Source organism: Lactuca saligna, chromosome 6 (genome assembly GCF_052625555.1).
Source record: "Lactuca saligna cultivar CGN05327 chromosome 6, ASM5262555v1, whole genome shotgun sequence".
In the NCBI taxonomy this organism is placed as follows: domain Eukaryota; kingdom Viridiplantae; phylum Streptophyta; class Magnoliopsida; order Asterales; family Asteraceae; genus Lactuca; species Lactuca saligna.
Window position 1 is genome coordinate 7060435 of NC_136422.1, and position 71069 is coordinate 7131503.

At 38.0% G+C, this 71069-nt stretch overlaps 7 protein-coding genes across 9 annotated transcripts; 5 read left to right on the forward strand and 2 right to left on the reverse strand.

Moving 5' to 3' along the window:
- The first annotated feature begins 7141 nt into the window (after window positions 1–7141).
- On the forward strand, window positions 7142–8660 carry LOC145002156 (glutathione S-transferase T1-like). Of its 2 annotated transcripts, none has more exons than XM_078961452.1 (6): window positions 7142–7267; window positions 7552–7625; window positions 7730–7790; window positions 7879–7932; window positions 8008–8287; window positions 8384–8660. In XM_078961452.1, exons 1-6 carry the CDS (start codon window positions 7203–7205, stop codon window positions 8573–8575), a joined length of 726 nt encoding a protein of 241 aa, XP_078817578.1. In that variant the 5' UTR covers window positions 7142–7202; the 3' UTR covers window positions 8576–8660. The 2 variants fall into 2 exon arrangements, with proteins under 2 accessions (XP_078817578.1, XP_078817579.1); XM_078961453.1 differs by having other exon boundaries at window positions 8008–8292; window positions 8384–8524.
- Window positions 8661–23895: 15235 nt separating this feature from the next.
- Window positions 23896–24357, forward strand: LOC145002274 (uncharacterized). Its single transcript, XM_078961573.1, has one exon. It carries the CDS (start codon window positions 23896–23898, stop codon window positions 24355–24357), a length of 462 nt encoding a protein of 153 aa, XP_078817699.1.
- Window positions 24358–27826: 3469 nt separating this feature from the next.
- On the forward strand, window positions 27827–29566 carry LOC145002021 (glutathione S-transferase T1-like). Its single transcript, XM_078961333.1, has 7 exons — window positions 27827–28001; window positions 28394–28467; window positions 28543–28603; window positions 28685–28738; window positions 28800–28879; window positions 28989–29191; window positions 29264–29566. Exons 1-7 carry the CDS (start codon window positions 27937–27939, stop codon window positions 29453–29455), a joined length of 729 nt encoding a protein of 242 aa, XP_078817459.1. The 5' UTR covers window positions 27827–27936; the 3' UTR covers window positions 29456–29566.
- A 586-nt stretch (window positions 29567–30152) lies between these two features.
- Window positions 30153–32049, forward strand: LOC145001471 (glutathione S-transferase T1-like). Of its 2 annotated transcripts, none has more exons than XM_078960842.1 (7): window positions 30153–30203; window positions 30666–30739; window positions 30835–30895; window positions 30997–31050; window positions 31124–31203; window positions 31282–31484; window positions 31572–32049. In XM_078960842.1, exons 2-7 carry the CDS (start codon window positions 30673–30675, stop codon window positions 31761–31763), a joined length of 657 nt encoding a protein of 218 aa, XP_078816968.1. In that variant the 5' UTR covers window positions 30153–30203; window positions 30666–30672; the 3' UTR covers window positions 31764–32049. The 2 variants fall into 2 exon arrangements, with proteins under 2 accessions (XP_078816968.1, XP_078816967.1); XM_078960841.1 differs by having other exon boundaries at window positions 30155–30281.
- A 6505-nt stretch (window positions 32050–38554) lies between these two features.
- On the forward strand, window positions 38555–41051 carry LOC145000605 (glutathione S-transferase T1-like). Its single transcript, XM_078959863.1, has 7 exons — window positions 38555–39396; window positions 39661–39734; window positions 39862–39925; window positions 40021–40074; window positions 40233–40312; window positions 40393–40595; window positions 40672–41051. Exons 1-7 carry the CDS (start codon window positions 39332–39334, stop codon window positions 40861–40863), a joined length of 732 nt encoding a protein of 243 aa, XP_078815989.1. The 5' UTR covers window positions 38555–39331; the 3' UTR covers window positions 40864–41051.
- A 119-nt stretch (window positions 41052–41170) lies between these two features.
- Window positions 41171–42948, reverse strand: LOC145000604 (two-pore potassium channel 1-like). Its single transcript, XM_078959862.1, has 3 exons — window positions 42747–42948; window positions 41611–42516; window positions 41171–41537 (listed from the first exon to the last, which is right to left on the reverse strand). The coding sequence occupies exons 2-3, from the start codon at window positions 42507–42509 to the stop codon at window positions 41390–41392; spliced, it is 1047 nt and encodes a 348-aa protein (XP_078815988.1). The 5' UTR covers window positions 42510–42516; window positions 42747–42948; the 3' UTR covers window positions 41171–41389.
- Window positions 42949–43553: 605 nt separating this feature from the next.
- Window positions 43554–47141, reverse strand: HMA5 (heavy metal atpase 5). Its single transcript, XM_078959860.1, has 4 exons — window positions 46739–47141; window positions 44846–46489; window positions 44641–44763; window positions 43554–44563 (listed from the first exon to the last, which is right to left on the reverse strand). The coding sequence occupies exons 1-4, from the start codon at window positions 47033–47035 to the stop codon at window positions 43667–43669; spliced, it is 2961 nt and encodes a 986-aa protein (XP_078815986.1). The 5' UTR covers window positions 47036–47141; the 3' UTR covers window positions 43554–43666.
- Window positions 47142–71069: the final 23928 nt, after the last annotated feature.

Here is a 71069-nt window from a genome sequence, read left to right on the forward strand (position 1 = left end):
TTCTGATTGAAATTTGATGCCATTGCTACGGTCTTTTAAAAAGGGATCTTGTTGAAATTTATGAATAAAAGCTTAACGTTGATATGCGTTTTTGTATATTGAAAAACTCAAGGTTCTAAATAACGTAAGGTGTGACTTGGCGGCAATGTCAAGCCTCAAGCTTTTCCGAGCCTTGACGAGTCATGACGTTTGTAAGGCGTGACTTAAGGCGGACATTTTCTATATAATTAATATTTTTATATGTATTTTCAACTATTATTATTTTTATACACATATATGACTTAAGGCGACATTTTGGCAAAGCTTGGCGGCAGGTGCAAGCCTTGGAGTCGTTGCGCGCCATGGCGGAGCTTTTTAGAACCTTGGAAAAACTACTCATTAAAATTTGATACTCTGTAAATGGATTTGTATCTTTGTTCATCAATTACATATGTTTTTGTTTTGTGAATAGATTGCATCTAGAATTTTGTGAATAGATTTATGTTTTGTGGCAACATAGAGGCGATCTTGTCGGGGAAGATGAAAAGGAGGTGGTCGTGGTTTAATTTTTTAATTTTATCTTGTTCCAATTTTCTTTTACCATTTTTCGGTTTGATTTCCTTCAAATTTATTTCAGATACGGTAGTGATTTGCTTCGCATATGGTTTCTAATACGATTTTCCTATGATTTAGTTTTGATTTGCTTCATATGAAAGGTGTGGTGGTTTGTCGACGGTCTTGCCGGAGAAGACGAACCGGGTGACTCTTCACTCAAAGTTAAGTACTGGAAGAAGAGGTTGAGGATAAGGGGGTTTGGTGGGGAGGTGGCCACATATACATTATTACTATTTTTTCTATTATTAAAAGTTAAGAACATAAAATGGAAATGATTAAAAGATAAAAAAAAACACCAAGGGTAAAATAGTCTTTTTAGATCGGGTAGGGAACAAACACGGAACAAAGTTACATTTAAGGACAGTCCGAGTTAAAAAAAAGTTGGGACCAAGTGCTCAAATTATCCCAAACCATAAGTGTGACATCCCCATTTTCACGGTCAGAAAAGACCGATTATTATTTATGCTTTATAAAAAAATCAGAGCATCTCTTTTAATAAAAATGTTGTGGAATTTGTTCCCAACAAAACATGATAAATACGTTATCAAAGCATTTCCGAAGAAAAATATTTTTATTCATTTTAAAACATTGAGATGTCATTGTCAATACAGAAACATAAGCATAAATGAAACTTACGTTTATTTACACTAGTGATCTACATCTCTTTAATCTCTCAGTGTAATGTGACTTCATATCAACACCTGTGATATAAATAAACTGAGTGGGTTAGGTTGGGAAACCTGATGAGTACATAGGGTTTTCAACCCACAATAATATAATTATTATGTTTAAATAATCAAACAATCAACCCAATTACCCATCCCCATTATCTTCTTTACTCTTACGAATCTATCCTAAGAGTCATGTATTCGTTTATTCCGAAGTCCCTTGATTCCAGGGTTATAGGACTGGCACTAAATCCATAGCTGCCAATACTCGTTCGTAAAGCACTAATTCCATAGTTGCTATAGTTTATTCATCGGGTACTAAATCCATAGCTACCAGTGTTTATCTAATACGTATTAAGTCCATAGCTACCAATTCCTATCAGGTACTAAGTCCATAGCTACTAATGTTTATTAGGCATTAAGTCTATAGCTGCCAATGTTTACTCACATCATCTTTTATCTCTCATCATTCATCTACCCATGTCATACCCAACATATTCTATATATAAATACGTATACAATTTAAATCATTTAAAACATGTATAAAAATCTTTCACCAGCATAGACATGAAGTATTCAGACAATATATACATATAACACGTAATTTATATTAAAATACTTCATATATATATATATATATATATATATATATATATATATATATATATATATATATGTGTGTGTGTGTGTGTGTGTGTGTGTAAGATAAAACTAACTATGCACTCACCTGATAATGTGATGACTCGGTACTCGGACAACACTTCGTTACTGTTAAAACAATTTCCCTTGGACAAAACCTAGTATGATTACCACTAGAGTTTAGTCTAACGTTAACCGCGAATAATTAATAGTCTAGATATTATTAATATTATATAAGCATTAAAAAACACTCTAATATAACTCATAATAATATCCCAAATACTCATTATAATTTCCTAATAACGTTATTATATTAAAACATAAGCTATACAAAAGATAGGGTAGGCATAGCTCACTTACAGCGGGTTTTTCGCAAAATCGGACTTCGCTGGAGCAGAGTTCCCGAGCCAAAAGGCTCTTTTCTCGGGACTCCGGGAGCCTCAGGGCTTCCTTCGGGTGCTAGGGCTTTACCTAGGCTTTTAGGGGGGTTTGGGGCTTTAGAGAGAGAAAGAAGGGTTTGAAGGTGTGAGGAAGTGAGGGAACCCGACACCTTTATTTATAGGGGTGCTGACTGATGGAATCGCCGAGTAGGAGGACCTACTCCCCGAGTTGGGTCATGTGACAGCCTTCTGGTGGTGCCACGTCACTCCTTTCGCGTATCAGCCTTCAAACTTAGAAAAATCATAACTCTCACATACGAGATCCGTTTTTGACGTTCTTTAGACTGCTAATTCTCGACCGATCTCAAATTTAACAATAGGAGGAGTTTAGACTGCTAAATGACCGCGAATAATTCGTAACTCTTTCATACGGAATCCATTTTCATCTATCTTTTTACCTTTGAGTTACTATTAATGAGATTTTTGACTCTCATTTAGGTCGCGTAAGCCAAAAACCGCTCGAACTAAAAATCGAGTTTCGGGTCGTGCACTGCTAAGCCAAATCTTAGAAAATTCATAACTTCCTCATACGAAGTTAGATTTGGGCGTTCTTTTTATGGACACTATCAGTTTAACGTATTCTACGACTTTCATTTAGATCGCTAAAGCTAAATCTCGCTCTATCGTAAATTCACTATTTACGCTTCCCGGTATCGTGCTGGTTCTGTCGCGAAACTTCGACGGGTCATAACTTCTTCGTTATAACTCGGATTTCGACGCTCTTTATATGTATGGAAACCTTGTGACATATTCTACGACTTGGTTAATATTATTTATTCTAAATAATCTTTTGTCGAAAGTCATTTTCGACCCCTATCATCTCTAAATTGACTAGCTCGGATCTACAGGCGTTGCAATAAGGGCCATTCGCATAATTTACTATAATTTCTTTTAATTTTACTTGTGTATCTGTAAATGAATATGTATGACTATGTTTGTAAGATTCAAAAAACAACGATAAATTTTTTCATTTTTAACTTAAAAGAAACCATTGTTTTCAACCAAAACCATATCAAATCAAGTATCAAATACAAATATTTCCAAAATCAATGTATCATAAAATCTCCCAAAACATATCATCAAAGGATGTGTACGATCACACGCTTATCTTGCCCAGGTGTCTTATTTTATGCTTTAATATTGAGTTTTTGGAGAGAGACTCGGCGAGTAGGCGCTCAGACTCACCGAGTAGGAGCGTGGATGGTCAAACTGATTTAATGGGGGACTCGGCGAGTCATTCGTGGACTTGGCGAGTCCATGCTGTTTAATGAAACCCTAATCCCCAGGGTTTGAGACCTATTTAAAGGGGATTATAGCCATCATTTACGGCTACCAGACCCTTGAGAGAAACCCTTATTGTGCTTGAACGTTTGTGAGAGAGAAGAAGCCATTATTGGACCTTTATGGGTTTGTTTTGCAAGAAGAAGTTTATTCCAGCTTGGAGGAGGCCAAGGAGGTTACATATTGATGGATTTCAAGCAGAGGACATCATCTTTGAGGTAGCACATCGACCCTCTTTCTGTTTTGTTAAAGCATCCATGGATCTAGGGTTTCCTATGCCCTTTATTGGATTGATTTGTTGAGAATAAGGTCCCTTATCATGTTTAACTTAAGATCTGGACCCATAGTGGTCCAGAGAAGGTTACCCATCTTGCTGTATGTTGGGTTATGGAAGAAATGAACTTAGAGTGTTGTATTTGGGTCTAAATCATCAAGTAGTGTCATTTGGACGTTGCATGTGTATCAAGTTCGAACCTTTACATGTTTATTGAGCTTGGGGAGGTTAGATCTATAGATTAGAGGAGCAGATCTGACCTCAGAAGGTCATTTGAGTTTGAGCATGGCTTGAACTCGCCGAGTCCAAGAACAAACTCGGCGAGTAGGATGGGTTTTCCCCTATAAATCACACAGATGGTAACTCACTGAGTTGGGGAAGTAACTTAGTGAGTCATTTGGGATTTTGAGGACGGGAGTTCATGACTGAACTCGCTGAGTCACAATAGTGCACTATGCGAGTCTGGTCAAGGGGTTGACCGATGACTTTTGGTTGACTTTTAGGGTTTGGTCCACTTTAGAGTATTTGAGCCTTAAGAGGGGTAAAATGGTCTTTTACCCTCTTGAGGGTGCTAAGAGAGGGAATGGTCTAGCCTTGGGAAATGTGTTGATGCCGAGTGTTTATTTTCGTATGATTAGGCGGAGGCTAAATCCTATTTCACGGAGTCCGAGATTTCCGAGTTACCGAGTTACACGAGGTGAGTCTTCTCACTATACATTACCTAGAGTGGTATTATGAGTTGACCGGATGGTCTTATGTGCTATGTATGAGATTGTGTGCCATGTATGAGATTATGTGCTATGTGATGTATGTATGATATATAATTGTATAGACCGGATCGGAGGGTCCAACGAGACAGACCGGGCCGGAGGGCCCAACGAGCTATGACCGGACCAGAGGGTCCAACGAGCTACAGGACCGGAGGGTCCCACTGAGACACATTGACCAGAGGGTCGTATAGTAGCCTCGAGTGGCGTATGTGTTGTATGTGATATTTTGGGGGACTCACTAAGCATTTATGCTTACAGTTGTTGTGTATGTGTTTCAGGTACTAGCGAGGACCGTGGAAAGGCATTGACGTGACCCGTACACACAGAGAAGGGATTTGATTTTGTGATCTTGGGATATGTTACAATTTGATAACTATTGTTGAATACTTTTGAGAATATTTTATATAAATTTGGTTGTTGAAAAATGAAAATTTTGTTTTGAAAATCTCGTCGTTACACCACAACATGAGTCTGGCTTGACTTCAGGCCCATAACTCATGTTTGGCTTAGTCCCAAGCCCATAACATAAGTATGGCTTGCTCCCAGGTTTGTTGGCTTCCGCACGAAGTAGTAACGCCTCAACCCAACCATACTATACCGACATATATATATATATATATATATATATATATATATATATATATATATATATATAAGTGTAACATATAATATTATCATATAATCATATACCCACTCAACAGACTAACAGGTAGATCTACAGATCAATACCGTATAACAACATACTATATACCAGACTCAGTGTAACAGATGAATACATCATAGCAACATCCTCTAAACTAGGATACATAATCCAGTGGACTGACATTGGTGCATTCGACCTTTAAGTAAAATGAAGAAAACTCACCTCTCGGTCTGAAAAGACTATTGAATAGGACACAACTTCGAATATCAGCTCTACCGGTCACCTATTCATTGGAACATGACTAACTTAACTTATAATCAAAATACCCAAAATACCCTATGTCAAACTTGATAAAAAACAAGTCAAAGTCAAAAAGTTCACCGAGTCAACTCAGTTGAGTACGCCCAGTGTACTCAGCTGGTACGCATGACATACTAATATATTGACCAGAAAAGCGGGTTGTTGACCTGGTACATCCAGCATATGCACTTGTCAGCTTTTCTTTTATTAAAAGCTTAATCCTCAAGCTTCGTCTTCGCCATTTCTTATTTGAACGGTGGTCGCCACGACACCACCTCTTCTCCGGTCTTCAACCGATGCAAGAAAATCCTTGGGTTACCTTCGTCTTCGCTATTGTCGGCATAAGGATCATCAACGGCTGGAGGGGGAGCAGGTGGTATAAGGGTGACGGCTGGAGATGGTTTTCGTTAGGGTTACAGTTTGGACCGGGGGTGACGGGTTTATATACCCCGATCGCCATAACTTGTTTCCATAATAACCAAAATGGTCCCTCCTTCCCCCATGTCTTTCAAATTTAATCCAATATTTACCATTTAAACCTTGCCTCCTGAAATCCTTTACGAATTAAGTCCGGTCTTTACCAAGCAGCCCCTGCCTCTATAAATCCTTTTCAATTTAGGTCCATAATTGATTTTTTAGCCTCTGCTTCCATAAATCCTTTCATATTAGGTCCAAATGATACCAAACACCCCTAGTCTTCTAAAATCTTTACAAAATAAATCCCGAAACTTACACTTTTAACCCAACTTCTAAAACTATGACAACTAGCTCTTCGAGACTAACACTTTGCTATGTAATTATTGATTTTAGGGCTACTATTTATTTATTTATTTATTTAATAAACGGGTTGTTACAGTTCTCTTTAAATCCCAAAAAGATGATAGAGGAGCGGATGACATCGGAATCTATGAAGGTTGAATTGAAGTCCAAGTTGTAATATCAAGATCATTTAATCTTTTCTATTTTAAAGAATAATTTCGTTTGATTTGTGTATAATATAGCCTGTAATGTTGCTATATGATATGTCTTAACTTGCAATAAACGTTATAAGATAATGCAATATCATCGTTGCATTTTAGTACAAATGGAGTTCTTTAGTTATGCCTCTTGAATTCAAAACATAGATAACAATAAACATTGTTGTCAATGTTTTTTTTTTCAGAAAAAAACATGAGACAACAATTTTTTTAAACAAACATTATTTTATATAAAATATGTTTTGGAGTTGTGCATAACGGATCACGGTTATTAACAAAACAAAATACATTATATTACATTCTAAAATGAGATGAGTTCTTTCACATTTTGATACGAAATGTCGTTATGGAAGACTTTAGTTGTCAAAATAATCAATGCATGTTCGAATAAACTTCGGGAATAGTGCAATTGTTGGGTTGCTTAGTGGTTTTATTATTAAATAACTAGTTTATTTTTATTGATTAATGTCTATCTTTTTATAAACACCACGTTTTAGATTTAAAAAAAAAAAAAAACATTTTGAGTAGCAAAAGAGTCGAAATATATGTACTTAAAAGTCAAAGGCTTTAATTTACTAGATCCAAATCAAAGCTTGATCTAGACACAGAGAAAAACATGGTGCTGAAAGTATATGCCGATCGACTCTCCCAACCATCTCGTTCTGTTCTCCTCTTCTGCAAGTAAATTACATTTTTCATTTGATTTTCAATCGCGTTTTCTTTCATCATCTGATTATAGTTTTCGGACTGGATTAGTAATACTAAATATTTTGTTCTTCGTCTTCGATCGAGGAGTCCAGTACACCTATTGAAGCTATTAGTTAATTGCTCAACTTAATTTATTGTTTATATTCGGTGTTTCCTTTCTTTAGTTCCGGTTAGGTTTTCTTTATCACTGCGCAAGTGATATTCCAACTGATGCTTGTCAAAAATCGTGGCTTGTTTTGTTTGGATGTTATTTGAAGGATAATTGGGATCGACTTTGAGGAAATCCAAGTAGAGGTCTTGAAAAATCAGCGATTCTCCCCTGAATATAAGGGTTTGTTTGCTACCATCTGCATTGATTTGTGCTAATAAGTTCATATGAAAACTACAAAACATTCATACAAACTTTACATAGGTCATGTTTTATGTTTTATGCAGCAATAAATCCCATGTCTCAAGTTCCAGCCATAGTTGATGGACACTTGAAGCTGTTTGAGAGGTTCTTCATTTCCGCTTCTTAAGTTTATGTTATACTTATACATAATAAACTCTCGGTTTTCATAACGTGAATTTGTTGTGGTGTATAGTCACGCCATTCTAATCTACTTATCATGTTCATTTCCCGGTGTTGCTAATAATTGGTAAGTCTGGGTTTCTTCTCCTTCAATTCCTCTGCATACAAATCCCTAACTTGAATAAACTCCATTGATGTATAGGTATCCTAGTGATGTATCCAAAAGAGCTAAGATCCACTCTGTTTTAGATTGGCATCATTCCAATTTACATCGTGGTTCAGTTGGACTTATTTTGAACACTATCATGGCACCCAAAGGGTTCCCTTCAAGCCCTCAAGCAGCTAAAGAAGCTGAGAAGATACTCATGAAATCTTTGAATAAATTAGAAACATTTTGGTTAAAAGATGGAAGCTTTTTGGTTGGAAGCTCCAAACCATCGATTGCAGATATCAGTTTAGTATGTGATATCATGCAACTTCAGGTAAGGTGATCATATAAAATCAATCGATCAATCGTATTCATGTTATGTGCTTTTTTGGGTAAATCTTGATCAAAATTAAAAAATTTTGATTTTCAGCTTTTGAGTGATAAGGATTTTGATCGGATATTAAGCCCTTACAAGAAAGTTCTTCAGTGGATCCAAGATACAATATCTGCAACTGCACCTCATTTTCATGAAGTTCATGGGCTTCTCTTTAAAGCCCAGAAAAGAATTCGAGGGCAGATGCTAACACAATCCGAGATTTTTTGTGCATTTAGTAAAATTTGACACATTTGCTGCTAAGTGCTAACACTACTCTACTCGTAAAGCGAGACTTGAAATCTAACCCTATGGCTGGAGGGCACATTTTCCACGTTTAAGAATTCAGATCTCAAAGGAAGAAAAATTGTTAACTTATCTGACAAAAAAAAAAAAAAATGCTCCGCATAAACTCTTATGAAAAATGTTATTACGAATGAATCACATCCCTGTAGAGAAATTTTGTCTGGCTTTTTAGATATAAGAAAACCAAATCGGACACAAAACAATCACTTTTTTTAAACCATAAAAACTTGTTCAAAACAGTTTGGTTTTGTGGTTTATTGTATTATTTGTTGATATGGTTGAGGAAAGAAATTGTAGGAACTATAAAGTTAATTTTACAAAATTAAAGAAGTTTCACAAACACCCCTTGTACAACATACATCACCATTTTATGGTACTTTCCATAAAATAACCTTTCATAATACATTTACATTTATATTAAAGTAATTACACGAATAATCCCATGGTTTAGGATAATTTGTACGTTTGGTCCGTAACTTATTATTATTATTATTATTTTTTTGTAATTCGGAAGATCCCTAAAAAGACTATTCTACCATTGATTTTTTGATTTATTTAAATAAGATAGGGTAGGTAAGATAAGGTAAGGTGAGATGGAAGTGGGGTTGGAGTTGTGTTTATTTAAATAAATTAAAAAATCAAGGATAAAATAGTCTTTTAGGTAAAACAGGGACCAAGCGCAACAAAAACAAACAGTAAAGACATTTCGAGTTAAAAAAATAAGTTAGGGACCAAAAATAGAAATTACCCCAACCATAGGGACCATTCATGTAATTTACTATTTATATTATTTTGAAAACTCCTTTCCAATAATAAATTATAATAAAACAATATTAAAATTGACACTTTAATTTTGAAAAAGGAAATTTATAAACCTAACCAAAAATGCTAATTATTTTGTAAAAAATAGCCAAATATTAGTGTTGAGCTTTATAGATTGCGTCTTTTGAGCTCGTCTAATTATGCTGTTTTGTATTCCGGTTTGGGCCTGTCCAACCGTGAGTCTTTTATGCTTTGTATATAAGCTAATGCTTGCATGCATATTAGGTTAAGGTTTTAGAGATCTGTGTATAACGATTTTTCCAGACGACAAAAGGTTTCTTTGATCGTTTTTGTAACCTTCCAATCCTCTACAGTTGATGTTCTTAATCGAGCTCTTTTGAGGATTTTGTTTCAATCATTCGACACGTTTGATTCAATCTTGTTCTGTTCTTTTATTGTGTTCATATCGTCATTATTTACATACTTGTTCAAGATCTAATCGATCTTCATAGATTAAAAGAAAGTTTAATCTCATCAATTGGTATCAGAGCAGGAGGCTGTGTAATTGATACACATCTTTTCTGTGAAAAAGATTTCCATTAGGGTTTTTCCGCAATCATTAATATTTATTGAGCCGTCATCTCTTTATTGACGTATCTCGATATTTATTACTTTGCCCTAATCTGCTTTATTACAAGTCTGATCTTTGAACAGGTTTTTTCGATCATAATGGACGCGACACAATCAAACGTTATTAATATTTCCAACAGCATTGGTTCGACGACAAAGATTCCGATCTTATATACCCACGATTATGAAGTATGGGCACATCATTTCGAAGACTATGTTATTGGATCGGAGGAAAATGGGTATTTGATTTGGGAAGCCATCACCAACGGACCGTTTTCTCATTCTGCAACGTCCAGAATCATCAAGACTCAAAAAGAGTACAACGATCTGCTCAAGGACGTGAAAGATATTGCACAAGATGAAAAGGATAAGTTCCAATGCAATATCAAGGCATTAAGATTAATCCGGTTCGCCCTTCAGTCCGATACATTCAGATTGGTTAGTTCATGCACAACGGCAAAGGATGTTTGGGATAGACTTCGCGAACTGTATTCTACAGACGAAGATCTTGAACATTCTATTCAAACTCTACTTCTATCTGAGTTTGGAGAATTCAGACAAGGGGCTAAAGAATCTGTGACCCAGACGTTCGATCGCTTCAATCATCTTCTCAGCAAGATGATCAAACACGATATTGAAAGGAAGCTCATCGAACAGAAGGTTACATTCCTGAATGGTCTGAGGTCTGAATGGAGAGCAGTTGTTTCCACGGTTAAAGCCCATGAGCAATTTAAATCATACTCTCTGGCGAAACTGGTGGGAACTCTCAAGTCTCAAGAGAAAATCGTGGTGCAAGAAAAGAACGTCGTTTCCGGTCTTGGTTCGTTGGCCCTCTTATCAAAAAGTAAAGTTGTTATGGAGGATGAAGACCTCAGCCTGGAAGAATATGATCTCACATCAGAAGATTATGCCTTGATGGTGTCCAATCCCAAAAAGTTCATAAAGAAGAGATTCCCCAGCAACAAAAACCGAAACTGGCAGGGGAGTTACAGCTCTGAAAAGGTGGTTAATGAACCGAGAGCTGAGGAGCACAAGAAGGAACCGAAGGTTGACGGCGACTCTGGAGTGAGCTGTTTCTACTGTGGTGGGAAAAATCATTATGCTAAGGACTGTGTTCTTAAGAAAATGGCTGAAAAGGATGATGGGAATGATGAGGAAGCCGTGTTGCAGAAAAGATTGGATGAGTTGAGAAAGAAGAAGTCTGCTGCTAACCCGCCTATTAATGCTCTTATTGTGCAGGGTTCTGTTCTAGGTGATGAGTTCGGTAGCACGGAAGTTTGGTCTACCGACTCAGAAGACGAGGAAGTGAGGCAGCCTACTCATGGAAAGGCCTACTTGTCTAAGGAAGAAAGCAGTGGTGGAAAATGCCTCATGGTTTCTGACGTATCTCAAATGAGGGGATACAACACCGATGGAGGCATTGATGGACAGAAAGCAAAGGAGGACATGTGCTTTACAGCCAAACTGCTCAGCCAGCAGTTCAATGAGCTCGATGAACTGATAAAGAAGGTACAATCTGTTTTTATTTCATGCAAAGTACCATCATCTTCTTATGAGAAAGAACTAAAAACCGTCAATACAAGAATATCTCATCTAGATAGTAGCTTAACTCAAACTCGGGTCACAAATTCTAACCTAACTGATCAATTGAGCAGGGCGACGTCGAAGAGTGAGGAGCGGAGAATGTGGATAGAGTTAAAGGAGTCAGAATTAGTCAAAGTTAAAGATGAAAACATTTATTTGCAAAGAGACAATTTGAAATTGTTAAAACAACGAAATGTTTTTTGTTTAATTGCTAAACGTTTGTACTCTAATATTACTCAGCTTCACTTGGATTGTGAAATAGGCCAAAGGATTCACCGCATGATTTTGCCCTTCCTAGAGTTTAAGGAAGATGAAATCGATGCTGAAGCTTATAATTGTGAAAGTGTGATATCGTCTGATGATATGAATCCTACCTACATGTATGGACTGAACAAAATTGAGTCCTTCATTAAATCCAAAGACCACAAGCTCATGCTTAAAAATCTTTTGGATGAAAATGACAGACTTAAACTGAGAACCGAAACCATGCAAAAATTTGACTCTTTAAACGTCAACGTAAGCTCAGAAAACAAAATTGACGTTGAAAATGCATCTGAGCTTAACGAGGACGATATCGTGAGTGAAATTTCTGTAGAGGACATGGTTGACTGTTCAGAATTTATTAAAACCGAGCCAGAAAATCACAAGAATCTAATTTCTGAAAATTCAGTGCAGTTCGCTCGGTTGTCCCATCAAAAGTCCCCAAAATTAGTTGAGAAAGCAGTTGTGTATCAAAAGGTAAGGACCACTCCAAATCAAGTTTACAAGGTGACAGGAGTAACCGAACATCAAACAGCTGAACTTGTAGCCATTGTAAACGAAGACAATGCTGATGGCTGTGATGAGTACTTCTGGGAAGCTCCAATTGATAATGCAGACGAAACCATTGGTTTATCTGAAAGAACTTCCTGGAAGAGCAAAGGAAGATACATACCTGAGCCCTTGAATAAACCGAACAACTTCGATGAGCCGAGCACCAGTGGTACAAAAAATATTCCTCAGAAGAATGATCACTCGGCAAAAGCAGACATTCTCTCGGCTCCTTCGGCTCAAAGTAAAACTCCAGCAGTTCAAAAGGAACCGGCCAAGGAGTCACCAAAAACGAAAGCGAATGTTCATCATCAACCTTTTCAGATGAGGAATAGGAAGATAGAAAGGAACAATAGATACAGGAAGAACCTTTCTGAAAGGAAACAATTCTGGCGTTCCCAGAATGCATATTTCTCTCATCAAGACAAAAATCTAAAGTATGAAAACATTCCTGTAGAAAAGCTTGAAAGTCACAAAAACCGAAAGCCAAGGTTCGGTTCACAAGAAGATATCAACCGAAGGTAGAAGTTCGGTTCTGAAAAGGACTTCAACCGAAACCAAAGGTTCGGTTCCAAAGACAATTCCAACCGAAAGCAAAGGTTCGGTTCTGAAGTCAAAAGAGAACAAAACGCTAAGGTCATTCCCTCCAATAATCAAAAGCAAAAGGGTCACTTAGAGCCTCAAGCCCGGAACTTCTCTCAATCCAAACCCTCATGTTCAAATTCTTCTCGTTCTTCTAATTCCTTTTCTTGGTCACATAATTCTTCTACTCCCACCGATTCGTCTCCATCTTTCCCTAAAGCTGATTTCTCTTGTTCTCGAAAATCTCATTCATCAGTTGAGCAAAAATGGAAGCAGAAGGTCAATAAATCCACACCAGAGTCCAAATCTAATTCGCCTAATCTTAATAAAATAAAGGTTTACACCATTAAAAGGAAAGATAAAACAACTCTTGTAAAAAGAATTTATCTTGTTGATGTCTCTCTTATTGTTCCCGTTCCCATGCAAAGCTCACGTGGACCCAAGAAATTTTGGGTTCCTAAATCTGTCTAATTTTTGCAGGTTATAAGTGACGAGCAGTTCGACGAAGAATGGTACATCGATAGTGGCTGCTCACGTCACATGACAGGGAGGAAAGAGGAGCTTAGGGAATACAGATCTCTTGCAAATGGTGGCAACGCCAAGTTTGGAAACAATTCATTCGGCACCATAAAGGGATACGGGATGATAACCAATGGGGACTTCTCTATAAGGAAGGTGGCTTATGTGGAAGGACTCCAACACAACCTCATTAGTGTATCTCAGCTTGTGGAAGGTACAGGTCTCAAAGTCTCATTCGATGATGAAGGTTCTGAAATCATAGAGAAAAAGCCAAATAAAGTAATTCTCAAGTCAGAGCGAAAGGGTGAAATGTTTCCCTTAAACATCAAACCCATCAAGGGAAATCCAGCTATATGCTTGTTGTCAAAAGCTCAATCCGACGAAAGCTGGTTGTGGCACCGAAGATTATCTCATCTTAATTTTAAAGATATCAACCGTCTAGTTACTGGAGGTCATGTAAGGGGTCTTCCATTGCTCAAGTTCGACAGGGATCATCTATGTGCTGCATGCGAAATGGGAAAGCAAAGTCGTCAAAGTCATCCATCGATAATCAACACAAAAATTGTTGAACCACTCGAATTAATTCACATTGATTTGTGTGGTCCTTCATCTATCGAAAGCATCGGTGGTAGCAAGTATATTCTTGTTATCGTTGATGACTTTTCACGATTTACATGGGTGTTCTTTCTAAAGCTCAAATCTGAAGCGACTCAAAAGCTGAAAATGTTTATCAAGCAAATTGAAGTACAGCTCAAGAAGGTTGTTCGCAACATCAGAAGCGACAATGGTCTCGAATTCAAGAACAGGGAGTTTGAAGAGTTTCTTGCAGAAAAGGGAATCAATCATAATTTCTCAGCTCCCTACACACCACAACAGAACGGAATAGTCGAAAGACGAAACCGATCCTTGTGTGAAGCTGCCCGAACAATGCTAAGTTTCGCTTCTTTACCTCTTTATTTTTGGGGTGACGCTATTTCTGCTGCTTGTTTTACACAGAACAGGTCATATCTCAACAAAAGGTTCGCACTCACTCCATATGAGATACTGAACAACAGGAAGCCAAATGTGAAATTTTTTCATGTTCGGTTCAAGGTGTTTCATCTTCAACTCTAAAGAACACCGCAACAAGTTTGATGTCAAAGCCGACGAGGGAATATTTCTGGGTTACTCGCTCACATCCAAGGCATACAGGGTCCTGAACAAGCGTTCGAGAAAGATTGAAGAGACGTATTATGTGACCTTTGACGACAACTATGTCAAGAAGCTACAGGCTAAAGAAAATATCACTGGGGAAATCTTTCCTCTAAATGGCAAGGTTACAGTCTCGGTCGCTAATTTATTCGAGACATTTTTGGAGCTCTTTGACGAACCAGAGAATGCTTCACTTTCTGAAGTAGGTGCAGCCGACAACAAGGTTGATCACATGAAGCAGATTGTCGAAGAGGCTGCAAGAAGGATGCATGAAGATACATCAACCTCTAATGACTCTCCTTTTCCAAATGCCCAAGTCGAGGGGGAGCCAAATGCTCAAGTCGAAGGGGAGCCAAGTGCTCAAGCTGAGGGGGAGCCAAACGCTCAAGTCCAGGGGGAGCAAAATCCCACAACTTCAACCGAAGAGGTCTCAACACCAGGAAGCTCAGGACCACTAGAATCACATGAACCTCAGGTCTTTCAAAGTGCATCAATTGAGGTGGAACATAATGATGTGACACTTGGTTATGACAGCCAATCTGAGCTAGACGAAATAATCAATGCTGAACTAGATCCAACCTTTGATCCAAATTACCCTCCTCTTGTTAAATGGACCAGAGATCATCCCGTCTCACAAGTAGTTGGGGATGTATCTGAAAAGGTTTTGACCAGATCACAACTGAGGGCAAAACAGACTTCCTTATTTTCAAAGGTTGAGTTTTGCATGTTCAATTCATTCGTATCAAAAGTTGAACCAAAGACAGTCAACACTGCTCTCGATCACTCTGATTGGGTTCCAGCAATGCAAGACGAGCTGAATGAATTTGAAAGGAACAAAGTCTGGCGCCTAATTCCAACTCCTCCAGATGCTTCGGTTGTTGGTCTCAAATGGGTATTTAGGAACAAAATGGACAAGGAAGGTAATGTTATACGGAACAAGGGTCGTCTGGTGGTAAAGGGCTATTGTCAGGAGGAAGGGATAGACTATGAAGAGACTTTCGCTCCAGTAGCTCGGCTAGAATCTGTTAGAATATTTCTGGCTTATGCTGCCCACAAGAACTTTAAGGTTTTCCAAATGGACGTCAAATGTGCATTTCTCAATGGAGAACTTGAAGAAACGGTGTACGTGGAGCAACCCCCTGGGTTCGTGAACGAAAAGCATTCAAATCATTGCTATATTCTGGATAAAGCTGTGTACGGCCTTAAACAAGCTCCGAGAGCCTGGTATGAAACGCTTACAAAATTTTTAAAGATGTCTAAATTCAAACAAGGTTCGGTTGACCCAACCTTCTTTCGCAAAAAGGAAGGTAACCACCTTATGATAGTTCAAATTTACGTCGATGACATCATCTTTGGCTCCACGAATCCCAGCTTAACAGCTGAATTCAGAAAGCTGATGGAGACTAAGTTTGAAATGAGCTCAATGGGTCCAATTAACTTTTTCCTTGGTTTAAACATAAGACAGGGACCCGAAGGCATCTTTATTAATCAGGAAGCTTACATGAAGACTCTCCTAGCAAAGTTTGGAATGAAGGGAGACTCAAAAGTTAAAGTCCCAATGGCATTCGGCACCAAGCTTACACCATCCCTAGACAAACCGGCTGTTGATATCACGCTCTATCGCCAAATGATTGGCTCTTTAATGTATCTAACCGCCAGCAGACCTGATATCATGTTTTCTGTTTGTTACTGTGCTCGATTTCAGGCAAACCCACGCGAACCTCACATGGTTGCAGTGAAGAACATCCTACGCTACCTCAAACGAACCACCTCCTTAGGTCTATGGTATCCTTCCAACTCAGGCTTCTTTGTTCAAGCCTATTCTGATGCTGACCTTGGAGGATGTGGACTCGACCGAAAAAGCACAACTGGTGGCTGTCAATTTCTTGATGGGAAGTTAGTTAGCTGGCAATCCAAGAAACAAACGTGCGTGTCGCTATCCACTGCCGAAGCGGAATACATTGCAGCTGCATCATGCACGTCACAAGTGATTTGGATCCAAAGTCAACTTCGAGACTATGGACTCAATATGAAGAAGATCCCACTATATTGTGACTCTGAAAGTGCAATTAGGATCTGTCATAACCCAGTGCAACACTCCAAAACCAAACACATAGCACTAAGGTATCACTTCATCAAAGATCACGTGGAAGATGGAAACGTCGAAGTTCATTTCGTAAGAACCACTGATCAACTGGCTGACGCCTTTACAAAAGCTCTTCCTGAAGCATCATTCAATAAAATATTGCAACGACTTGGTATGATGGAATCAGAATCAGTACCTCACGCTACCTCTCAAACTCAAACATAACAACCGAACGTTCGGGTTCGTTTCAACTATCTAACCCACTCATTTCTTCAAGGATAGTTTCTCAATGTTGTGTATTGCTTGTACAATTCTGTTTTTCCTCGTTTGATAAAAAAAAAAACATTTTAAAAACCGCAACCAACCAAAGGTTCAGGTTCGGTTTTTCAAAATGTTCTAGAACCGAAACCAACCGAAGGTTCGGGTTCGGTTTTTCAAAATTTTCTAGAACCGAAACCAACCGAAGGTTCGGGTTCGGTTTTTCAAAATTTTCTAGAACCGAAACCAACCGAAGTTCAAATCTTTTATCAACCGAAACCAACCGAAGGTTCGGGTTCGGTTTATCTCAAAAATTCCAAATTTTTTTTTGTGTTAGTTTATAAGGATACATTTGTTGAAACTCCTAAATGTCCCTAGAAGCATGCTGCTGTATGTGTCTCAAGCCTCATAAGATTTTGAATAAAGGCCTTCATGACCTGGTATACACAAACCTTGTCTTCCCAATAAGGCCAATTCATTTATTCTAATCGTGAGCTACCTCACTCTTTTCTCACATGAGTTAAGAATTTCCTGCTTGGTCCTTCTTTTTGCAGTAGAGGTACTTTGTTCTCTTACACCATCTCTATATCTCTTCTCCACTACACTCATTCCATCATGGTAACCCTTGAGACTCTCAGCACTTACCACTGAGGTTTATGGTTGCGCAACATCTGCGTTTATGATCTTAGTATTGTGTCACCACGAACTAAGTGAAACCCAAAATTCAACACCTAACGAATTGACGGTGAACAATTAAATTGCTCAAGTTTTCACTAAAGAATTGATGAAAGTACCCTATTAAAATCTCCAATTTTATGCGATTCCTATGAAATTGTTACACACCCATAACATTTCTTCCCTTGGGATCTTGTTCTTATTTTTCTTTCTGAGATTTTATTTTAAAGCCAGTCGTTTTTAGCCTAATTAAAAGAAGCCTTTCAACATTTCTCTATAAATGGTTGATCGTAATTTTAACGGACATTCTTTTAAATCCTAAGTTTTTTTTTTTTTTTTTGTCCTGTGGCATTCAATGCGCGTGGTTAAACAGTAACGGCTTGTCCCTATGAAACGGCGCTTATTGGGCGGCGTGGTCCTAGGAATCTGACACTCTCTCTCTCCTACGTGATCATCGCCCGTCCCAACTGTCATCCATACGAGATTTGAAACGATCTTTCTCTCTCTTCTCACCAACTATAAATAGCCCATTCCCCCTCCTTTTACCTCTTTACCACTCTCAAAATTTCCAAAAACTCAAACACTCCCATACAGTTTCCTGTTCATCATCTTCTTCACACCTGCATCAATGGCTGATTCCTCTTCAGTTCATGCTACCTCCCAGATTCTTCCCATTCGCCCACAGCAATGCTTGGTCATTGATCTTAACCCAAAGGCCTACGACCCTTATATGTCGCCGGTCATAGAGTGCTTAAAGTATTCACAACTCGTATCAGCACTTTCCAGGATCGAATCGGTGCCAATGGAGGCCCTATCGCAGGTCTACGCGACTGCATATTATGACAGGGCTGTCGACCGGGTCTTTTTCGAGATTGGAGACCACAAAACCTCCGTCTCCCGCCCACGTTTCTGCTCGTTGCTCGGATTTGCTTCTGACCCATCCCGAGTTCATCCGGAGTCGATACAGATTGGTCATCTGTATAGCATGTTTTACAACATGGGATACACAGAGGTTCTTACATCAGTTGCAAGATTCAAAAAATCATGCTTGCCGCCTCAATGGAACGATTTATTTACAGTCCTTTTCAAGGGACTGTCGGAGAGAAGTTCAGGTTCAGACGGTGCAAGTCGTCTGTTCCTCACCATCCTGTACGGAGTTTATAATGGGATCAACCTGGATTACGGGTTTGTTCTATGGCAACAGCTTATTCAAAGCCTCTCCTCTTCATCCAGACACTCTGAAGTTTCGTTGGTTCGATTCTGGATCCTGATAACTAAATGGGCCATGGACAGATTCGACGTTCCCACTGCTGACGGTGCATATATGTCTTCTGTAGGTACTTTCCATACCAAGAAGATCATCATCTCAGATGCATCAAAATTCACCTTTATTGGTTCAATTCCGGAGTCCATGTATGGTGCCGTCCCTTCGGATAGCAGGTTGATTCGGAAGCTCAAGGAGCTAACACTGTCTGGTCCAAGGGATCTGACCCCGGATATGCTCAGGTCTATTCATGACGCAGATAAACCGGTGAGCAAAGGTAAAAAGGCGGACAAAGGAAAACAAGCCTCCAAAGCTTCAAAGGGGCCTTCTCCTAAAAAGAGGAAACAGCCAAAAGCTGCTCCTTCCCCCCCCCCCCCCCCCCCCCCACCGAAGCAGAGGAAGACCCAACCGAAGCGAAAGCTTGTTATACCCTCCTCTTCAAGTGACTCTGAGGGTGAGAGTTCGGGTTCTGACGACTCTCAAGGGGATGCATCTCCTCAACGAGGCAATACACCACCTCGATCCCCTACCCCAGAGATTGAACTACCCAATTCCCCAATTCCTTCCCCTCCACAAATCTTTACCACTACCACTGAATCACCACATTTAACCGAACCTCCTCAACCCAAAACCCACCCAACCGAAACTACCCATACTCAACCACCAACCGAAACTACCCACACTCAACCACCAACCGAAACTACCCATACTCAACCACCAACCGAAACTCTACCTTCACCAACTCAACCTTCTCCCACTAAACCCTCAACACCCCCAACCTCTCCACCCTCTTCATCTCATGACAATGCATCTGAGGGTGAAAACCCTTATCTCGGGGGAGACAACATGATCTTTGATTCGGTCTACTATAGTCCGTTTCAAGTTCAAAGTGACGAGGAGGATGATGCCCCGGTAACTAAGAAACATCTCAAACAGCTCAACGAGAAGATTGATCTACTTCTCGCCTCCTCGTCTAACCAACAATCAACCCTGTCTGAAGCTGCACTTCAGAAGATTGTTGATGCCTTCTCCAGGGCTCAACATGATTCAGCAGCCTCAGCATCTGCAGCAATTCAGGCATCCACCCGGGCATGTGAGGCCGCGACCGAAAAAGTCGATAAACTATTTTCTGATGCCTCTGTCCTACTGCAGTCCATGCAAGAAAGTGCAAATGCCACAAAGGCATCGTTGGAACCAATTGTCCAACAATTGGTTACGTTTGTCTCATCGGAGTTGCCTTCGTTCGCCAATCTACGTCAAAACATAAGCGACGACAACTCGGCCTTTACGGCCTCCATTGAAGCTCGCCTCGTCAAGCTACAAGAAAATATGACAACCGAGCGTTCTTTAATGGATGATCTGGCTTCAAAAACAACTGCACTTGAGGTCAAGACCACTCAACTCTCTCAATCCCAACAAGAACTGGAAGATCTTCGCTCTGAACGGGAGGTGGTGAAGACGTGTGTTTCGGATGTCCACGCTGTTATCTCAAACATTCTGGAAGCACACGATCCAATTTTAAACTTTTCGGTGAGGCGATCCCTTGCTGAAAAGCTCTCTCCAGCCATCGATCTTCTCAACAAAGTCGAAGGCCTCCCAAGTTTTGTGTCCATTCCGAAACAAGGGGGAGATGAGAAGACAAGTTCAAAACCACCTCCTTCCTCCAAAGCTACTCACACTACTGAACCATCTTCAACTCATCAATCTTTAGGTTCGGGTGTGAAGAACAAAGGCAAAATTATAGCTGAGGACGAAGATGAAGAATGCGACAAGGAGACTATTGCCGACATTTTAAAACGAAAGAACAGTCGCAATGTTGGTGATGATGCCAGTCGTGTGGCGCGTGAGGCTGCCGAAGCCGAACGCAAGCAAAAAGAAGCCCACGATCTCCTTGAGAGCCGAAAGACTCTCTTCCCTGCCCGGACCAGGGAACGCTTGATCAAAGAGGCCATTGAAACTCCCAGCATATTATGGCTCGAGCCGGTTATATCGTTCGACTGCAGCAACACTGTCGATTCGCAGTTCGATATGCCGTGACTCGAAAGGCGTTCATCTTCCACGTCTTCTCTAATATTTTTGAAGTCCCTCACCCGAACGCTGAGCTTGACAGGGAGCTCATTGACTTCTATCTGAAGGCTGCTCGTCCACAATTCCTTACATGGAGCGCCCAGAAGATTGTAAACGTTCGGGTGCTAAAACCATATACTGAAGGACATTTTATAAACGTTCGGTTCAAACTGATTCGGGGATCTGCAAAATCTGCTCATCCTATCTCTCTGGCAGATCTACCGAATCTAAATCCTCATGATTGGATCGTCCTGTATAACATCCTTTTGACCAATGAAGCTGAATATGGTCCCATTCTAGACCATGTCAAAAGGATGTTAATCTGCTACATCATGGAGGTTGCCCTTATGGATCAGGAGGTCGCCACAGTCTTCAAGAAGAAACCCAAAATTGCTCCTGTGGGATCGGCCAGTGATCTCAATCAAATGCTGCTGGGCAAGATTGACCCAAGACGTAACACCGTCATGTTCACTCGAGCGGAAGGACAGAAATGTCTCTTCGCTTTAGCTGACAAGCATCTTTACACCACAACCTGTTTGGAGCATGTGATGTTCATTGTCAAACGGTGTAAAGAGAACTCGGCCGATGATGTCAAGTATTTTAAAGATATGATTAACTGGTACATCCGGTTTAGACAGACCATTCTTTCCATCACCAAGTGTCTGTTTAGTACCGTGAAGAAGGTACCGGTTTCGGCTGCTGGCCCAAGAAATTAGTAAATGTCTCACTCCAAATTGACGCAAAGGGGGAGATTGTTGGGCTTTATAGATTGCGTCTTTTGGGCTCGTCTAATTATGTTGTTTTGTATTCTGGTTTGGGCCTGTCCAACCGTGAGTCTTTTATGCTTTGTATATAAGCTAATGCTTGCATGCATATTAGGTTAAGGTTTTAGAGATCTGTGTATAACGATTTTTCCAGACGACAAAAGGTTTCTTTGATCGTTTTTGTAACCTTCCAATCCTCTACAGTTGATGTTCTTAATCGAGCTCTTCTGAGGATTTTGTTTCAATCATTCGACACGTTTGATTCAATCTTGTTATGTTCTTTTATTGTGTTCATATCGTCATTATTTACATACTTGTTCAAGATCTAATCGATCTTCATAGATTAAAAGAAAGTTTAATCTCATCAATTAGTAAATTACACAAAATAATCATCAAAATCACAAATAATTAGCACAATCTACGATTTTGTTAGTCTATCCATGAATGTAGAACACATTAATGCGTGTTTTGTGCATCTAAGACTTTTACATTCACATATAAAAGTTCATCTATGATTGTGTCCTATCCCATTTGTGATTTGCACTAATGAAGAATACCCTTTTTTTTGAACCCTCATTTTTCTTGTTACAAAATTGCGAAAACTCTCTTATATTCTCAACGATCAACTATGGACGAAGCTATGAATAGACTATATTTGGCATTTGCATAACAACATACATTGAGTAAATTTCACTAGATAGTTTATACTGTTTTAACGATTTAATTTGGTAAAAGCATTATATATTGTTTATGTATAAAGTTACCAATTGTTGAGTAAAAGGTTTGGGAATATGACTTATCAAGGTAATTAACTTTTCGGTATGTTCACATCTGGGTAACTATCTTTTTTTTGTACATATGTAGGTAACAAACTTTTGGAAGTGTTCACATATGACCATTATGACCTGCTATAGCAGGTTAAATCCTAGATGTGAACTCTTTCAACAAGTTTGTTACCTAGATGTGTACAAAAAAAAAATAGTTACCCAAATATGAACAAAATGAAAATTAAAAATTAAATTACATGAATGGTCGAGTTGTTCATACAACTCGGCGAGTCGGATGCAGATAGCCTGAGTTCTAGAATCGAAAGCGAACTCGTCGAGTTGATGCCATACTCGACGAGTAGCAGCGAACAGGGTTGAGAAGTGAGAGTAGGGACTCGGCGAGTTGGCGGCCCAACTCGACGAGTCAGGTTAACTGTAAGTTGACTTTGACCGGGAGAGTTGACTTTAGCCAGGGGTAAAAGAGTCATTTTACCCCAATGCAGTTATTAGTATTTGATTGAGTGTGTTTGTGGAATTGTAGCCGGGGAGATACCTGAGCAGCAGCAGATAGCTTCCAGAGCCATACACACAACAGCCAGTTCTGGACTTCGGTCCGATGCAGTTAGTTCCGGACTTCGGTCCGATGCAGTTAGTTCTGGATTTCCGTCCGATGCAGGAGGCAAGGCCTCAGTAGTTTCGGACTTCGGTCCGATGCAGAGGGCAAGGCCCTCGTTAGTTCCGGACTTCGGTCCGATGTAGTTTCCGGACTTCGGTCCGATGCAGAGGGCAAGGCCCTGGTTAGTTCCAGACTTTGGTTCAATGCAGTTTCCGGACTTCGGTCTGATGTAGTGGGAAAGGCCAGTAGTTGTTTTATATTTGTATGGTATGTGGTAATTTGGGGGAGCTCACTAAGCTTCGTGCTTACAGTTTCAGTTTTGGTTTCAGGTACTTCCACAAGTAAAGGGAAGAGCTCGGGATAATGGCATCGCACACACCACAACTTCAGTTTTTGTCCTGGGAGATTGTTTTGATACTTAGTTTGATTTGATACAGTTGTATCACGACATTTTATTATGGTTTGAGATATTTGACGTATGGATTTATTATATGACGTTCAACATATGATTTTATTATATATATAAAAAAAAAATTGAGTTGTATTTTGGGATGTTACACCACTCACTCAAACAACATCAAAGTTACTTGAGAGAAATAGGGAAGCTTCAGTCCAATATAGAGCTAAATGGAATGGGACTGCAAAGTATGAAGTTTATGGTCCTTGGCATGACTAGTATGTGGTTAACATGACAAATATGCCATGTACATGTAGAAGGTGGGAATTGAATGGGATTCCATGCAGACATGCCATAACTACAATACATGAAATGGTTGATAGTGGAGACAAAGTTGGGGAGCTTTACACTTATTTCAACAAAGTGTATTGGCTTCGAACATGGAATGAAGCTTACTTTTACATTGTGGACCCTGTAAAGGGCAGAGCCATGTGGCCAAAAAGTACATATCCATTTCAATTAACACCACCACCACATCACAATCAACCTGGGAGACCTAAGACCAAGAGAAAGAGAATTGCAGATGAAAAATATGATAAACAGATGCAAAATCATGGTACATGTGAACCTGAAAAACTTACCAGAAAGTTTGTTAGTGTCAGGTGTGGGAAATGCAACAATAGGGGTCATAACTCAAGGACATGTAAGGGTCAAGGTGGGAATGCAGGAAGCAATGAAGGAGGGAATGCATGATGCAGTCAAGAAGGAAATGGAAGTAGCAATCAATGCAGGAATTAGTGTATTTTGTTTAAAAACTTATCTTTTGGTTTAGCACAACTTTTGTACATTTAGATGTAATGGTTTAAAACTAGTTTGTTGTAATGGTTTTATTTTGGTCTTTTAGCCCTTTTGGTCATGAAACTAATGTCAACCTTTTGTAATTGTTGAAGAATGATGTTTATGGTTTATACCAACTTTGTTGTCATGTTTATGGAACACATTTATGGTTATAACAACTTTTTTCTGAAACAACAAATAAACATTAATATTAGGTGATAAGTGCAATACATTTTCATTACATCCTTGAAAAGGGTATAAATTTCTGAAGTTGTCCAAAATAATGCTAAACTAATGTTACATTATCAAATACCAAAAACTACCACATTCCCTTGTTACAATTTCATAACACAAAAAACACCCAAAATTACATGCAACTACAAGGGTCCCTAATTCCTTATTACTAAATGAAAAGCACCCAAACCACCACAAATAGTAACCAACTCGCAAACAAACACATCTTCAATCTTGCCACTTGATAGTTTGCATTATTGATATTCCTCAATAATTCGGGTATTATCAGCATAGATCTTGCACACATTGGAGGATCAATCCATCTTTAGAATCTGCATCGGGAACCCTTCACGTAAAAAAATAAACCCTAAACATGAGGATGATTTTCCAAAATGAGGGTAAAATAGCAAAATCGAACACTTACCTTTTGAGGGCAGGAAAGAAACCTCCGACTAGGGTTTGCTGATGTCCAGGAGGTGCGAACCACCACGTCCCTACCACAGAAACACATCACCATTTTAATTTTTGATCTCTAAGAAATTGTGAACCTAGAGTAGGAAGAGTATGAAGCTCGTGAAGTTGAAGATGGAAGAGTGATGTAGCTCTGCTTTTATTTTGAAAATGGTTGCAAAAAAGGTCCCTGTAAGTGGAAAGACGAAAATACCCCCATCTTTATTGCAGGTAACGGAGCATATGGATGGAAGTTAGTGGGAGGGGCCAAAAACAATGGAAAATCCAACTTTGGACCAGTGGTGCATCAAAGTATCGTTTTGGACCAAAGTTGCATAATTTTGCCAAACACAGAGACCATTTTTGCAATTTTGTCAACCATATTTAAGTAAGTTTGAATATTTTGAAATAAGCAAATGTTACGAATTCATAGTTAATTTTAACAAATTTGTAGTTAACTCTAAGTATTTAAAAAAAGTTACACCGATAAATCGCAGATGGGATGTGAAGCATATAGAGAACATCCATCTGCGATTTGATGAAATTTTCAAAAAAAAAAGAAAGAAAAAAAACCTTTTTTATAGCATGGAGCTGGAGCAAATAACATAGAGGAGGGACTCACCAAATCGTAGATAGACACCCCCAAATTAAGCCTGAAAATTGGGTTGGGTTCGGGTTGGCTGGTCAGAATATATTGATTCAACACAAACCATATAATTTATTAGGGGTGAGCAAACCCAAACCAAGAAACTGAGAAACCGACTAAAACCAACGAAACCGAAACCGAAGCAAAACCAATGGTTCGGGTTTGAATTTTTTAAAAACCGAAAAGTCAGGTTCGGTTTCGGTTTTTACTTAGAAATCGACCCATTCAACCCGAGAAACCGACCCATACTTAAAACCGACAAACCGAACCAAGAAACCGACCCATCCAACCCAAGAAACCGACCCATACTTGATTGTTTTTTGGTTGTAATAGATTATTTCGGGCTTTGGTTGTAACTTGTAATAGACTATTTGTTGTAAGACTCATGTTTTTTGAAGTATTTAACTTAAATTTGGTGTTTTTTGAAATATTTAACTTGTTGCTTCATTAATGGAAAATGAGGTAAAACCCAAAACCCGTGAAGGTATGGGTTGAACCCAAGAAACCGAAAAACCGCCCAAACCGACCTTGGAACCCGAGAAACCGAATCGACCAGAAACCGATCCTATTGAGTTCTGAAACCAGAAACCGACCACTTATGGGTTGGGTTGGGTTTGGGTCCAAAACCAACCCAAACCGACCCATGCACAACCCTATAATTTATTGGTTGGCGAATAGGCGTGTCACAGGTTGGCGGGTTGCAAACATCAACCCAACCCAACCCATATAACTCGTATAAGTATATGGGTTCGTGGGTTTATGGGTCGGTGGGTCGAACCCAACCCATATAACCCATTTAATAAACAATACATTTTAAAATAAAATTTAAAAATAAAAATAAAATGAAGTCATAAAGTCTTAAATATTCAACATAAAGTCATAAATAAGAGAGACAACGACGAGTGGTGTGCGATAGCTGGAGGACGAGAAGACGAATGGTGTACACTGCGACAGTCGATGACTCGATGTCTTAATCGATGGTGATGGGAGACACGGAGTTGCGATTTGGAGACTGAAGATTGAATTTCTTTTTGATTAGGGGCTTCTTAGGGGTTAGCCACGCTAAGTCGACTCAAAAAAAGTTTTGCATTTTTGAAATCGGAAAACGAGTAAACGATAATCAACTATTCAAAACTAATAAATAATTAAAGATTTGTACAAAATGTTTTGTAATTTTCACGTGAAATAAACGGGTTGGCGGGTCAAAAATCTTAACCCAAACCCGTTTATTTTTGTGTTGGGTCGGTATCGGGTTACGGGTTGTATCGAAGGTTGCCACCCCTACCACAAATTGGAGATGGCTAAACAAAATCATAGATACACCGTCTACGATTTTGGTGGTTATTTTGTGTAATTTTCTTTTTTATTTGCTATTTTTTACAAAATTATTAACGTTTTTACTAAATTAGCAGATTTCTCTTTTTAAAAAATAGGAGAATTTCATATATGCCCTTCTTAAACATCAAAATATCATATTTACCCAACTTAATTTCTAAATATCATATTTACCCTTCATAAAATTTCTAAATATCATATTTACCATTCATAAAATTTCAAAATATCATATATGTCCTTTTTAAACATCATAATATCATATATATATGCCCTTTTTAAATATCAAAATATTGTATATGCACTTTTTAAACATCAAAATATCAATGATAATATCTAAAATATCCTTCATCTACAACATAATCAACACAAAAAACTAAACAATCAAAATATACATTCCATAAAGAGGGTTGAAGATAAATATTTTTGTTTGTCAAGAGGGGGACATTCCAATAATTTAGAAGTTCACATTCCATTATCATAGAACTAAGGATAATATCATTAAATTTTTTAATTATTATAGTAGTTTTAAGTTATAAAAAATGATTATAAAATATTAAAAACATTATAAAAACGGATTTGAGCAAATATAATATTTTGAAGGTTTATGAAGGGTAAATATGATATTAAAAAATTAAGCCGGACAAATATGATATTTTGAGGTTTAAGACGTATGTATATATATATATATAAGAAACTCTCCTACTTACCTAAAAACATCAAAAGCATACTCTCAGAAAATAGTCAAAGATATTTGTCTTATAATCACAGAAAAGTAGTTTTCCTTAATACTCCGAAGATCTGACACGAGCTTCGTTTCCTGATAGATAAACATGGCGCTGAAAGTATATGGTAATCGAATGTCCGAACCAACTCGTGCAGTTCTCATCTTCTGCAAGTAACTTCTTTTCTTTCCCCTTTTCGCTGATTTAGTAAATTAACTTGTATTTACAAATGCCCTTTCTTTCGTCTTCCATCTATAATTTTCGGATCCAATAGTTAAATACGCACCATTTTGTTCTTGCTCTGTGAGTGAGTACACGTATTGAAGCAATTAGGTTATTGTGGTAACCCTTTTGTATCAATTTGTGCAAATTGAATTAGGTTTTGTCAATGAATGGTTGTAAATACTATGTTCTATGCCTTTGCTTCGTTAGTTTCAGTAATTTGACTATTTTATTTTATTTTATTTTTTAATTGACTTGTTTATTGTTATATTGATTCTTTACCCAATTAAATCTCTCTCTCTCTCTCTCTCTCTCTCATGCCCTTTTTGGATGTTATTTGAAGAATAAACGGGATAGATTTTGAGGAAATACAGGTAGATGTCTTGAAAGGCCACCAATTCTCCCCTGAATATAAAGGTTTGTTTGATGATACCTTCTGCATTCATTAACTGAAGCAAAGGGTTTCACCTCACGACTCTTGTGTTTATGCAGCAATAAATCCCATGCGCCAAATTCCTGCAATAGTTGATGGAAAATTGAAGCTGTTTGAAAGGTTCTTTTTGCATCTTTTACGTGATATTCAATTCCTCAGTATCTGCTCATCGATTCGTTTGTTTTATGCTGTGATTTGTAGTCATGCGATTCTTATCTACTTAGCTTGTGCGTTTCCAGGAGTAGCTAGTCACTGGTGAGTCGTTTGTTTATTTTAATTTTAATTGCATGAATTTATTAGTTCGTTACATGCACAGGTATCCTGGTGATCCAGCCGAAAGAGCTAAGGTCCACTCCGTTTTAGATTGGCATCATTCATATCTTCGACGTGGTGCAGGTGATGAGTAATTAAATTAATTAGTAGTTGTTTTTAAAATTATATTTCAGTTATCGCGAATGCTCTTTTTTTTTTTTTTTTTTTTTTAAATATATATATATACTTTCAGCTGGACTTGTATTCAACAGTATCCTGGCACCACTAAATGGCATGCGTTCATACCCTCAGATAATCACTCAAGCTGAGGAGATTCTGTTGAGATCTTTGTCTAAATTAGAAAATTTTTGGTTAAAAGATGGAAGCTTTTTGGGTGGAAGCACTCAACCTTCGATCGCAGATCTCAGTTTAGCATGTGAAGTCATGCAACTTGAGGTAATCTAATCATACAAAAGCTTCAGTTATGGTCTGTTAATTGTAACTAATTCTATTTTTGTTTGTGCTTAGCTTTTGAGTGAGGAGGATTACCATCGGATATTAAGCCCTTACAAGAAAGTGAAAAAGTGGATTGAAGACACAAGGAGTGCAACTGCACCTTATTTTGATGAAGTTCATGAGCATCTCTTTGAATCCCAAAAAGGATTTCGGGAGAAAATGGTGACACATTCTGGAAAAAACAATGCAAGGTCAAAGATGTGAGATGACACATAATAAGGGTTTTTCAGATAACTTGATTTGTCTATCTGAATGAATTTTCAAATATGGGTTCGGATATCAAAATTCCCATCAATGTAATTTTATAAACATCAAGTATGAATAAGTTATAAAACCAATAAATGATTTACGTATAATAAAAAATTAAAAACCCATGACACCATATTAAAAAGAAATAACAAACAATAACTAAGTTAGGGATGTCAAAAAGTTCCGTGGGACCCTGAACCACTATGGGGTCCCGTCCCGTATGGGGGCATTCGTTGATAAAAACTTATACGTATTAATGAATTAACAGCAACCATGTTCCTTGGTTTTAGTTAATTGCTATCCACAACAGTATAGCACCAAAATTGCAAGTTTCACTTTTCATTCCTAATTGTCGACTCAAATATTAAATCACAAACTGAGGGAAATCTTAGTAATGATAACATTTTTCCTTAATAAGTAATAAGAATATCAGTATCGACGTATCCATCTCTTGAAGAATGAATCCCAAGTTCCAATGCATATATTATACTGCCACTACACTCTTGTGAGAACATGGACTCATGGGTGTCGTGTCTCTAACACATAAGATATCAAAGATCTTGTCCAAGTTGAAAATTTTAATTAACTACTAGATGCATATTCATTATTTAATCAGCTTCCTCAACTTCAATACTTCAAACTCCAAAGATATGATCTGTGCATGCGCCATTAATTGAATATTCCTGAGAAAGAGAGAAACTAGGTAGGTAATTAACATGGTGCTGAAAGTATCTGGTCATAGAATTTCTGAACCATCTCGTGCAGTTCTCATCTTCTGCAAGTAATCAGTCTATCTTCTTTCCTCATCTTTTCTGCTAATTTCTGTTTGTAAATGCTCTTTCTATCATCTTCAATTCCTCGATAGTTTAGTAAATACCAGCCATTTCGTTCTTGAATTGTGATTGACCACAAGTATTGAAGTGACTAAAAACCCTTTTTTTGGTATTTATTTGCGCAAATTGAATTAGTTTTTTTTTTCTTGAACTTCTGTTTGAAAGCTATACGCTCTATAATACTTTTGATTTGCATCGTTAGTTAATTTCGGTAATTTGTTTTATGTTTACTTGTGTATCTGTAAATGAATATATGTTGGTTTATTAATTGTAGAATAGATTCTTTATCCAATAATCTTCTTGTTGACCTTTTTGATGTTAATTATTTGAAGGATAAACATGATAGATTTTGAGGAAATTCACGTGGAGGTCTTGAAAGGCCAGCAATTCTCCCAAGAATATGGAGGTTTGTTTGACAACTTTTGCATTCATTAACATAAGTAGTTTGTATCAAGATAAGTGATTTAAGAACCTCTGACAAATCGATCTTGTTTTATGTAGCAATAACTCCCATGCGCCAAATTCAAGCAATAGTTGATGGACATTTGAAGTTGATTGAAAGGTTCTTTTTGCATCTCATGATATTCAACTCCTCAATATCTATCTATCTATCTATCTATCTATCTATCTATGGATTCGATTGTTTTATGTTGTGATTTGTAGTCATGCGATACTTATCTACTTAAGTTGTTCATTTCCTGGAGTGGCTAGCCACTGGTGAGTATGTTTTCTTCTTAAACTTCACTTAGCTCCATGAATAAATATATAAGCTTAATTATTTCATGAACAGGTATCCTGGTGATCCACAAAAAAGAGCTAAGATCCATTCCATTTTAGATTGGCATCATTCTCATTTACGTCGTGGTGCAGGTGATACATAGTCTTTTTATAATATTTTTGCAAATTGTTGGCAAAAGATAAGATTTTAAATCATAATTTGGTTTTCAGCTGGACTTGTATACACCACTATCTTGGCACCACTATATGGCCTTCGTTCATTCCTTCAGATAGTCATTCAAGCTGAAGAGATACTCCTGAAATCTTTGTCCCAATTAGAAAATGTTTGGTTAAAAGATGGAACGTTTTTGGGTGGAATCTCCCAACCATCAATTGCAGATCTCAGTTTAGCGTGTGAAGTCATGCAACTTGAGGTAATATTATAAATTAAACTCTACAACATGTTACAAAAAGCTTCAGTTATGTTATGTTAATTGTAACTAAATAGTTTTTGTGCATAGCTTTTGAATGAGGAGGATTACTATCAGATATTAAGCCCTTACAAGAAAGTAAAAAAGTGGATTAAAGACGTAAGAAGTGCGACTGCACCTTATTTTGATGAAATTCATGAGTATCTTTTTGAATCCCAAAAAGGAATTCGTGATCAAATGGCAACACAATCAGGGAAAAAGAAAGTGAGGGCGAAAATGTGACACCACTTAACCTTGTTCATTTAATGAAATTTCTCAAAATTATGTAACCATCATTAGATGTTAATTAGCTAGGTTATACACAAACACACACAAATGCTTTAGCTACATGGTAGAGTTGTGTTTTACATCGAGTATACTCACTTTTTTTTTCCCACACATAATTCGGGTAGATCGTTCTTTATCAAATAGATTGATGTAACAATTGGTAACAGGTCAAAGTCCGTCGGTCAAACCATCGTAAACACCTCTGTAAAATGGACCTATTGTGTAGTATTCCTTATTTTTTTAGTGCAATTGAAGTCATTATACTTAAAATTGCATAACGAATACCTTGAAATTTCTTAAATTTCCCGGTCATTAACTATTGGAAAACAATTCGCAAAATGAGTATTAATGAATGCCCTAAATACAAAACTTTTGTATTAATTATATTTGAGAGCTATTGATAAGTTATTTGAATGGCTTATGCTCACCTGATTCTGTGAATATAAAAAACATCCAAAAGTGAGATCGTACGAAGAAATTATACATCTTTCAAATTATAAAATCAGTATTTATCTGATTTTTCTTAAACGAACTTTGCATTGCTTTGTTTGAAATAGCTACGAACATTCTAAATTGTTTTTGAGCAGGTTTTTAAACGCATATTGTGGTCTATTATTTGATTTCATTTTTATGGCATTTTTAATCTCGAGAAATATTGAATTCGTAGAATCTATCGAATCGGAATCAAAAATTGCGAAACTTTAAATGCTATTTCCCAAAGTTTCGTATATCGGAATTGAATTCCGTCTACATTTTTTGAACCAACACAACCAGGAAAATAAGCAGAAACTTTTAGAAAAAAAAAAGTTGCATGTCGAAATTTATTAACACGAGAATCAAAAAATGGATAACAAAGCAAAAGTACATTGCACATGTTTATAACCCAAAATATCTAACCAAAAAGTCAATGATGACTTTTCAGCCGTACTTCATTGAGAAGGAGATGTGCACTCCATCTCCCTCTCTCCAATTTTCTTTCTCTCTAATCTCTAACCTCTCTTTCTCTCTCTCTCTCCCTCTCTCTCTCTCTCTCTCTCTCTCTCTCTCCTTTTTTCTAAATATCGACAAGACACCTCGTGCCAGAGGTGATGTTTCCAATCACAATGAAGACAACAATCCTCGTCCTCTTCCCCTTTCTACTATTGATCACCAGACCAAAACACCCCCCCAATTATTGATGTGCTATCTTCGATACGACCCCTCCCTTCGAGGTTCATTGTCGATAGAAGAGGAGCAACAGAGAGTTGCCAGAGCAACCCTTGCTGCCATGGTAGTCGATTACAACCCTGGTGTCACCTTCGTTTCCTTCCTCCTTCGAACATCTAAAAGCACCAGTGGTATTTTCCTGGTTCACCCACTACCCAACAACCTCCTTATTGTTTTCCCATCCCCTCGATTTGTGGCAACCAGCGACGAAGCAAGAAAAACCAAGGAGGGCTCACCAAAGATCGGTTTCCTCTCCCTTCCTCACGATCTCTTAACTACCATCGATCCACCCCATTGTTGTTTCATGTTTGTTCTTTTTCATAATTGGTCAAAGACCGGAGATCCTCCCCCCCCCCCCCCCCCCCTCGCGGCTTGTAGTAATTTGACCAAAACAACCCCTCATTTGTAGTTGTTGACCAAAACAATCCTTTCATTTATATAGTATAATTTGTTACAACAAAAGATTAAATTATTACCAAACAGTCCTCTATATTTTAATTTGTTATAAAACAGTCCCAAAGTTGTTTCAAAATTCAAGAGTTGTAGTTTTGTGGTTTCTTACAATAAGCTTCACAAAAAGGAACCTGTATCGAGATCACGCAACTAGGGTGAGTTTCTACGGTCCCTCTTTTGTGGTTTTCATATTTGAGGTAGAATACATGTGTGTTTATTGATGTTTTGATGATTTTCAAGTTTTCATATGTTAAAATGCCTCATAAAATTTTAATCTTTGTTGTATACATGCACGAATATGTTAAGAAAATGTGAAAAGACATTATACTTATAACCAAAGTTGTCGTTCAACATAATTATGTACAAAAATAAAATACATTTCCTAAATTGATTGAAAAACAAAGTTTGAACACTTACATGATAATTAGTTGTAAAATACCAAAAATCAACTATTAATTATTAGGTGAGAAATTAAATATTCTCCTACATTTTATTCCTACTTATCTTCCTATCAAATCAAATGTTGACATGCACATTTAATGATACATTTAATGAAATTGATAATATTTTAGTCCACTTGTCATCATTTAATATCGTAAGAGTATAGTAGGAATAAAATATAAGAGGATATTTAATTTCTCATAATTATGAGGTTATGTAAAAATGAGTTTAAAATAAAAGAGACTCAGTCAACAACAATCGACGCCAACAAAAATTTAGTCAATAACCCATTTGAAAACAACAAAAATCAAACCAAACCCATAAAAATCTTCAAAGAAATCAAAAACCCATCATAAAAATTTGATCATGAAGGTATTGCGTTAGCACTAATCAAAAACCCATTCAGATTTGTATTTACAAGTGAAACTCGAATCCATAGACTATCGGAGTAGAGGTTACTAGAGAGTAGATTCAGATCGGAGAAGAATTGAAGCAGATTCAAATCGAACCAAGATCGAAAACTTAAACCCAGATCGAACTATCATCCTCTGCAATTGGAATTGATTTGGACTCTCCTCTTCTCCTTCTCCGGCAGTGTCTCCATCGACGATTTGGATTCAAAGAACGGAGAAGAAACAAATTCAACGTTTCCAGCTGTTAGAAAAAGATAATTCTAAAAAGGGTGAAAACAGAGAGGAAAGCTTTATTCTTTTTATTTCATGAAAGGATGATCACACCAAACTGAACAGGAATAATATTTATAATCGATGTGAAGTATTTCAGAGGTCTCTTACAACCTAACATCTTCTTAACTGCCACAAAGCTTTAAATGAAAGAGGTAAAACAGGTGAAGAACTAAATGTGGGGAAACAAAAGATCTCATGCGTCAACACTCCTCCTTAAGACTTTTGCTGTAACACCAAGTTTGGATCGAAGGAACTTAAACTTCCCTTTTGGCAAGGCTTTGATTAGAATATCCGCAAGTTGAAAGTCTGAGGGGCAATGGACAAGCTTCACAAGTTTTTCCTGTTGATCATCTCGAAGTGCATAGAACTTGACCTTCATGTGTTTTGTTTTGCTGAAACAAACTGGATTTTTTGAAATGGAAATGGCTGATTTATTGTCAACAAACACATCAGTAGCATAATTTTGCTTGAATCCCATAACAAAGATCTTCTTCAACCATACAGCTTGATTAGCAGTAGCTGAAGCTGCAATATACTCAGCCTCTGCAGTGGACTGAGCTACAACTTCTTGTTTCTTGGAAATCCACGAAAATACTCCAGAGCCAAATGAGAAGGCATAACCTGAGGTGTTTTTCATGTCATCTTGGGAACCACCCCAGTCACTATCAGAATAAGCAATTAACTTCGGATCAGAACATGGTTGATAAAGAATTCCATGATCAGTAGTACCCCACAAATATCTTAGAGTCCTTTTTGCAACACCCATATGAATTTTACTTGGCTCATTCATAAACCTTGACAACATGCTTGCAGAAAACATTAAATCTAGTCGTTTTGCTGTCAAGTATAACAAGCTTCCAAGTAAGCTCCTGTACTGTCTAGGATCAATCTTTTTGCTTCCATCATTTCTAGAATACTTTTCATTTAACACAAAGGATGTTGCTACTGCTTTGGAACACTGCATTTTGAACTTCTTGAGGATATCTTCTGCATACTTGGTTTGGGAAATAAAAATCCCATCTTCTGATTGTTGAACCTCCATGCCAAGGAAGTAATTCATTAAACCCAAGTTAGTCATCTCGAACTTCTTCTTCATCTCCTCCTTGAATGTAAGGATCATCTTCGAATTATTTCCTGTAACAAGAAGATCATCGACATAGAGGGATATAATAAGCAAATCATTTTTTCCTTGCTTCTTTATGTACAAAGTGTGCTAGTTTTTGCTTCTCTCAAAGCCTTGCTCAATGAGATAAGAGTCTATTTTACTGTACCAAGCGTGCGGGGCCTGTTTTAGGCCACAGAGAGCCTTTTTCAGTTTGCACACCTTCTCTTCTTTCCCTTCAACAGTGAATCCATATGGTTGTTCGACGTAAATATCTTCCTCAAGTTCGCCGTTTAGAAATGCATATTTAACATCAAGTTGAAATATTTTCCACCTTTCTTGAGCTGCTAATGTGATTAGTGTCCTTATGGTGTCATGTCTGGCCACAGGAGCAAAAGTGTCTCCATAGTCTATACCCGCTTGTTGTGAGTATCCTTTAACGACCAATCTAGCCTTGTGTTTACTGATAGTTCCATCAGGGTTTAATTTAGTTTTGTAGACCCATTTCACGCCAATCACCTTTGGATCTCTTGGCCTATCAACCAACTCCCATGTTTCATTTTTCTTTATCATTTTCATTTCGTTTTCCATAGCATCTTGCCATTCTTTGTGTTTTGAGTCTTCATAATAATCGTGTGGCACATCAGTATCAAAGAAACACCTCTCACATTGTTCAACATCTAAGTGAATAATTGGACAGTCTTCATATACATCAGAAAGTGATCTTTTACCTCTAGGACCTGTGGCATTTTTTGAGTTTGAACCCGATGTTGGTGAGTCTGCATGTGTAGGAGATGACGGAGGCGTATGAGAATCAGAATGCACATCATTGTTGTTAGCCTCATATGATTCTTGAGGTTTTTGTTCATGAGGAGGATCATAGATTACATTCATTTTTTTCAAGCTTTCCCTCTTCCCAATTCCATATTGCATCTTCATCCACTTACACGTGTCTACTCACGATGACCTTCTCAGTGTTTAGGTTATAAATCATGTAACCTTTTGACTTTGAGTCATAAACAATAAAGATCACCTTTTCTGACTTTTCATCAAGCTTGCTTCTTTTCTGGGACGGAATGTGAACATAGCAAACTGAACCAAATACTTTTAAATGTTTTGTTGTTGGCCTTTTCCCATTCCATGCTTCAATTGGAGTTTTTCACATGAACTGCCTTAGTAGGTAGTCTGTTTACAGATATACGGCTGTATAAATAGCATCCGCCCAAAATTTCTTTGGCATTTTCTTTTCTGCGAGTATGCATCTAGCCATTTCCATGACGGTTATGTTCTCTCTTTTCGGAAACTCCATTTTGTTGAGGTGTGTACGTTGCCGGTCGACGCCTTCATCTTCACAAAATTTATCAAATTCCACCGCAGTATACTCCTTTCCTCGATCAGATCTCAACATTTTCAACTTGCAACCACTTTGAGTTTCAGCAAGAACTCTAAACTTCTTGAAAATGCTAAAAACTTCTGATTTTTCCTTCATGAAGTACACCCAAGTCATCCGACTGAAATCATAAATGAATAAGATGAAATATTTGTTCCCATTAATAGATGTTGTTCTTTGGGGACCACATACATCTGTATGCACGAGGTCTAACTTTCCCTTTGCTCTCCAAGCTTGTCCTTTCTGAAACGGTAGTTTATGTTGCTTCCCAAGTTGGCAAGGCTCACAAACATCTTTTGAAACATGGATCGAGAAAGTCCCTAACCATACCCTTCTTATGTAGGTAATTTAATGCACGTACATTGAAGTGCCCGTATCTTCTGTGCCACAACCAGGTACTTTCCATATTAGCTCTGTTTAATTTCTCTGAAGGATATTCCATATCAAGGGAAAGCTTTTATTCTCCACCACAACTTCAACAATCTTTTTCTCTGCAGGATCTTTTATAGTTCAACGGTCATCCTTAAAAGAGAACCGAGTATCCGTTCTTAATCATTTGAGCCATGCTAAGAAAATTCTCAACAAGATCCGGAACAAGAAGAACATCATTGATATATTTCGTACCTTCATTTGTTTCCACAACAATAGTACCCTTGCTTAAGGAATAAGGACTTAGAAACAACTCCGTTCCCCATACGCACCGGCACTTTGACAGAGTAATCCAACATGCAAAAGATGCTTGAATTATTAGTCATATGAGATAAACCAAATTTCTTTGTTGCTCGAGGCTGATGCTTGGCACACACAAAACAAATAATCTTCATCCATGTTGGTACTTGAGAATTGCGCCTCTGCCTTGGACTCCTTTTGCTTTTGTCTACAATCTTTTTCGACATGACCATATTTCATGCAATGTCGACATTGAGGTTTCCCTTTGAAATAATAATCTTTTTCTGCATGATTTGTCTTCTTACAAGTTCCACAAGGAGGAAATTTTCCTTTTGATTGTACATGGAGCTTGTTTTTTATGATTTTCCCTGGAATCTCCATAACTTTTCTTCTTCCATAAATTCTTCAATTATAGTGGGGATTGTATTGTACCTGTTGGTCAATGTTGCAAGAATTTTTTGCACAATTCTTGCATCAGAGATGTCTTCTCCGTAAGCTTTCTTTTGGCTTACAACTTCAAGTAATCTACAAGTGTAAACCTTTGTATCTTCATTCTCCTTCATTTTCATACTTTCAAAATCTTTTCTTAGATAGCTTAGGCGAGCGGTTCTTACTCTCTCATCCCCTTGAAACTCCTCCTCAAGGGATTGCCATGCTGATTTTGCAGATAATGCTCACATAATTCTAGGAAATATGGTGTGTGTGACAGCGTTAGGTATATAGTGTCTTTAAGCTCATCTTCCTTCAACTTCTGTAATTGAACTTCATTATACTGGACTGCTTCATCTTTTTGTTAAAAGCCAGTTTCCAGTATCTCCCACAGTGCGTTCGCTTTTAAGAAGAGCTTCATTTTAATGCACCAGTATTCATAAATTTCTCCATCAAAGACACGAGGTGCTGGTGTAGAGGATGTTATTGCAGATGTACCAACCATTCTTGCAAACTGAATGGATTTTCTGGCCCTTAAGATCCTTGTTACTCTGATATCACTAATTGTTAGAAAAAGATAATTCTAAAAAGGGTGAAAACAAAGAGGAAAGCTTTATTCTTTTTATTTCATGAAAGGATGATCACACCAAACTGAACAGGAACAATATTTATAGTCAAATGTGAAGTATTTCAGAGGTCTCTTACAACCTAACATTTTCTTAACTGACACAAAGCTTTAAATGAAAGAGTTAAAACAGAACTAAATGTGGGGACACAAAAGGTCTCATGCGTCAACACCAGCGACGAGATCGTCACCATCGTGTCAGTTCAAATATTTAATCACAAAACTGAGGCAAATCTTGTAAATAATATATTGCAAGTGTCGTATCCATGCCATTTGCTGAAGAATAAATCCCATTATACTTCCTACACACTTGTGAGAGAACGTTGACAGTTTTGGCCTCATGGGTCACGTGGCACATAAAATAATCAAAGATCATGTCAGTGTTAAAAAAAAAAAAAAATTAATTCCTGGATCCAAATTAATTATTAAAATCAGCTTCAACTTGGATACATCAAGCTCCAAACATTTGATTTGATCTTTAATTGATTCCTGAGAAAGAGAGAAACTAGCTAAGTAATTAACATGGTGCTGAAAGTATATGGTCATAGAATTTCTGAACCATCTCGTGCAGTTCTCATCTTCTGCAAGTAATCAGTTTATCTTCTTTCCTCTTAACTTTCTGCTAATTACTATTTACATGAAATTCCCTTTCTGTCATCTTCCTCAATATACATATAGTAAATAACCAACCTTTTCCTTCTTGGCTTGTGATTTGTGACTGACTACAAGTATTGAAGCAATTAATTAATAGATTATTTTGAGATGAGTCAAACATGTTAAGTTTAATTCGGGCCGGGTTATATATATTTCTATAACAATTTAATTAATAATCTTTTTGATGTTATTTGAAGGATAAACAGGATAGATTTTGAGGAAATTCAAGTGGAGGTCTTGAAAGGCCAGCATTTCTCCCCTGAATATAGAGGTTTGTTAGTTTGTTGCACGCCTTTTGCATTCATTAACATTAACATGAGTAGTTTGTATGAAGATATATAAGTGATTTAACTTTTTAAGAACCTTACAAAATGTTCTTCTTTTATATGTATATGTAGCAATATTAAGTCCCATGCGCCAAATTCCAGCAATAGTTGATGGACATTTGAAGCTGTTTGAAAGGTTTTTTCCTTTGCATCTCATCTCATATATATTCAACTTCTTACTATCTATCTATCTCGATTTATTTGTTTTATCATTTATGTTGTGTTTTGTAGTCACGCCATTCTTATCCATTTATCTTCTTCGTTTCCTGGAGTGGCTAGTCACTGGTAAGTCAAACTGTTTTTTCTTAAGCTTCAATTAACTCCATGTATATATATATATATATATATATATATATATATATATATATATATATATATATATATATATATATATATATATATATATATATATATATATATATATAAACTAATTAGACAAATAGGTATCCTGTTGATCCATCCAAAAGAGCTAAGATCCATTCCATTTTAGATTGGCATCATTCATATCTTCGACGTGGTGCAGGTGATAAATAGTTTTCTTTATGATATTTTTGGCAAATAGTAAGAAAAAAGCAAATTTTTAATTCATAATTTGGTTGTCAGCTGGACTTGTATCCAACAGTATCCTGTTACCACTAAATGGCATCCCTTCAAACCCTAATATAGTCATTCAAGCTGAAGAGATACTCTTGAGATCTTTGTCTAAGTTAGAAAATGTTTGGTTAAAAGATGAAAGGTTTTTGGGTGGAAACACTCAACCATCAATTGCGGATCTCAGTTTAGCATGTGAAGTCATGCAACTTGAGGTAATCATATAAATTAATGTTACAAAAAGCTTCAATTATGTTATGTTAATTGTAACTAAATATTTTTTGTGTTTAGCTTTTGAGTGACGAGGATTACCATCGGATATTAAGCCCTTACAAGAAAGTGAAAAAGTGGATTGAAGACGTTAGGAGTGCAACTAAACCTTATTTTGATGAAATTCATGAGTATCTTTTTGAATCCCAAAAAGGAATTCGAGAGAAAATGGCAACACAATCGGGGAAAAAGAAAGTAAGGGCCAAGATCTGAGATCACTTAATTGACCTTATTCATTCAATAAAACTTTTCAAGATTATGTAACCATCATTAAAATTTTAATTACCTACATTAAACACAAACGCATACATCTTAGATGCTTCAGCTACATGGTAGAGCGGTATTTTACATCGTGTAGACTTTCAAATTTTTTTTTTTTTAATATATATATCTTCCATGCATAATTGATATAGTTCATTGTGGATCAAATGGATTGACCTCAAATTGTATTAATTGTGTCCAACATGTAACATATGAATTGATCTATTGGGATAAAAACATGTTCCTCATGGAGTGAAAATAAAAGGCAAAACAGATGACTTTAATTAACCATCAAACATCAACCTTGTATATTACTTTTTACAAATTTCCAAAGAAAATGCAAGATCTTACTTGCTTTTTACAACATTTATAGAAGAAGATACACAAACAAATATGTTTACAACTTTTGGCTCCAAAATACATGAAATTGAAACAAGGTGAGTAGGAGTTTCATGATTCCTTTTAAACTTGTTCATCTTTATGATTGGGCAAGATAAATATCAGAAGGGGACAAAGTCCCAGAGTCATCGACATCAAGACTCTTGAACTCTTCCAAAATAAGCAAAACGTCTTCTTGAGTAATTTTTCCCATTTCTTTCAACTTAAAAATCGCAAATTCAGCAGCCCTACAATTTTTTCCAAAATAAACTCAATGAACAATTATAACAAACAGAATCATAAAATGAAGCTACAACATACCCGACAACCCCATCATCATCAAGATCAGCTGCTTCAAGATCAGCAGCTGTTGTTCTTCTTGTAAGAACCCATTTCACCAATGACCTCTGTCTAGTTTCAGTATACAACTCAGCAAAAGCAAACAACAATTGAGCTAAACATATGGTACTCATCAAGATCCAAAATATAGCAAAAACACGTCCATATATTGTTGAAAAGCTCTTATCTCCATATCCTAAAGTTGTAATGGTGGAACAAACACAGTAAAGCGCATCAACAAACTCCATTTTCTCAACTGTGGTTAAAAAGATTGTCCCGGAAGCTATGAGGACGATAAGCAAGATGGACAAGATTATACATCTGTATTTCACTCTGTTGGTTTCCATTTCTCTTAGGGTTTCCAGTGCTCCTGCTTTTTTACGCAAATGAAATGCTTTCACCAGCAAGATCTCTTGATTTTCAACCAAACAGTCTGCGGCTTTACTTAGAATGATTCCGACGAGTGCCATTCCGGTGAATACAAAAGCACAGGCGAGTAGTTTTGTGGTGGTGCTGTTTGGAAGAAGGTCGCCGTATCCGACGGTGGTCATTGTTACGATGCAAAAGTAGATCGAATCGAGAATGTCGTTTGTTTTATCTCCGGAAATCTGGTTTCTCATGAGGTAAAAGCAGAGTGTGCTTATGCTCAGGTATATGAATAAGTAGATGGCTACCCTCGTGAGATGTGGATTGATTTGATCAAAGATGGATTTTGGGTTTTCTATCAGGCGTTCGATTTTGGATCCTTGTGGAAGTTCGACCATGGGGGCGCTTCTGCAGCGTTTTAACTTTCTGCTTTTGGTTGAAGCAAAACAATCGGGCTGAGGTTTATGTTCGTGTTCGAGTGTTAGAAATGGCTCGTTTTCACCATCGGACACCATTGTAGCGCTTCAAAGAAGTAAGAAAAGGATTATCAAGACAAAGTTGTTGAGAATCAGTTAATTTTCCACCGGAAGACCAAAATTCAAAAGATGATACTACTTGAAGCATAAATCGAAAGTGGAGAGTAAAAAATCAAAGACGTTGAATTTACAGTGACATGAAATTCATATCTATTCCAGTCCAGATGTAAGCCATGGAATTGGAATTCCGAAAAATCAAGGAATAGTGTAACTAACCTGTTAAATGGATGAGGATTCAACGACTGTGAACTGAATTTTGCTAACAGATTCCTGTAGAGATCGGAGTTGGTCAATTGCAGCAATGTTGGAACCAGGTAGTGATGATTGTCAATGGCGGATTTGGGGCAATACCGTGTTTCATATCAGCATTTGTCAAACTTTATGGCAAATTGTGTGTGAGTGTGTGCGTGGTGGGGGTGCGTATTAATTATTATTAAAAATGATAACGCAATCACAACAATAAAATGATAACATGACAAATAAACATTAACGTTTATATCAACAAAGTAAAAATAAAAAGTAGATCATTTATATAGGTAGATTGAATTTTTATAAACTATAATAATTTAAGTTTAAAAGTTAAATACACAATAATATAAGTAAGAAACTAAAAATAGAGTACTTGTCGAAATTCTTCTTTTTATGGTTTTTTTTTTTTTTTTTTTGGAATGATAATAAATGCATGGACGAGTTTAAGTAGAGTGTAGGTGGGTTCCATGACCAGACCCATCTAATTTTCTTTTAATTTATTTCCCAGTTATATAAAAAAAAATGTTAGTATAGACTAAAAGACAAGGATGTCATATTTGGTCGACTCCAAAGTGGTGGAGGTTTAATTACAAACAGATGATGTCTTTTTCATAATTCCACATTATTAACTTTGTAGAGGAAATTATGCAACTTGAGGTAACCATATAAAATCAATTGATATGTTATGTGAATGTGAATGTTTTTAATCACAATCCATCTATCTTCATCTTTTTTCCATACCTAGAGTAAAGTTTCTTGCTATTTCATGTAACATATTTCAACTTGTAGTACTTAATACACTACTCTTAAACAGATAAAACTATTTTTATCCTACATATATACATGTAAACAAAAACACTAATATATTTACATTCAAAGTTGAAAGTTCAAACAGTTGTTATTCCTTGAATCTCCAAAGTCTCAAGAATCCTAGGCCTTCTATAATTCCTCAACAACAAAGAGCAACAAACAACACTCACCGAAGACGCAGCCATAGCAGCTCCGGCAATCCACGGTGGCAATCGGAATCCCGTGAACGGAAACACAACTCCGGCCGCAATCGGAATCCCAAGAAGGTTATACCCCAAAGCCCAAATGTAATTCAACCGGATTCTAGTAAACGTTTTTCTCGAAAGATCAATCGCAGTGATCACATCTTCTAGATTACTTTTCATAAGAACAATATCAGCCGCTTCAATCGCGATATCCGTTCCAGCACCTATCGCCATTCCGACATCCGCAGCAACTAGAGCGGGGGAATCGTTGATTCCGTCTCCCACCATCGCCACAACAAGCCCCGAACCTTGTAGCTCTTTCACTTTCTCTGCTTTGTCCTCCGGTTTGGCTTCGGCGATTACATCGCTGATTCCGACTTCCTTTGCAATGGAATTGGCGGTTCCCCAGTTGTCTCCGGTGACCAGTAGACTTTTGATTTTCATGGATTTGAGGATGGAGATGACTTCACGCGCACCGGGTTTTAACGGATCGGAAATGGCGAGAATTCCGGTGAGTTGGTTGTCTATGGAAACAAGGATTCCGGTCTGGGCTAACCCTTCGATTTCTGTTAGGATTTCTTCTGCATCAATGGAAATAGGGATTCCATTGTTTAAGATTAAGCTCTTGTTTCCGACTATTATTTGTTTGTTGTGGACAATGGCTTTCACACCATGTCCAGTTATGGATTCAAAGTTGTGTGCTTCTGCCCAAATTGGATTCTCTTCATCGTCTCTAAATTTTTTGGCATATTCCACAATTGCCTTGGCTAAAGGGTGTTCACTGTTCACCTACAACAACAAAAATATATAATTTTCTAAAAAAGGAAAAAATATTATCATTTATCAACATTATATAGAAAAGGTACCTCAGCTGCAGCAATCAGTTCATAGAACTCTCTAAGCACCATGTTCTTCAAGAGTCTTGTGTGAACAACCAGTGGCTTCCCAATTGTAAGAGTCCCAGTCTTATCAAACACAATACAATTCACCTGTGCATAATTTACTCCAAAACAATCAGAAAAAAGTTTTGATGTTTTTTAAAATGTAAGTTTTAAAAAAAAAATAACTGACCTTATGTGCACTTTCTAACGCTTGCCCTCCTTTTATAAGAACACCTTGAGAAGCCCCAACTCCAGTCCCAACCATGACAGCAGTCGGAGTTGCCAACCCTAAAGCACATGGGCAAGCTATAACCATAACAGAGATTCCAAACTGTAAAGCAAGCTGAAAGCTATCCATGGAGGATGGAATCCAAGATTCCGGATACCCATTAAACTTTCCAGCAAAAAACCATGCAAGAAAAGTGGAAAAAGAAAGAAGAATAACGAGAGGAACAAAGAATTTGGAAATTCTATCAGCTAACTTTTGAACTGGTGCTTTTGCCATCTGTGCTGACTCAACAAGTTGAACTATTTGTGAAAGTGCACTTTCTGATCCGACACGTGTCGCTTTAATATACAAAACCCCGTTTTCATTCACTGTCCCTCCAATAACTGTATCACCTTTCCTTTTTCCAACAGGTCTTGCTTCACCTGTGATCATGCTCTCATTCACATGGCTTTGTCCCCATGTAACAAATCCATCTGAAGCTACTTTTGCACCAGGGATGATTTTGATCACATCGTGTCTTTGAATCAACCTGCTGTCGATCTCTTCTTCATTTACAACATTCCCTTCAGTGTCAAAAGTCAACAGTGTTGCTGTATCAGGAGTCAGGTCCATGAGCTTTGCAATTGCTTCAGATGTCTTTCCCTTTGCTTTAACTTCCAGATACTTTCCAAGAAGAATGAATGAGATTAACATTGCACTTGTTTCAAAGAAGTCGGTTGCTTCAAAATGTGGTGAAGCTGCAGCTCTTAATACAGAGTAGACTGAATAGAAGTAGGCTGCGTTTGTTCCCAATGCAATCAGAACATCCATATTTGCAGAACCATGGCGCAATGATTTGTAGGAACCAGTGTAGAATCTTCTACCAATGAAAAACTGAACAGGGGTGGATAATATCCATCTTAAAAGATGGCCTACAGTCATCATGTTGACAATCTTGGTGTCAAGTCCGTGTTTGAGTACAGGGATGTACATGAACACCATGGAGGTTAAGAACACTGGAATTGTGAAAACCAAACTCCATTTGAAAGATTTGTAGTATTGATTGATTTCTTCTTGTCTATGAGAATCCCTTCCGTTTCCTTTAGGAAATATCTTCGCCTTGAATCCGGATCCTGTTGATTCGATTACCTGAATGAAGTTTCTAGGTCCTGTTAAATCTGGTTTGTAAGAGAGGGAACACTTTTTGAGATTGGTATCAATTTCAATCTTTTCAACTCCAGGAAGTGCTTGAAGAGATTCTTGGATGATTCGCATGGAACCATCATTCCATGGTCCATCGATTTGTAAATGTATTTTGCTCACGTCTTCTCCTGTGCTAATCAATATGGCTTCGAATCCAGTGTCTTCTATGGTGTTTAAGAGATGGTCATGACTTACAGTAATGGGATCATAGTGGATTTCGGCTTCTTCTGTTGCTAATGCAACTTGGGCTCTCTGTACTCCATGTACAGATCCCAGAGCAGACTCGACTGTACTTGAACAAGTTGTGCAAGTCATTCCTTTGATGAGGATTCGACATACTTGAGTCGATTTTTCATTTGTTTCCTCCATGATCAGTGTAGCTTCGAACCCTACATCTTCAATGGTTTCACGAATAGTCTCCTCCTATTAATAGCAAAAACGAGAAACAACCATTAACTTTTGGTAAAATGATGAATCAACCACTCGATATCAAAATTATTGTTATTCTTCATCAGACTAATACACTCTAATTCCATAGATCTGGAGTAAAATTGCAAATTAGTAGAAAAAGCAACGATCATCATCAGAATTTAGTAATTGAAGTCTGAGAAAAAGGCTAGCTAGGGTACAATTGATTGACTGTATCTAATTATCAGGAACGATGAAACTTACATTGACGAAGCTAGGGTAAAACATGACTTGAGCTCGATTATTCAGCACATCAATAACAGCCTCCTTGATTCCCGGCAACCGCTTAACGGCCTTCTCCACCGATCCGGCACAAGCGGAACAGGTCATTCCGGTGACAGAAAACAAAGCCCTACGCTCCGATCTATCCATATCTGCCGACATCCCCTTTGGGTACTTTGGCATAGACGGATAGTGCGGCCGCGGTGACAATCCTCGGGAATAGCCATCACCGGCACCGGTGCCACGTATACACGCCAGTGATAAAAACTTGGTCGCCATTTTAAGCTTAATCTCTACTCAAAATTCGAAAATTTCTTCACCAACAACCATCAATCCTTTTGTGTAAAAGCAAATGAATATATAAGTCTGAAGAAATGAAAATGTAAACGGTGATTGCGTAATCGATGATCTATGTGGCATACTAACGCCAACTACGTGGCCCCATATGCGCACTCTTTTTGCGCGGGTTTCATATGAATTTGACTTTATCTTTTCAGCTACGTATTTATATTTGCTTTTACGAATAAACCATAAAGTTATATATTAGCTTTTTCCAAACCATTTAAAAAAAAAAAAGTGTTCTATGAGCAAATGAACCAAACCGGCTAGGACCGGTGAGAACCAAACTCGATTCGGGAACCGAAGTCGGCCGAAATTAAGAACTGGGACCATTAGTTTTACCGGTTCTTGTAGTGTTTTCGATGTTGGAATTGGTCCTCGAGAAATAGCAACATACGGTTCCGGTTTTTGCCAGTTCCCGGTTCTAAAAATTCACAAGAACATCGTCCCGATCCCGGCCCGATCGATTCTATCCGGTTCCGGTTTCGATACCGGTTCCCCGGTCTAAATGTTCATCCCCAATTCAATGAGCTTTTTCAAACCTAAGACTTTTATAAATAGCTTGTTGATAGCTCTATTTTAAACATTTATTTTGTACGCTTAATCTCGTATTTGTACTTATCTTTAGTTATTGTTTACTGCATTTTATCAATAAATTAGGGCACTTATGGTTTTAATCCGGAATGTGTGATACTTCGTTATTTTGAATTGTTTTGTAAGCATTTTGTTTGCTATTTTGAATTGTTTTGTAGGCATATTGTAGAGGCAAGCATTAAGCACGGAGCATAGAGCATAGAGGAGAAAAGATGGACCGGACAAATTGTTGTGAGAAGCCGGAAGATATAGTCCAAAGTCGTGTTTCATCGTAGCAAAGGATTATGGTTGACATGTGACCTTTGTTACACCAACACAGACCATGTATATCCTTTTATCACACTTTTGGGCAACACATTTTAGGATGAATACATGTTGAAGGCAAAGTGAAGATTGAACACAATCTGGAACATGTAAAAACACACGGGTCATGTTTATTTGACATGGGTTGTGTTTTTAAAACACGAGCCATATTTATTTGATACGGTCGTGTTTTTATGGTCGGCATGTTTTTCCATTTTCGACATTTTCTAGACCCGACATGCAAAATAAACGAAGGCAAATGAGTTTTGTAAAAAACACGAACCGTGTTTATTAAATATGACCGTGTTTTTCTCCCAGAGATTTTTTAAGCAGTTATCAACTTTGCTAAAACAGGGGGAGTGACCTCATTTTTCAATCAAACGGTTTATGGGCAAAAAGAAGGTGATTTTTGAATGTTTTGAAGGCTTGGAAACATTTACAAACATTTAGTCTAATCATTTGTAAGCATTAGACATTTGCAATTTAGTACTTTTGTTTGATTATGTAACATCCCGTTTTGAATCTTATGTGATTCAGGGTTCGTGGGCTGCAACCCAGGCATGAGGAAGCCTTGAGGCTACGATGAGTTACTAGAAGCATAGGGCTTCTCGCCACTTTTCCGTAGATGTGAGGTTCATTGGAAACGGACTTATAGTGAAGAAGCTATGATAGTTTGAAGTTATGGCAAGTTTAGTCCTTTATTTGATAAAAGGTGGCAGCTAAGTATGTGGGACGTACGTGTGTGTATGCTCAGCGTACTCATGTGCGTGATTTGGAAGCGGAGCCACCTAGTATGCTATAAACCTGGCAATGGGGCGGGTTTGGAGCGAATCGATATTGATCCAAACCCATTAACAAATTTCAAAATCCAATCCAAACCCACACCGGAACCCTTAGGGTTTTGAATAATCAAACTCATACCCTTATCCACCAAATCAACAAATATCCAAACCTGCCCCATAACCCGTAGGTTTTTTGAATAATCAAACAAAAATTTTTATTTTGAAAACACATTACATACTCGAGGACTTTCTATTGGAATTAAATTCACTATTGTAGTAACTTCCAATTGATTTTGAATGTCGAATGTGGTGATTTGTTAATAAACGTATCTTTCTAAAATTTATACGGGGTGGGTTATAAACGGATCGGATCGGTGATTATCCATACCCGACCCTTTTAATAAAAGGGTTAGCAAGTACAGGTCGTTAACGGGTAAACGAATCAAAAACTATGCTCCAAACTCATATAATTCTTACGGGTTTGGAACGGATCATGGTCAAAACCCGCTCCATAGCCAGGCCTAGTACGCTGGGTGTACTAGGCTCAGGGTGAAAACCCTAAATGAGGGGTGTGTCCCTATTTGAAGAACATTGTAGCCTCCTTTCTGGCCACCATTTCCAGCCCTCAACTCTATCAAAACCCAAATTTCAATCCCTGGAGCTTGAGTGACCATTTTTGGACTTTTATGTGTTCTCGTGGGATTCTTTGAGTGAAGAAGGAGAAATGAAGAGGATGGAGTTGGAGTCCAAGCTTTGGATCTGAGCTTTTCTGTGGTCGGAGCATCATTTGAAGGTATAAAGCTCAAAGCTTTCTCATCCTTTTTTATTTATGCATATTATGGTCCATTTTAGGGTTTTTGGTCCTAAAGCTTGAAGCTTTATGATTTGTGGAACTCCAGAGCCTAATATATATGTCCCTTTAAGTGTTTCTAGTGGAGAGGATTCATAAAAATGACGTCTTTGACATTAAAACAACCCCATGCATGAGATATGAGCATTTTTGGGAGTAAAGAGTGAGAGTTTTTGTGTTTAGGACTTCCTCAGCCATGCAAAGGCTTAAAGTCATGAACTTTATGAAGTATGAGCCTTTAGGGAGTCCAAATCTGAGAGTATAGCTATGGTCTTAACGGGTTAAGACCAAGAGAGCGGGAAAAGCAAGATTGGGCATACGTAGAGTGTAATTTTAGTACTCCCCGTGTACTGATCAAGTGTCCCCGATCACGATGCGTGTGTACGCTGAGCATACCAAGGGAGGTACACCCTGCGTAATCTAACTGTGGGCTTTTGGGGCTAAATTTCATATTGGGCCTTAAGTGTTGGGCCTGGATTTTTGGGCTTATTGTGCTGGAGATTTTGATCAGAGAAATATATGGGACCTTGGTAGGCCCAATAGGCTTGGGTTATTTATGGGTCGGGTAGTGTGTTATCTTTAGACCTAATGAGTAAGAATTTGGTCTTAGATCTTAATTGGTTTAATAGTGGGTTTTGGCTCAGTGTTAGAGGTCGGTGCACAGCAGCAACATTTATAGGAGTTGTTTAGCATTCGAGGTGAGTCTTCTCACTATACTTACCTTTAGTGGTAATATTGTGTGTCCGGAAGGTCTTGTGTGCTAATATTGAGTATTGTGATATTCTACATTATGTCTTTGTGATTTATGTTGTGTATTATGTTGCGTTTTACTGAGTTAGGACCGTAGGGTTCCACTGAGACACATTGATCGGATGGTCTTATTCGAGATATAGCCATGAGAGGCTAACGAGATATGTGTGGTATTTTTGGGAACTCGCTAAGCTTTATGCTTACCATCTTATGTGATATGTGTTTTAGGTACTTCTCAGGATCGCAGGAAGGCACCGAATTGACTGTACACATGAGATGGAGTTATGTTTTGAGGATCCCGGATTTTCATTCAATAATTTATGGATATGTGTTTTTGGATAATTTGACACTTTGAGGTTTTTGTGAAATGTGTTAATGAGAATTATTAGATTTTAAAATGAAAATTTTTGTTTGAAAATTTACGATGTTACAAATTCGTTTTTGTCTTGCTAAAAACTTTGGTTTTCAGTTTCTGTTCAATACTTGTTGTTCATTTGATTTGAAACATATGATTTGATATTTGGTTTATAATTTTATTATTATTCTAAGCAGATGCCTTGAATTTAATTTGTTTTTGATAGGCTACTTAGATAAATTGAATTCATGTGTACTTAAATGACTTTTAAATTTAGGGGGCACATATATATATATATATATATATATATATATATATATATATATATATATATATATATATATATATATATATATAATAGTAGAATAGCAATATAAAATTGAATATATTCATATTATAATTACTACAATACTATACATATTAAATTCATAGTAGAATAGTAACATAAAGTAGTGTTCTCACGTTCTCACATTAAATAGTGTTCTCATTTGATCTTAACCCTATATATATATATATATATATATATATATATATATATATATAGGGAAATTAGGAAAGTCATGTTTTTTAAAGAACTACTACACATGCACCAACTACACTACTCATATTCTACATCTTTCGTCTCAATCGAGACTTGAACCCTCAACCTTTGGCTAAGGGGCATCTATCCATCAACTTTTGATACCGCTAGGTCAAAGTCCCATTGGTAAGTAGTAAAGTTAGATTTAATCAATGAGCGTGTTTTGGTTAAATAATTTGACAAGCAAAATGTATTAGAGTGTGTTAATATCTTCCACTATCAACATTGAATAGTAATTATAAATTGCATCAAGGCATAATCTAGTTAAATGAAAACATTAAGAACTGAAAGTAGAACTATTTCAACCCATTGTTTACAATTTACTTAATTTTCAACATTTTTTTGTATTTTATTGTTTTTTTTTACATTTCTCAATATCGTCCATCCTCTTGTGACCAGAGTACCTTACACAAAAAGATATAAACAATTGTCTTGTGTCTCTGTGGTTAAGTCTATATGGTTCGACCCTGCTTGTCCTATACTTCGTTTTAGTGTAGTTCAACATTGAATTGTAGGATACTTTTATACCCCTGATTTGTAAGGCTTGAGAGCCCTCAATACTTGTTAATTGACAAGTTTTTACTGTGAAACAGGAAAGGAATTACGACTTTAAAATAAAGGTAAAAAAGAAGCTAACATGATAAGATCTTTTGAAAACAGAACTCTTATATTCTTTATGATTTGCCAATTATAAGAAACCACATTATAAATCATAATAATATTGTTAATTATATAATAAAATAACTATATATGTAATATATATATATATATATATATATATATATATATATATATATAACATTCACATTATAATTACTACAATACTATACATATTAAATTCATAGTAGAATAATAACATAAAGTAGTGTTTTCACGTTCTCACATTAAAGAAAGACTACACATGCACCAACTACACTACTCATATTCTACATCTTTCGACTCAAGCGAGACTTGAACCCTCCACCTTTGGCTGAGAGCCATTTATCCGTCAACTTTTGATACCGCTAGGTCAAAAGCCTTTTGGTAAATATTAAAGTTAGATTTAATCAAAGAGCGTGTTTTGGTTAAATAATTTAACAAGCAAAAGGTATTAGAATGTGTTAATATCTTCCACTATCAACATTGAATAGTAATTATAAATTGCATCAAGGCATAATCTAGTTAAATGACAACATTAAGAACTGAAAGTAGAGCTGTTTCAACCCATTGTTTACAATTTACTTAATTTTCTACATTTTTTTGTATTTTATTGTTTTTTTACATTTCTCAATACCGTCCATCCTCTTGTGGCCAAATTACCTTACACAAAAAGATATAAACAATTATCTTGTGTCGCTGTGGTTGTGTCTCTATGGTTCGACCCTACTTGTCCTATACTTCATTTTAGTGCAGTTCAGCATTGAATTGTAGGATACTTTTATACCCCTTATTTGTAAGGCTTGACACCCCTCAATACTTGTTAATTAACAAGTTTTTACTATGAAACTGGGAAGGAATTACGACTTTAAAATAAAGGTAAAAAAGAAGCTAGCATCATAAGATCTTTTGAAAACAAACTCTTATATTCTTTATGCTTCGCCGATTATAGGAAACCTCATTATAAATCATAATATTATTGTTAATTACATAATAAAATAACTATATATATATATATATATATATATATATATATATATATATATATATATATATATATATATATCTTTAAAACTGATTATGTGAATTTGGTTAAAGGCTGAATTTTAAGAGGTATAAGCTATTATGCAATATGTACAATAAGTTTATGCATTAAAAAATCAAAAATCTTATTTTGTTCAACATTTGAAAAAGTCAAGATAACAATCCACGGATGGTTTGCGTTTGAATTAATATTCCTCACTTTCAGCCACTTGAATTGGTCAAACCTTACTTTCAACCATTTGAATTGGTTACTTTCAACTCTCTCTTCATCCGGAAGAGTGGTAACCTTTACAACTGCCAACCCCCGACACCACCACTACCACCGATTCTCCCTTCTCGGACAGCTGGCTATCTATGGCTCAAGTGAATGTGTTCGAATATGGTTCACGATGGTCTCCTATTTTGTTGAAGGTCCGACTGTGGTGGTGAATTTCGATTGAGATGATGGTAACCGTCTACTCCCACCTCCACTGTTAATCGCTGCTGTTAGTAACCTTCACATCCACCAATGGCTACCATCTAGCAACGAGGAAGTGTAGCGATCCCCACTACTTTCGTCTTTTGTTTATCAAAATCCCTAACCATTCCATCTATTTGTATCTAAAACCCCAAGTATATTTATCCTCCATCTCTCAATCTCATGCCATAAATATCACCCCTTAAGAAGTCGTCGACTTCTACAAACCAAAGGTGCCTCCACAACCACCTTGCCACTATCTTCAAAATCATTATTTATTGTTGTAGCCACCATCACCAACATCACTGATAAATAATACGACCAACAGACACCACCATCTCTCACCGACACTAACTAAAACCATAGATCTAAATCCATCGTTTAGCAGGATGTATTTCTCCAATTTATATTTAAAATATACTTCTAGGTGGGAGAGACAATTTAAAACAAATAAAAGGTTACATTGTACAATCATGTATTTCTTCACCTCTTATCCCCTAAACTTTTCTATAATTTCATGTTTTTTTGGTAATTTTTAAAGTTTATCTCAAGCGTAATCATCGTGTTCTTGGTTGCCTGAGCCGCTGGAGTCCATGACGGCTACCAACACAAGTAGTTTTTTATTGTTAGGGGCTTAATTTTGTTATAGTTCTTTTTATCTAATACTTAATCAGAACTATGTTCTCCATTGGAGTGATCTTTCGACTAATTTAAATTTTGTATAACAACACTTTCAAGTTTGGATGATTATGTGACGTCAGTGTTAATTTTTTCAAGGCAGTTGATGTTTTGGTAAACAACACTCTAGGCGGTGGTTTTTGGGTGTCCAGGTTCGACTTTATTGGTGCCTAAACATCATATTTATAAAGTAATAATTTACATTCAAAGTAAGCAATGATTTCAACCCTAAGTATCAATATTTTTTTGCTTTATGATCTTTACCTACAAGGATTAATCGATATCTGTAAAAAGTTTTGATTTTGAGATTTCCCCAATTTTCCAATATTTCCGCTTAAAAGTGAATGATGGAGCCTTGAATTGTCTATTCACAATCTAGGGTTCTTTCTTTTTTTGCATTTAGTATATATTTTCCTATTTTTATATTGGATTCTAACTACATTTTGTTATTTTTCATATAGCAAAAGTCGAAACAGAAAATATGAAGTTGATGGAAGATGTGAGTTAGTGTTGTTGGTATGTAGTTCGGTTCTTGCAATTTGAGGTATTTCAGTAATTTCACTTGCATTTTGATCACTCTGTACCATGTACCTACTACCTACAGAGTATGAAGTTCACAATGCTAGATCTATAAATAAATTTGGGTGTTTGATTGGGGAAGTCAAACAAATAGAAAGAGATGACTGTGAAGTTGATGATCCGTGCACATTTACAACCAACCTATGTGGTAAGTCGAATGTAGGGCTGGTGGAACAATGGTTATGTTTGTCGTCTGAGGTTACATTTTGATGTACCTTAATTTAAAACCAAGGTACTTTCTATCGCATTACACACATACACATATAACCATATTCATATACACACACATACACTTATGTATATATTTATGTGTGTGCCTCAATGTGTGTGATTGTGTTGCTATGTATGTGTGAAAAAATGACAATTTTTTCCTTATAAGTGATATTTCAAATAAATTAAAAAGTTAAAAATTAACTTTTATTCGATGACCAAACAAATTGGATGCAAGTGTAGGTACATGTTAATACAACAGGCCAAAGGTACAAAGAGAGGGGTTCAGGTCAATCGCACCAGGTTAGCCCTCTGTTAAGCCCCACCTTTCTTCTCCTTTTAACTTTCTCTTAAAAATGATTTCCTCACAATGTACTTTTTTTAAGTTTCTAGCCACCTGGTATGATAGTGTTGTATATAGCAACTAACTTTCATTGATTTGTTATTCTAGCATCATACTTTTATTTATTCTTATTTCATTAATTGTTACTTCATGTATTCTTATGTTTTGGTCATAAAGTTAATGTAGATGCCTGCCAATTGTGTGTTATTAAAGAAATGAATGACAACTCTTATGCATTAGGTCCAAAAGTTGAAATTGACATTTGGGGTGGTTGCTTAGTAAGGTCTTTAACAAATTAGAAACTTTTGTTTCCGTACGAACCAATAAATTGGATTATAAACCATACTATTTGTATGTTTATTGTTAATTTTACATATATTGTTGGTGTAATTTTCCAAATCAAGTGTGTCAAGCATTGTATTTGTCACTTTATGAAAGTGTATCAAATAATGAATTGTACGTTTGTATGGTAACTTTGCTTGATTACTACTTTGGTACTCATTAAATGTTAAACTATCCCCTCCTTTGCAAATGGAAGCAAGTTATCTTATCTATTAAATAAATAGATAATATATTTGTTATTTTTTTATTTTATAAAACAAATTAAACCTTATAAATTTAATAGAGTAATTTACCGGTTTTCGTACCAGGCGCTTAGCATGGGTAAACGGCTAGTGTGTGTGTGTGTGGGTGTATATATATATATATATATATATAGAGAGAGAGAGAGAGAGAAAGAGAGAGAGAGTTAGATTCAGGTATATAAAGTAATTATTGTGTTATTGTATGCTTAAATGTGGACCAATCAAAATTAAATTAAAAATTAAATAATTAAATAAATAAATAAGGGTAATTTAGTAATTTGTTTATTAACTTCCAAAAATAATCCCTATAACCATGGTATTGACTTTTAACCTAAATAAATAAACGTGTCTTCCTCAATCTTCCACCCGACGCTAACCTAGCCTAACTCATCATCTATCTATCGTCTTCTCGCGAATGCCATAAACAATACCATATTCACCGTCATTCCTTGCTTTAAATCCATCTCCATTCCCTTGCCTTCTTACATCGTCGATGCTGCTCCATCTCAGACGAGGCAAGCTTTCACCGTCATTGCTCCATCTGTGGCGGCGAACCTTCTACCGACGCTCCTCCTCTCCATCGCCGATCAGTCTCTACTTCATCGATCATTGCCTGACCAATCGACCACCGATGCTTCATCCACTTAGTGCGATACTCCACTACCACCATCGGTACTGCTCCATAACTGACATCGGCGATTCTCCATCTCCTGTCGCCACCCATATCGCCGCCCACGAGTAAACATAATTTGTTTTGTTAAGTATATATATATATATATATATATATATATATATATATATATATATATATATATATATATATATATATATATATATATATATATATATGTGGTACATTGTAGCCTTGTAGCTAGTTTGCTTAATTAAGGATAAAAAAAAATAGAAAACGTCCAATTATTTAAAAAAAAGGGTATCAAATCCTTAAATTTGTTAAATTTATCTATATATATTTTTGAGAAATGACAAAAATAGCCAGTTATATTAATTACATTACAAAAATAGCCAAAAAAATCGAAATTCCAAAATTGCCCTCAATTTCGCAGATGGAATTGCCCCATCTGCGAAATGACCATTTCATCTGCGAATGTACAAGCTGCTAAAGCACAACTGTGCTTAGCAGCTTGTACATTCGCAGGTTTTTTTTTCTGTATATATATTGAAAATGTAGGGTAAAATCGCAGATGGAATACCCAATCTGCGATTTACTCTCATTCCATCTGCGAAATTGTGATTTTTTTTAGTTTGACTATGAAATTAATATCTGCAAAGTTACATGTTTGAAACCACCATTGTTGTATTGTAGCACGAAAAAAATCGATCAACATAAGTATTGGCACCTTACGTGCGTGTCTACAAAGCTTTTTATATAGCAACATGATTTCGTAGTCAAACCAATTGATTTCATAGTCAAACTAAAAAAAAATCACAATTTCACAAATGAAATGAGAGTAAACCGCAGATGGGCTATTCCATCTGCGATTTTACCCTACATTTTCAATATATATACATGGAAAAAAAAAACACTTGCGGATGTACAAGCTTTAGCAGCTTGTACATTCGCAGATGGAATGGTCATTTCGCAGATGGGGCAATTCCATCTGCGAAATTGAGGGCTATTTTTGCAATTTCGATTTTTTTGGCTATTTTTTTAATGTAATTAGTATAATTGGCTATTTTTGTCATTTTCTCTATATTTTTTACTCTAAGTATGTTTTTCAAATTTGAAATTAAAATACTTAAATTCGTTAAATTTTGATGTTTTTATCCATGAAAGCATGTTATAACATGTAACAACAGTAAAAAAACAAAAACAAAAACAAAATTTTGGCAAATTGTGGGATTAACGAAAAAAAATTATCACATAGACAAAACCAACAAAAGTTGTCAAAGTTAATCACTTTTATGTCAAAAGCCCATAAGTTTGTTATATGGGAACCACAAAATTGCAAAAATTGTCTTTGTTGTATGTATTTTTTTGGGGGATTTAATCAGAACAACGATTTTTTGAATTGGTGGTCATTTTGAGCTAGTTTCATTGCGCATTTGGTCCCTCGGTAAACTGAAATGACTTTAATGCCCTTGGATATTTATTTTCTATTTTTAAATTCATTTTTTAAGAGTTTAATTATTATTTATTGATTTTAATAATTAGAAAAATAAGAGGATCCACCTCTCTCTCTCTCTCTCTCTCTCTCTCTCTCTCTCTCTCTCTCTCTCTCTCTCTCTGAACACACATGGTAATACCCTTACACACACATACTCTCAATCTCTCTAGATTTTTTTTGGTTTTTAATTCTAAACACACACAGTGCTAAAGAGCACACAGAGCTCAAGAACAAACACGTGCTCATAAATCTAAATATTTCTCTAAAACTCAAAAGAAAACCCATAAATCCAATCTATAATCGATTTATGTATGAATGCATGTGTAAGTTTTGTTCTGGAATCTATTTATGTATGTTCATCCCCAAAAATTGATTTGTATGTGTATGTTTTCGTTTTTGAAATCGATTTGTGTGTGTATGAATTTGAAATCCACCATTGCCTCTTTCTTCCTCTTTGTCTACTTCGATTACTTAACTTCCGCCCACCGCCTCAGGTGGATTACGTTATCGGAGATAACCCTAGAAGAGCGGTTGCATTAGGATTTTTGCAAAGGATGTTGTCGGAGAAGAAGGAGGGGAAGTCGTCATGGGTGAACCTCTGTAAAGAGAAAAGGTTTCTCTGGCTTCACCTTCATCGAGTCACATATGGAGTATATGTGTCTACTCAGAGATCTAAAGGAAAAACGAGATGCTGCAAACCTTAGCAACTCGAAAACACTACCACTCTAATCTTCAACTCGTTGTTTGGGAGGGACGCGGATCTAAGAAAATGGGTGAACGGTGAAGGACAAACTGAAAAGATGGACGAACAGAGCCAGGTTTGTTGCTGTGTTCGTCGACGTAGGGTTTGCAGAGGCGAAGTCATCGGAGAAAGAAGAAGAGATAGAGGACGACGGTAACAGTGATGGATTGTGGAGGGGCGATTTCCGACGGGCACAGTTGGCACAATCGATGCACAAATCGAGAGAGAGAGAGAGAGAGAGAGAGAGAGGTGGGTCTTCTGTTATTTTTTTAATTGTTAAAATGAAAAAATAAATATTAAATTTTAACAAAATGAAAGAAAAATGAAAAATAAATACCCCAATGGTATTATAGTCATTTCAATTTTTAGAGGGACTATTTTCATATACAAACCACTCTAAAACGATCATGAATTCAAAAAAACTCGAGGTTTGGGCTAAAACCCCAAAGATTTGCATACCACAGGGACTATTTTTGCAATTTTGTCTATCGGAACTAATCGTTGCAACTTAATTTGCTCCATGTTCGAATTTCATGCTTCATTGTGTAATATATTGTTTAATGACTAATATTTTGCCATTAATAAGATAGAACCATTAAACCATTAATGTTATATTTGACATACAAGTTGAAAAGTTAACTGATAGATGAAAAAACTAGTTGATAAAAAATTACGTTTTAGTAAAAAATTCTTTTTGATAAAAACTAGTTGATAAGCTAGCTGTAATATATAAAATGACATTTAGAAAAATGTTTTATAATTAATTAAGGGTATATTCTAGAAATTTTTAAAAACTAGTCTAAGTAGTTTAAAATAAATAAATAAATAAATAAAATAATTAACTTATAAGTTACTTTTTTGTTTGTTAAATATGACAACTTAACAAAACTCAAAAAAATAAACTATCATATTAACTAGTTATTGCACGTCAAGCAACATCTAAATTAGGTAATATGTGTGCGCATTTATTTGTAATATGATCATGTTGATCTGTTGATTTTTGTACGAAAATTAAAAATAAACCCTTAAAAGTTTGCATTAGCAATGGAACGGAAAATATTTGCGACGGATAATGACATATTAGCGATAGATTAGTAACAAAAGTGTGGCGGATTAAAATTTTGGGCCTCCTTCCGAGTTCTGACATAGGTCATGATGTGCGGTCTCACATCCTTAGGCCCGACCCTGCGTATAACATTAATAACGAGAATATCAATGTTTTAAAATCCGGTTTGAACCGGCCAGTCGAACTGGTTGGATCGGAAACCGGGGTAGGGAGCAGTTCAACCATCGCCAGTTTTACATCGATTTCTGAATCGGATTGAACCGGCCGGTTTTTAGAAAAACCCGGATGGACCAGTCAAAAATAAACCGGTTAATCCAAATAAAAACACATGAAAAAGAACCATTTACATAATAAATTTTGGTATTTTTTTCAAATATATTGAGTTTTATCTAAATAAAAACATATGGTAAATGTTATAATTTTTTTTTGATGTGTTTGTATTTATCTAAAACTAAGTTTCGTTTCGGTATTATACTTTATTTTTTTTTTAATATATATGGATTGATGTAAAACATTAAAACGTATGGTTATATGTTATTTTAATGTATTTGAATCTATCTACAACTTATTTTATGTGTATTTTTGATGTTTGAACTTTTAAACATCAAATTCATGATTTATATATGTATGTATGTGTATAACAATAAATACTATGTAGATTTTTAACAGAATTAAAAAAACGTTATAATGCCAATAATGCACAAAAAAATATGATTAAACACAATTGTCAACTAAGTTGTTTATGTCTTTGACAGAGAGAGCGCCTTGTAGCTTTACTTGGAAGAAAAGATTGCCATGTACGATATTAGAAAGACCATTTTACCCTTCATGTGAAAAGTAATATAATATATTATTAGTTGTAATACTAGAGATACAAAACATTCACTTCCAATTATCTATAATAGAAAAATGGAAAGACTATATCACCCTTGGTATGTAAGATAGTTGATTTAGTTGCGTGCACCTAGACTTTTTCGCAGCTGTGCCAAATCAGATTTGAACACAAATACGTTTTGATAGCAAAAACTACTAGGATTAATTATTATATTCATATTTTATTATTCTTTTTTGACATCAATTTTAAAAAGCATAATTGTGTTCACAGTAACAATAGTTTTTTATTTACCAATCTCTTTAAACAAAATGGCAAAACAGTTATTACTCAAATCGAGGGAAGTTATTTAGTCCAAAAAGAAAACGGTATTTAATATTTATGTATATAATAATTTATTCCGATACTATACATGTTCAGTTTATTTAATCCTAAAAACGGTATTTGTGTCCATAAAACTATAGAAACATGTTTCTATTATATCATTTTTAATCCTACAAATCACCAGAAAACGTTTATTATGCAACGAATAACAAAGTTTGTTCCGCTGATAATGATATTATTTATATAATGGAATTAAATCCCTGATTCTTTTAATAAAAAATATACCCTATCAACCAACGAACCTTGACCTGGTACCTGATGACATCCTTTGCTTAGATTATAAACAATTAGAAATGTTTATATATATATATATATATATATATATATATATATATATATATATATATATATATATATATATATATATATATATATATATAAAGAAAGAGAGAAGAATGATCATTTGAGAACTCATAGTTTCCCGAGAACCTGAGAATTAAAAGTTAAGCGTTAGATTAAAAAAAAGATGGTCAAGATGCATTGTGGCATTTTTGTAAATAAGTGGAAAAATAAAGGGAGGGGGCATCAGAATTAAATGAAATAGGGGCATTTTAGGGTTATAGAAATTGACTCATACACATACGTCTCTAGATCACCATTTATTATCAGATCTCTCTCTCTCTCTCTCTCTCTCTCTCTCGTCTCCATCATCCCTCAATCGGTCCACCTCTACGTCCGTCGATAATGAACATCGGCTACCAATCAACAATCTTTCATATCCAGATCATTGGTGAGGAATTTACGAACCTATAGATCGACAATGTTCCTGTTCACCTTCGATTGCGATATTTGAAGCCCTGAATCGTCGATTCATGATTATCGATTCATCGAGATCGATCAACAATGATCTATCAACTTTCTGTAAGCATCGATTTGTCATCATTGATCAGCTCCTGGGATCAGAAAGTCAAGCATATGACCATGGAAATTCATTTAGGTCCAGATAGTGTTTGTTTATAGCTGATGGATAGTGTGCTTTCCTAAGATGGAAAGCAATTTGATGTCTATTATTTTGACAAAATTAGATTTTAATCTCCTTTTGTCAAGATAGGAAAAGTGAAAACATTTTGTGATGTATTTTTTGTCATATAGAAGAAATTAATATGATTTGAGTGTATTCTGTCAGAATTTATTTGTATAAATACATTCTGTCATAATGTCTTTAAAAATGTTTGTTGACAAGTATATGTGTTTAACTGGTAATAATGAGTAATTGAAACGACCCAAAAATACGACCCAAAAATTTTCGTTTTTCAATATAATCAAAACCGTAATATGAGTATCATAATAGAAAACATACGCGATGTATCCCAAATCATAATAAAATATTGTGCGAAAAACTGTATCATACTACATCAAATCCAAAACACTAAAACCATCCCCAGGATAAAAGCTAAGCTGTGATGTGTGCGATGTTGTCACCCCGAGCTCTTCCCTTTACTTGCAGACGTACCTGAAACCAAAACTAAAACTGTAAGCACGAAGCTTAGTGAGCTCCCCCAAAATACCACATACCATACAATAACATATAAACACATATTGGGCCCCGCCCACTCCATCGGGCCGAAACCCGGAAACTGCATCGGACCGAAGTCCGGAACTGACTGGGACCTTGTCCCCTGCATCGGACCAAAGTCCGGAACTAACTGCATCGGACCGAAGTCCAGAACTAACTGCATCGGACCGAAGTCCGGAACTATCTGGGACCTCGTCCCCTGCATCGGACCGAAGTCCGGAACTAACTGACTGAACATAGCATAGCATATCAACTAGCATGAACACATATACTGCATACTGCATCGGGCCATAGCCCGGAACACATAACATATAACACATAGCACATAAATCATGTCTGAGCCACGAAGGCATCAAACATACCAACTACTACATCGGACCGAAGTCCGAAAACTACTGCTAACTGGACGGGCCGGCATTGTGGCCTTAGACCCGTCCCTACTGGAAGGAAACTCACCTCGTAAGCTGGCTGATGAGTGTGTAGCTCGGGAAGCTAACGGCTGCTGCTCCTGAATCTCCTCGGCTACAAGTCCATAAACACACTCAATCAAATACTAACACTGCACTTGGGGTAAAATGACTCTTTTACCCTTGGTCAAAGCCAACTCTCTTTGGGATGACTCGCCGAGTTGGGCCACCCAACTCGCCGAGTCTTACTCTCACTTCTCAGTTCTACACGCTGCTACTCGTCGAGTGTGGCATCGACTCGACGAGTACCCTCTTGATCCAAGAACTCAGACAATCTTCATCCGACTCGCCGAGCCGTAAGAACAAACTCGACGAGTTGTTCTTGATCCTAAGAAGATTGCCTTGGACTCGCCGAGTTGTATGAACAAACTCGCCGAGTCCCTCCATCACTGAGTCTACTCTCAACTCGCTGAGTCCACTCCCTAATTCACCTCGTCCACTCGACACTGATAAAACTGAAGGACTCGGGAACTCGCGACCCAACTCGTCGAGTCGTTCTTCCCGACTCGCCGAGTTGCCGCCATGCAACTGATTTTTACTCGATTTTGTTTGAATCCAAAACATACAATTGATAGATCTGAGTCCAATAAGCTGATTTACCACGTAAAGTTTCCAACTTTACGTGCACAACCTCATGAATAAGGGAAATAAGGCTAAAAGATGCATAAAATGGGTAGATCTATGGTTAACATGCAATATAACTCCAAAAAGACAGTAGATCTGGGCTCTACAACACCCCAACATTCAGATCCAAAGATATTTCGACTTATTAAGACGTTCATGCAAACATAAGGCTTGGAACAAGCATCAACTAGCTCTTAGGAGAGCTCTAATGGAAGTTTAAAGCATATAACAAGAAGGAACTCCGAAATTACCTCAATTAACTCAGATTTGCCCTTGGATCTTTGCACTACAACACTTCTCCTTGCTTCTTTCTTCTTCTCCTTCTTCACACCTTCACAAAATGGCACCAAAACACTTATAAGCTCTCAAGGGAGGATTAGGGTTCTCTCACTGTGTTCTCAGGGTGAGGGAGGCGAGAATGGGGGCTATAAGGTGGTTTAACTAGTGGGCAACCCGGGGATTTAGGGTTTCACCCAGACGGATGGACTCGCCGAGTCCATCATATGGACTCGCCGAGTCCCCGGCTCACGCGTGCTCGCAGACGCGACCCTACTCGGCGAGTCAGGCTATGAACTCGCCGAGTCCCTCTTGTAAAACTCACTATAATTACCAATAAATCAACATACCAGGAACGGGTCGTTACAATTCTCCCCCACTTGTCTCAGACTTCGTCCTCAAAGTCTGCTACGGCTGGATCTGCAAATAACTCCGGGTAGTGCGCTCTCATTTCCTCTTCAGCCTCCCACGTCCATTCAGACCCCTTCCGGTGCTGCCACTGCACCTTCACTAGCTGAATTACCTTGTTCCTCAAGGTCTTGGTCTTCCGTTCCAGAATCGCGACCGGCTTCTCGATATAATTCAGGCCGCTATCAACCTGAATATCCTCTAAGGGAACGACCGCTGTCTCATCCACCAAACACTTCCTCAACTGCGACACGTGGAAGGTGTTGTGTATCTGACTAAGCTCCTCAGGAAGATCTAACCGATAAGCAACCCGACCCACCCGAGCCAAAACCCTGAAAGGACCAATAAATCTGAGGCCCAATTTGCCCCTCTTCCGGTACCTGATGACACCTTTCCAAGGTGAGACTTTCAGAAGAACCATATCTCCCACCTGGAACTCCAAGTCCGAACGCCTCCTGTCGGCGTAACTCTTCTGCCGACTCTGCGCAGTCTGCAGCCTACTACGGACCTGCTGGATCAATTCCGTCGTCTTGAGCACCACTTCGGTGCTCCCTATGACTCGCTGACCGACCTCGCCCCAACAAATCGGGGTCCTGCACTTCCTGCCATATAACATCTCAAAAGGAGGTCGATCAATGCTCGCATGATAACTGTTGTTATACGAGAATTCCGCTAACGGAAGATACGTATCCCAACTGCCCCCAAAATCTAGAACACATGCCCTAAGCATGTCCTCGAGAGTCTGAATCGTCCTCTCGCTCTGCCCGTCAGTCTGAGGATGAAAAGCGGTGCTGAAATGGAGACGAGTACCCATCTCGTCGTGGAATCGCTTCCAAAATCTGGACGTGAAACGAACATCTTGGTCCGACACCACCGATACCGGCACTCCATGACGTGCCACAATCTCTCGCACATAGATATCGGCTAACTTTTCCGCCGATATACTCTCCTGAATCAGAATAAAATGGGCACTCTTCGTCAACCGATCCACTACTACCCATATCGAGTCCACTCCACGTGCGGTCCTGGGGAGTTTGGTGACAAAATCCATGGTGATATCCTCCCATTTCCACACGGGAATGTCTAACGGCTGCATCTTTCCGTGAGGTCTCTGGTGCTCCGCTTTGACCTTCCGGCAGGTCAAACATCTCTCAACATACCAAGCGACGTCTCGCTTCATGCAGGGCCACCAATAATCAGGTCGAAGATCTCGGTACATCTTCGTCGCTCCTTGGTGGATAGAAAATCGAGACTTATGAGCCTCGTCCATCAATACCTGCCGTACCCCACCCCAGTACGGTACCCACACCCTACCATGAAGCGTCAACAAACCCCGACTGTCGTAATCAAATGAAGCTACTCGGCCCACTATCCTCTCGCACTTCTGCCTCTCCTCCTTGAGGCCCTCCATCTGAGCCTCCTTGATCCGCTCCAACAATGGAGTGATCACTGTCATCCTCATACACAGATCTATGATAGGGGCCGTCGACACCTTACGGCTTAGGGCGTCGGCCACCACGTTGGCCTTCCCTGGATGATAAAGGATCTCACAGTCATAGTCCTTCAGCACGTCCAACCATCTCCTCTGCCTCATGTTCAAACTCGGCTGATCCATAAGATATCGCAAACTCTTGTGATCCGTGTAAATAGTACAGCGGACCCCATAAAGGTAATGTCTCCAAATCTTGAGGGCAAATACAACTGCCCCCAGCTCCAAGTCGTGGGTAGGATAATTAGCCTTGTGAGGCTTCAACTGTCTCGAGGCATAAGCTACCACATGGCCTCGCTGCATCAACACTGCTCCCATACCTGTGATCGAAGCATCGCAATAGACTACGAAATCCTCTACTCCCTCTGGCAAGGTAAGGATCGGAGCCTCGCACAATCTCTGCCTGAGACTCTCGAACGCCGCCTGCTGCTCAGGCCCCCAACGAAAAACCCCCGACTTCTTGGTTAGTCGGGTGAGCGGCACTACTATCTTGGAGAAGTCCTGGATAAATCTCCGATAATACCCTGCCAATCCTAGGAAGCTCCGAATCTCAGATGGAGACCTCGGGACCTCCCACTGCATCACGGCCTCAATCTTGGCCGGATCTACCAAAATACCCTTCTGGTTGACGAGATGCCCAAGAAACTGCACCTCGCGCAACCAGAACTCGCACTTGGAGAACTTGGCGAAAAGTCTCTCCCTCCTCAAAGTCTCCAACACCTCCCACAGGTGCTCCTCGTGCTTCCCCTGTGTCTTGGAATATACCAAGATGTCATCTATGAACACTATCACCGACCGATCCAGCATCGGTCTGCACACGCGGTTCATGAGATCCATGAGCGCGGCTGGGGCATTGGTGAGCCCAAATGGCATCACCAAGAACTCATAATGACCATACCGGGTCCTGAAAGCAGTCTTCTGTACATCCTCATCCCTAACCCTCATCTGATGATAACCGAGGCGTAGATCGATCTTGGAGAACCAAGACGCTCCTTGGAGCTGATCAAACAAGTCATCTATCCTCGGAAGTGGGTAACGGTTCTTCACCGTTACTTTGTTCAACTCCCGATAATCAATACACATCCGATGCGACCCATCCTTCTTCCTCACAAATAAGATCGGCGCTCCCCAAGGCGAACTGCTCGCCCGAATGAAACCCTTGTCTAACAGCTCCTGAAGCTGTGTAGACAACTCCTGCATCTCAGAGGGAGCAAGTCGATACGGTGCTTTGGCTATCGGAGCCGCACCAGGAACTAGGTCGATCCTGAACTCAACCTGCCTCTCAGGAGGTATCCCCGGCAAATCCTCGGGAAACACATTCGGGTAGTCTCGAACAATAGGAACATCATCAATCGTCATCTTGCCCTTATCCCGGGCATCCAAGACGTAAGCTACAAAACCGATGCAACCCTGCTGAACATAGCGCCTCGCCCTTGCGGCGGAACAAAAGGTCGGTCCTCGCTGGGGCCTCTCGCCCTGAATCACTATCTCTCCCCCACTGGGAGTGCGAACCCTCACTAGCTGAAGCTCACAATCAATCACCGCCCCATTGGGGCTTAGCCAATCCATGCCCACAATAACTTTATTCCCTCGCAGGGGAATAGGAACCAGATCCACTGAAAACTGCTCATCAAATATCTGAAGGGAACACCCTCTATGTACTTTGCCGACCCTCACGGTCCTATCATCTGCTATCTCAACCTCTAATGGACAATCCAGCTCCCCTGGAGCTCTGCTAAATCTCTTGCTAAGCGCAAGCGATACAAATGATCGGGTGGCCCCCGAATCGAACAATACCAAAGCAGGGATGCCGTTCACCGAGAACGACCCTAAATAAAACGTATCATCAAGTAATATTCAAACGATATACTAATAATTAAAAGATGAAAGAAATATACATACCCGTCACCACATCAGGAGTCGCTCGCGCCTCCTCTGCTGTCATCTGAAATGCCCTGCTCTTCGCCACTGGCGCATCAGCTCGGCCCTACCGGCCATCCATAATCCTCAAGGTGGCAGGGGCAGGTGCAAACACCTTCCCTGCTGTAGCTAAACTGGGACACTGGGACTTTTTATGTCCCCTCTGATTGCACTGAAAGCAAATCAGATCCGATGCTGTAACCGTAGTAGCAGGGGCCGTACAATCCCTACTCATATGCCCAGTCCGACCGCACTTGTAGCAGCCGGAACTCCCTGCCTTGCACGCCCCCTCGTGCAATCTCCCACACTTGCCACACCGAACGTGGCTCTGCTGACCCCTGGACCTGTGATCTGAAACCTTGGGCTTTTTGCCCACACTGCCTGAACCCGAAACCGCCTTCGGTTTCCTCTTCTTCTCCATCTCGAGATCAATCTCCCTCTCTCGGGCTCTAGCAATCATGTCGTCCAGCGTTTTACAACTGGACCGGCTCACAAACATGCGAATGTCACTCCACAACATCTCATGATAACGGGCCTTCTTCATCTCCTCATCGGCTGCATACTGTGGAACAAGAAGAGCCCTCTCCCTGAACTTAGCGGTGATCTCCGCCACTATCTCGGTAGTCTGGGTAAGGTCCTGGAACTCCCTAGCTAACTGCTGCACCTCAATGACCGATGCAAACTCCGCCCTGAACCTGGTAGAGAAATCAGCCCAGGTCATGGCATCCAATGCCGCATCATCCCCGATGGCATGTCCGACCTCCTCCCACCAATCCCGTGCCCTGTCCTTCAGAAGACAGGACGCCAATCTGACCTTGTCCCCCTCAGGACATCTGCTAGTGCGGAAAGCGTTGGCCACATCCGCCAACCACCTGGTACTCGCTATGGGGTCCCGTGCCCCATGATAGTCGGGAGCTCCGCATGCCCTGAACTCCCTGAAAGTGAGTGTGCGCGACCCCACCACGGCCGCCATCTCAGCACGGAAAGTACTCAATCTCTCATCCATCTGCTCCAAAATACCCTCCTTGATCGAACCGAAGATCACAGGAGTCTGCTCTAGTATGATGCGAGTAATCTCAGAAGAAAGGAACTCTCTAGTCTGCTCATCCATCTGCCCGACCTCCGGGCCTGATCCCGATCCTGATCCCCCTCCGGCATCTGAACTGCCGACTGCTGGCCTCGGACGCAAAACTACCATTCTGAAACATATCATAACAACATCAGAACACTGAAATATCTCAAGGGATCATGATACTACTACTAACTTCCTGGTCTTGTCTTGGCCTTCCTTGATTCGAGTACGGATCCTCTGCTTTCAGTAGTACGGGCCCATACTACCTTCCACATCTATCCGTACTTTCATCAAGAACTGCCTTGACTCCACCAAGTCACTTCTACTTCTGCTATTCTCTGCTACTCTCATCCTAGGCTTGCCCTAGAGAAAACTCAAGCTCAATACGACTGGTCCTCAGCTGCTGTAGGTCTCCTCATAATGCCAGTTAGCCACCACCTAAACACCATCACATGCGATGAGGATCAGATAATCCTTCAAGTAAAAGATTCGTCCCTACAATGGTTGGACTCAAACAAGAGCTGCGCAATAGGGCCAGTTCCAGTACTCTGGGATTATTCAAACCTGATTACATGTGGTGTGGCGTGTTCACCTAATGGTAACTCCCATTACTCAGAACCCCACCAAGCACGAAGCAAGCAGCATTCGGATAAGGGAAACAAACTCAAGCAAAACTATTCTTATAACAAGAAACTGCACTAGCATAGGATGCTAAGCTCATACTATCAGGCATAACCTAAACAGGCTATCCTACTGCTGTCTACTCAATTCTAGCATGCAATACTCATAAAGCTGTAACACATAAGCAGGCACATAAGGCATTCTCCTAGATCCTTAGTCCTACACTAGCATGCTGTTCTACTGAAACTGAAACTGAACAAATAACTTGTATGGGTAATTTGGGAGTACTTACTTGAGCTCGGCTGACCGCATGCACACACCTCTATCTTGTTAAAAACAATTCTTTCTTTCTAAGTGTTTTCAAAATTCTTTTTGTAAAACATTTTTTTTTTATTTTACTAAAATCTTTTATTTCCCTTAGTTTGAGTTCAGATACACCCGGAAGTGTATCCGAATCCCTCAAACCAGGGCTCTGATACCAACTTGAAACGACCCAAAAATACGACCCAAAAATTTTCGTTTTTCAATATAATCAAAACCGTAATATGAGTATCATAATAGAAAACATACGCGATGTATCCCAAATCATAATAAAATATTGTGCGAAAAACTGTATCATACTACATCAAATCCAAAACACTAAAACCATCCCCAGGATAAAAGCTAAGCTGTGATGTGTGCGATGTTGTCACCCCGAGCTCTTCCCTTTACTTGCAGACGTACCTGAAACCAAAACTAAAACTGTAAGCACGAAGCTTAGTGAGCTCCCCCAAAATACCACATACCATACAATAACATATAAACACATATTGGGCCCCGCCCACTCCATCGGGCCGAAACCCGGAAACTGCATCGGACCGAAGTCCGGAACTGACTGGGACCTTGTCCCCTGCATCGGACCAAAGTCCGGAACTAACTGCATCGGACCGAAGTCCAGAACTAACTGCATCGGACCGAAGTCCGGAACTATCTGGGACCTCGTCCCCTGCATCGGACCGAAGTCCGGAACTAACTGACTGAACATAGCATAGCATATCAACTAGCATGAACACATATACTGCATACTGCATCGGGCCATAGCCCGGAACACATAACATATAACACATAGCACATAAATCATGTCTGAGCCACGAAGGCATCAAACATACCAACTACTACATCGGACCGAAGTCCGAAAACTACTGCTAACTGGACGGGCCGGCATTGTGGCCTTAGACCCGTCCCTACTGGAAGGAAACTCACCTCGTAAGCTGGCTGATGAGTGTGTAGCTCGGGAAGCTAACGGCTGCTGCTCCTGAATCTCCTCGGCTACAAGTCCATAAACACACTCAATCAAATACTAACACTGCACTTGGGGTAAAATGACTCTTTTACCCTTGGTCAAAGCCAACTCTCTTTGGGATGACTCGCCGAGTTGGGCCACCCAACTCGCCGAGTCTTACTCTCACTTCTCAGTTCTACACGCTGCTACTCGTCGAGTGTGGCATCGACTCGACGAGTACCCTCTTGATCCAAGAACTCAGACAATCTTCATCCGACTCGCCGAGCCGTAAGAACAAACTCGACGAGTTGTTCTTGATCCTAAGAAGATTGCCTTGGACTCGCCGAGTTGTATGAACAAACTCGCCGAGTCCCTCCATCACTGAGTCTACTCTCAACTCGCTGAGTCCACTCCCTAATTCACCT

Excerpts from the sequence above, each read along its gene's own strand:
- LOC145002156 (XM_078961452.1), top strand. The coding sequence starts at position 7,203 with ATGGTGCTGAAAGTATATGCCGATCGACTCTCCCAACCATCTCGTTCT. Across the intron at positions 7,626-7,729 it reads ATTCTCCCCTGAATATAAGG|CAATAAATCCCATGTCTCAA; the intron begins GTTTGTTTGCTA and ends TGTTTTATGCAG. Across the intron at positions 7,933-8,007 it reads CCCGGTGTTGCTAATAATTG|GTATCCTAGTGATGTATCCA; the intron begins GTAAGTCTGGGT and ends ATTGATGTATAG.
- LOC145002274 (XM_078961573.1), top strand. The coding sequence starts at position 23,896 with ATGACAAATATGCCATGTACATGTAGAAGGTGGGAATTGAATGGGATT.
- LOC145002021 (XM_078961333.1), top strand. The coding sequence starts at position 27,937 with ATGGCGCTGAAAGTATATGGTAATCGAATGTCCGAACCAACTCGTGCA. Across the intron at positions 28,739-28,799 it reads CCAGGAGTAGCTAGTCACTG|GTATCCTGGTGATCCAGCCG; the intron begins GTGAGTCGTTTG and ends TTACATGCACAG. Across the intron at positions 28,880-28,988 it reads ATATCTTCGACGTGGTGCAG|CTGGACTTGTATTCAACAGT; the intron begins GTGATGAGTAAT and ends ATATACTTTCAG.
- LOC145001471 (XM_078960841.1), top strand. The coding sequence starts at position 30,217 with ATGGTGCTGAAAGTATCTGGTCATAGAATTTCTGAACCATCTCGTGCA. Across the intron at positions 31,051-31,123 it reads CCTGGAGTGGCTAGCCACTG|GTATCCTGGTGATCCACAAA; the intron begins GTGAGTATGTTT and ends TTTCATGAACAG. Across the intron at positions 31,204-31,281 it reads TCATTTACGTCGTGGTGCAG|CTGGACTTGTATACACCACT; the intron begins GTGATACATAGT and ends TTTGGTTTTCAG.
- LOC145000605 (XM_078959863.1), top strand. The coding sequence starts at position 39,332 with ATGGTGCTGAAAGTATATGGTCATAGAATTTCTGAACCATCTCGTGCA. Across the intron at positions 39,397-39,660 it reads GCAGTTCTCATCTTCTGCAA|GATAAACAGGATAGATTTTG; the intron begins GTAATCAGTTTA and ends TGTTATTTGAAG. Across the intron at positions 40,075-40,232 it reads CCTGGAGTGGCTAGTCACTG|GTATCCTGTTGATCCATCCA; the intron begins GTAAGTCAAACT and ends TTAGACAAATAG.
- LOC145000604 (XM_078959862.1), bottom strand. The coding sequence starts at position 42,509 with ATGGTGTCCGATGGTGAAAACGAGCCATTTCTAACACTCGAACACGAA. Across the intron at positions 41,538-41,610 it reads GATGATGATGGGGTTGTCGG|GGCTGCTGAATTTGCGATTT; the intron begins GTATGTTGTAGC and ends AAAAAATTGTAG.
- HMA5 (XM_078959860.1), bottom strand. The coding sequence starts at position 47,035 with ATGGCGACCAAGTTTTTATCACTGGCGTGTATACGTGGCACCGGTGCC. Across the intron at positions 44,764-44,845 it reads CGTTAGAAAGTGCACATAAG|GTGAATTGTATTGTGTTTGA; the intron begins GTCAGTTATTTT and ends AATTATGCACAG. Across the intron at positions 44,564-44,640 it reads AACTGATTGCTGCAGCTGAG|GTGAACAGTGAACACCCTTT; the intron begins GTACCTTTTCTA and ends TTGTTGTTGTAG.